Here is a 72,089-nt window from a genome sequence, read left to right as displayed (position 1 = left end):
TATTCACCATAAATTAATAAAGTTGAGTGGTTCTGCAATGTAGGCTAAGTTTCCGTTTTTTGCAGTACCATGTCCCTTACATGACATGGCCCAGTGTCCTTGTAACATGCATGCAGCAAATCTAGATGAATGTGATTTCAGCCCGACTTTCAACATTTCTTTCAAGAAGACACGTAAACCACAAAGACCCATAATGAGGGATCTGGAATGTTGGTTACCTAGCAACCAAGACGCTGTCTATTGAAAAGGGAACTATTTTTTTATGCGTAAAAATTAACATTTTTAAACAATAATGGGGTCTTTTCAGATTATCTAGTTTGTGGTAGAATTGTTGTATGTTTACAACAATTCTACCAATCGTGATCGTGGGATTGGTCATAGACACACAGACAACAAGAAACAGAAAAAAAGCAATGATCGATCACCATACAGTACAGTTGAAATGGAAAAATGACAAATCACCATCAATGATCACCATACAGTACAGTTGAAATGGAAAAATGACAAATCACCATCACCACAGCCTCAGTGTGGGAGGCAGCAGGCTGAGGGGAGGCAGCAGGCTGAGGGGGGGGCAGCAGGCTGGTGGGCAGCACCCAGCGCCCTCTCCAGCCTCCTGGTTTGGAGGCGACCAAACCGCCTCGCCCCCTGCAGCTCCACAGTCAGTCTGAAGCAAAAAACAAATGACTTGTGACACTTTTCATATAGAGCAGGCAAATGATTTCTCTAAACTCTTACAAGAAAGCAATATGAATGATATTAAATGAGAATGTACTCACCTTTTGACCTGGGCCTCCAGGTCCACATTCCTGGCCCGTTCCTCCACACAGCGGGGGCGGTCGCACCGCTCCTCCTCCTCCTCCTGGGCGGGCCCCACGACCACCTCGTCCACCTCAAGATCCAAGGAGCTGACCATCGGCACCGCCGGGTTGCTCGCCCTCAGGTCCGCCAGCATCCGCAAGGCCTTGCGGTGCTTGGCATGTGCCATCAGGCGAACCCTCTCGGCGGTGGTCAGCTCCTGGTGGCTGTCCTTGACATGTTTGTCCAGCCGGGTGCTGTGGTATGAGCACCCAGCTGCTGGACATCGGTCGATTCTGATGGGGACCCTCCCGTTCCCCATCTTGCACAAGATGGCCCTCTCTGCAACATTTTCGACATTGTGGCCCCTCTTCAAATGGCTGACCAGGGCAGCATACGCCCTGCCGCACAATGGGCAGGTCGTAATTACTCCAGTAAGTGTCATCTGAAAACAGAAAAAAATACTATCATTAGAAAACACCTTCCCCAATCAGCATGACACATTTTTAAACACTAAACCATGTGCTGCTGAACATGTGGCCATTTTCTCATGGACACACGGTCACAACCCACCCCGCTCCCTCCTCCCACCCCCCCCCCCCCACCTCCTGCACCCCCTCAGCCTGCATCCCACCTGCCTGCTTGCCCCCCCTCCCACACACACGGTCACAACCCACCCCTCCCACACACAAACGCGGTCACAAACCCACCCCCCCTCCCACACACACACACACACGGTCACAAACCCACCCCCCCTCCCACACGACGCACAAGGAATACTGATGAAGGGCTAGACCCGAAACGTTTACCCCTTGTTGATGTGGCCTGTAACTGTTTTTTCAGCTTTTTAAGAATACACTGTTGGAATTACTCAGCCCCTGTGTGCGATCTCCCCTTTATTCACTTGAGTATTACGTTTTTTGGAGACTATACGCACCGGGCGACACCTCAATACTAGACGAAAGGCGCAGACGCCACACTTCACCTTTGCATGAGAAAATGGCCACATGTGCAGCAGCACATGGTTTAGTGAAAACACACAAAGCTAAATTCATTGACAATTTTCTCCCTTCAAAGATTATATTTCCATAAAGTCCATGACATTAACATATTTATCCCTTTAAAATGGTCTTAAAAGTACCTAAACTACATTTTTACGTAGTTTAACTTTCAAACTTTCAATAGCTGGAACTCAACCGGGTGGAGGTAGAGCAGGCCTTCTCGACCTGGGGTACCGTCATGTTCTGCATGACGATGGCCGTAGAGCGCCACGCAAAAGAGGCCGTAGAAGCGTGTCCTGATCACAAAATTCACTTTGGCACCATGGAGCAAAACACACACTGTCTGGAAGGAAAATCACTTGAGCTGTTTGGAGAGACAGAGAACAAAAGACAGTTACACACTTACCCAAAGCCCCCGGGAGGGCAGCAGCAGCCATCTCCCGGCAGCGGACCACCGTTTCTGGCGGCACCACATTGTCCATTTTAATGGTCTTTACTTGGACCTGGTGGAGGGTGACGTGCCGCCTCAGGTCCGAGAGGGCCTTCTTCAGGATGCGAGACACCCCCACCAACTGAGCATTATTGAGTCTGCTCAATTTTGGGGGTGTCTCGCAAAAATAAATTACGAACTGCGCAACATTGCGCAGGTAGAAATTTGTAGTAGTCACCACCCTCCCGCTGTCTTTTACATGATCGATGTATCTGCAGAAGGACATATGTGGATTTAGCTATGTGTTATGTCAGACATCAATTTACAAAAACAATTTGCAGTACAGACTACATTTACAAACAATGTTTTATAAAGGCTGCACTTACTCCCTTATTTTCTGGCCATTGTCCAAAAACCTCCAGGACCAGAGGTCTTTCCGGCCACTTGCCATATAATACAGGAAAGACTTAATCCTGGAGGTTTTCGACAGGGCAGACTCATATGCTCTGCCCGTCGTGGCCCCACCCGCGTGGTACGACCTGTATTCCTCCAGGTACGTTTCTGTGAATAAGCATCAAAAATCAACTGAGTAACATTTTAATATTAAATGAGAGTGTAACACAAACAGAAACATGGAGCCTGCTTTTAATCTTACCGATTGACTTCGGGAAGGTGATGGAGCGGAGCTGGGAGCTCCGCCCTTTCCCCGCCAACAGTCCCCTCAGCGACTTCCCTGGAGTCCCCTGCGGTCCAGCCCCAGAGGTGGAAGGCTGCTCCGAGTCTGCAGCCGGTGCCGGCACTACGGCTGCAAATTTCCTCACAGCCCTCGGAGGAGGAGGAGAAGGAGACCTCTGTTCCTCATCTGCAGACTTTAGTTGTAAAAGAATAGACACACAGACAACAAGAAACAGAAAAAAAGCAATGATCACCATACAGTACAGTTGAAATGGAAAAATGACAAATCACCATCAATGATCACCATACAGTACAGTTGAAATGGAAAAATGACAAATCACCATCACCACAGCCTCAGTGTGGGAGGCAGCAGGCTGAGGGGCAGCAGGCCGAGGAGGGGGGGCGGCAGGCTGGTGGGCAGCACCCAGCGCCCTCTGGAGTCTATTGGTCTGGAGGCGACCAAACCGCCTCACTCCCTGCAGCTCCACAGTCAGTCTGAAGCAAAAAACAAATGACTTGTGACACTCTTCATATAGAGCAGGCAAATGATTTCTCTAAACTCTTACAAGAAAGCAATATGAATGATATTAAATGAGAATGTACTCACCTTCTGACCTGGGCCTCCAGGTCCACAACTCTGGCCCTGTTGGCCACAGTCAGGGAGGTCGCACCTCTCCTGCTCCTCCTGGGTGGGCCCCTCGTCCACCTCGATGTCCAGGGAGCTGACCATGGCCACCGCCGGGTTGCTCGCCCTCAGCTCCGCCAGCATCCGCAGGGCCTTGCGGTGCTTGGCATGTGCCATCAGGCGAGCCCTCTCGGCGGTGGTCAGCTCCTGGTGGCTGTTGTTAATGTGTTTGTCCAGCCGGGTGCTGTGGTATGAGCACCCGGCTGCTGGACATCGGTCGGTTCTGATGGGGATCCTCCCGTTCCCCATCTTACATAGGATGGCCCTCTCTGCCACGTTCTCCACATGATGGCCCCTCTTGAGATGGCTGACCAGGGCAGCATATGCCCTACCGCACAAGGGGCAGTATATTATTTCTTTTGTTAGTGTCATCTGAAAACAGAAAAAAATACTATCATCAGAAAACACCTTCCCCAATCAGCATGACGCATTTTTAAACCGTGCCACATGGTGCTATAGGCTGACGTGCCGCCTCAGGTCCGAGAGGGCTTTTTTGAGGATGCGAGACACCCCCACCAACTGAGCATTATTAAGTCTGCTCAGTTTCGGGGGTGTCTCACGGAAATAAATAAGAAATTGCGCCACATTCCGCAGGTAAAAATTGGCGGTGGTGACCGCCCTCCCGCTCTCCTTTACATGATCGATATATCTGCAGAAGGACATATGTGGATTTAGCTATGTGTTATGTCAGACATCAATTTACAAAAACAATTTGCAGTACAGACTACATTTACAAACAATGTTTTAAGAAGGCTGCACTTACTCCCGGATTTTCGGGCCATCATCCAAAAACTTCCAGGACCAGAGGTCTTTCTGGCCACTTGCCATATAATATAGGAATGACCTGATTCTGGAGGTTTTCGACAGGGCAGACTCATGTTGTCTGCCCGTCGTGGCCCCATCCACCTGGTAGGACTTATACTCGTCCAGGAAGTTTTCTGTGAATAAGCATCAAAAATTAACTGAGTAACATTTTAATATTGAATGAGAGTGTAACACAAACAGAAACATAGAGCCTGCTTTTAATCTTACCGATTGACTTTGGGAATTTGATTGAGCGGAGCTGGGAGCCCCGCCCCTTCCTAGCCAGCAGTCCTCTCAGCAGTGTTGGGCAAGTTACTTCAAAATCATAATGTATTATGTATTACTTATTACAGTCATTTCAAAGTAATTTGTTACATTATAATATTACTGTCTCTGAATTGTAAGGCATTACACTACTATTGCATTACTTTTAAGTTACTTCCACCAAAATATCTAGAAATATGGATTTGCCATTCTAAATGCAGTTTATTACGCTCAATGCAGCTTGCTCTTCCAATGGAGGGAGATGTGGTTTAGCATAATGACTGAGCTAGGCTTAAGGCTAACAACAGTAGAATGCAATAGGCGCAGTGCTCATGATGCAATACAAGGAACAATCATAGTCGGAATTTTGTTAAAAACCGACAAAAGGTCAAAGTCTGGTAAATTGTGATAGAAATACTGCAAATTTTAAGGCCTAGGCCTACTCATTAAAATCAATAGAGAGCCTACTATATTGTAAATCAAAGCTTAAAGGAACCGTATGTAAGATTGTGGCCAAAACTGGTACTACAATCACTTTCAAATTACTGTAGAGCGGTGTATCCCCTTCCCCTCCCCTCTGACTGGCAGAGTTGGCAACCGGATGACGAAACACTACTGACTTTGTGATTAGTAGATAGGTGGAGGGTGGCGCATTAGGCCAAAACACAACATGACAACATCAACATCAGTTGAGGGCTGCAACTTCACTTTTTAAATGACAATATCCTGGCCAGACTACTGTTGTCAGTGATATAAGTATTTGAAATGAACATGATTTCTTAATATCTAGTGACATATCAGGGCAATTTTATGATTAATTGAAATACATTTTTTACATACGGTTCCTTTAATAAAGACATGTCAAGATGGTGGCCTGCTGGCCATTTCGGTGCCCTAAGTGAGTGGCTTTGAGTGAGTGACATTTAAATGATAACTCAAACACTCAAACACCTGTGTGTTTTTAAACATTAATTTCTGAAGAAATGCTGTTTTACCTATAAATGGTGCACTGTCACTTTAAGAGCATTGATCTTTACGTTGTCATAATGCCCTTTTGCCAGCTCTTGTTTACAAGCCTTATTTGTTTGAGTTACATTGATAGCACAATGTTAACAATAATATGCACAATGTTAAGTTGTTTTAAGCAACCTTCATTGCTTTGGAAATGGAAGTATGCAATGACATGTTGCTTCACATTTCGTTTTGCGAATACAAGTGAATTATGAGCCTGGTATCCACCTAGCTATCTGAATGGAATGCGTTTCAGTCGACTCAGCATATCATGTGCTTCATGTAGCCTAAATGCTTGGAAAACGAATGATTGAAGACCCACCAATTCTAGTACTACGTGGTGATTGAGAGAACCCAAAAGGTATCAAACTTGCATGTAACATCGTGTTAGTGCATTTTGACATTGTAAACGTTATTGATGAAGAGTGAAACACAGTTTGCAATAAAGCTACTATTCATTGGTTACATTTGGGTGCCCCCTCTATCCTTTGGTGCCCAACGCAAAGTGCGTGATGCGCGTGGTGGCACTGCCAGGCTACACAATCTTTTTCTGCATTTCTATCCCTTTATTCTCTTGAATTCAAGTTCACAGCACAAAGCTGACATGCACAACAGCATAGTTTGTGTTTTATCAAGAATCAAAAAGATTAGCGTGGCACTACTTTAGATGTTTCATTAATTTACTTGTGCTATTTCGCGAGGCATAGAGAGATCTTTCGGTTTCGCACACAAAGTGCACTAACTATTATGTCCTTGATAGCCTTGTCTCTGACAAGCTGAAAATAATGAGCGTAGGCTTATGTCCATCCCGCAAATAGAGTCCGCCTGCGAGTCTGCTGCAGCAGTCATATTCAACCAGTATCAGGAGATAACGTTCTACTATTTTGCGCTGATTTTTTCTCCTCTGTTGTTCTCGCGTGGTGTTTGCAAATATCAAAACAAAACACCACTTAATTTCGGGTTAAATGCATTGTAACGCGCGTTACTGAAGTTTGTACCGAGTAAAATATTACCCAATTTTTTTTTGTAATGCCTTACATTACCACGTTACCGCAAACAGCAATATATTACAGTAATTACATTACTTTTGTAACGCGTTACACCCAACACTGCCTCTCAGTGTCCCCCCTGGAGTCACCTGCGGTCTGGCTGTCGATGTCCCTGATGTCGATGGCTGCTCTGCAGCCGGCGCTACGGCTGCAAATTTTCGGACAGCCCGCATCCTCGGAGGAGGAGGAGAAGGAGAAGCATCTCCCTCCTGTTCCTCAACTGCAGACTTTAGTTGTAAAAGAATAGACACACAGACAACAAGAAACAGAAAAAAAAGCAATGATCACTATACAGTACAGTTGAAATGGAAAAATGACAAATCACCATCAATGATCACCATACAGTACAGTTGAAATGGAAAAATGACAAATCACCATCACCACAGCCTCAGTGTGGTGGGCAGCAGGCAGGTGGGCAGCAGCAGGCTGAGGGGGGTGGGGGTGGGCAGCAGGCTGAGGGGGGGCAGCAGGCTATAAATATCTGGGGGTTCACATAGACAATAAACTGGACTGGAAGCATAACACTGAGGCTGTCTACAAGAAGGGTCAAAGCAGGCTCTACTGTATTTCTTGAGGAAGCTTAAGTCTTTTAATGTGTGCAATAAGATGTTACGAATGTTTTATCAGTCTGTGGTAGCAAGTGCAATTTAGTATCAGGGCCAGTGACTCTAACAGACTGAACAAGCTGATTAGGAAAGCAGGCTCTGTGCTGGGGACTACTCTAAAGCCTCTAGAGTTGGTGGTGGAAAGGAGGATGTTGCAGAAATTGTTACACATCATGGACAATGAATTACATCCCCTACACAGTACACTGGCAAAACGACAAAGTGTTTTTGGTTGGCGGTTTCGCAGTTGCAGCAAGGACAGATATAAGAAAACCTTCTTACCCACAGCAATAGCACTTTACAACGACTCTCCTTTGAGTAGAGAGACAACTCATCTTTTAATCTTTTATATCTAATATGGAGGCAATTGTCTTGATTTATGTCATATAAGGCAGTTACACTTTGGTACTTGGATGTGTATGGTACCTTGACAGCTATCATATGCCATGTCTTGTGGGTGCAAGTAATTTCTTGTTTATGTATGTGGACTATATGTGTGTGTGTGTGTGCTTGCTGTATGTTCTTAAGGCTGCTGAAACAACTGAATTTCCCTGTGGGATAATTAAAGTATATCTATCTATCTATCAGGCTGGTGGGCAGCACCCTGCGCCCTCCGGAGTCTCAAGTACAGCTCGCTACAGCCTGCGGGAAGGCGAGGCTTGACATCAAGCCCCGCCCACATCCAACTCAGCCATGTTTTCTTTGCCTACGTCACTCCCCATACGCTTTGGCTTTAGGCCTACTGCCGACAGCCTGGTAGCGAATTATATAGTATATTGTTTCATATTAGATGATAGAATCTGATGATTTAGGCTGAACACAAATTACATTTCATGCAACAACATTGAATTTTTCATGTAGGCCTAGGCTAGTTACTGTAATTGGGTTCGTGTAGGCCTACTTTTTCGTTCATTTGATTTCCGGTTTTGAAACAATAACCATGCACATTCACAAAAATTGGTCATTTTAAATATTGATGACAATGTGTTCAAACTGAAAACGAGCCATATTTCATTTAATTTAGCCCTCAAAAGTAGAATGGTGTGTTGTTTCATTATCATGGACTATCAGTTTAACAGCAAGAATTCTCCATTACAACCAAATAGCCTACAAAGGGGCGATTTTGCTTTATTAACAACAGGTGAACCAGAAACATGCATTGTGTAACGTTAACCGGTTAGATCAAGCTCGACATCCTCATCTCAAATATATGCTACTGCCCAGATAGCAAGCAGCTATCGGACCACCGGTAGATAGGCTACTTGTCAGCAACCCGCGATGGTAACGTTAGGCCACCGGCAGTCCGCCGTATAAATGAATAAAGAAAAGGTTGTAAAATCTGAGGCTCGTTAGCCCAGCGGACCGCGGTAGAACCGATGTGCAAAAACTCAGCGGTCCGCCAGCGACAGCGAAACCGTTGGGCCGCCGCCAGCCTCTTGCCATCTGGGTGGTTAACTTTGCTGGCTTGCTAGCCAGCTAGCTAGTTCCTATCTGACGAACGAGTAGTGTGACAACATCGTTCTTATGGAAACGTTGGTGCTGTTGCGAGTTGCTTGCACTGGTTTGAATCCACAGTTTACGTGTTGAATTACACAATAAAACGTGTTTTGCAGTAAGTTGCTGGTTTGTAGAATGTAGCACTAGAACATCTACTTCCTTGTAATAAAATGGGCTGATACTATATAGGCCAGTCATTTCTTTTATAATCATGGGGCAACGCTTTGGGCAAATTCGCGATGTAATTCACTAACGAAACAGGCAAGAGAGTGGAGATTTTCTGACGTTTCAAGAACAAAACAGAGTTTGCCATCTTTGCGAGAAGATTTTTCTCACGCTTTAAGCAGCTGCTGCAGTCACCCTGGGCAAGCCGAAGGATAACGCAAAGAGAAAAAAAAAAAAGTCGCCAGACACATGAAAAAGTCGCCAGATTTGTTGTCAGTCGCTAGATACACTTTTCAGTCGCCAGAGACGGCCAAAAGTCGCTAAATCTAGCGACAAAGTCGCTAAATTGGCAACACTGCCGCCCGCAATTTTAAACTGCGTGACGTAATACAAAAAAACATGGCTGACTTGGATGTGGGCTGGGCTTGATGTCAAGCCCCGCCTTCCCGCAGGCTGCAGCGAGAGGCTCCTCGAGGAGTCTCGTGGTCTGGAGTAGAGTTCTCAACGGGCCTGAAAATTACAACCCGACCCGACCCGGCCCGTGGCTTTTAAAGCCCGGACCCGATGTAACCCGACACGTCAACATGAATTATTCTGTTATTCAAAACATGAATGATTTATTTCATTTATTTGTTTCACAATAAAATCATTTATTGAACTTGTTTGGCCCTAAAACGCTAAAAAAGCATAAACAAAACCAATATGCTATCCACTGGGCTCTTCAAATTGGACAACTGGGAAACTCATGAACAACAGCAGAGCATTAAAACTCATTCTATTCACTGCAGTCTCCTTAACAAGTTCAGACCAGATATCTTTTCTGATTTCCATGTGACGTGTTGTCACATTTTGAGGTGCAGGAATCAATCTGATGATGTCGTCAAACATGTACCAGATACTGTCGTCGCGCATCGGCCAGAAAAATCTGTTCTTGCCAGCATGGCTCATACATTTGACTTGGACATATCCTTCATCTTTTGCCATGATGATTCCTGGGTACAGCTCATTATCATATTTTGCGACACACCACTCTCCTACATTATCTTTGTTCCAGTCAATCTCCTGGGATCCCTTGAGTTCTCCTATCAGGTGCTCCTCTGAGCTGGATGGTTGAGGGATGGTTGCTTCTTCAAGAGGGTTGAGGTTAGAGGTTCCAGGTTGAAGTTCCTCAGCCTGGTTTATTTGGGTGCCCACTGACAGGGGAGGGAAGACGAAGTGGTGAGTGTTGAAACATTCACAGATCAAGTTCTTCGATGTGACACATAGACAGCTGACATCCCTGGTGATCAAGTGGCCTTTTTCATTAGTGACCACATGGTGGATTCGCATTGTCCCTGGGACCGGTGGGATGTTTACTGGCATGCGAGAGTATGCATCCCCAATCCTCTCAGATTCCACATAAAAGAGCTTCACTGTGGTGCCAGTTGTCAGTAGAGCTCTATAGAGTGTGGCAGGATCAGGGATATCACACCCTTGGCTCACAAGCTGATCTGCCAGTCTTTTTAGCACTCCCCCCACACCGTCAGGAGCTCCCTTTCCATGACTTGCTTCGAAAAAATTCCAGGTACCACTTTTAAAGCCTCTCTTGCACAATTTAGTACAGAGCAGGAAGAAATTACCCTTCTGTCTGTATTGAGTACAAGGCCCATCACTGAGGAAGTGGACCACAGAGACAGATGGATAATTGGCCTGTATATAGTCCAATACTGGGTCAAGATGTTGCCAAATTGCAGGCGGACCTTTCTGCTTGGACTGCGAGATGGTGCAAAAGCAGATAGGACTTGCATTTTCACCAACATACAACACACCAGTGTGCATTGTCGCCTGTTGGTGTGAGGCACCGGAATGCACAGCTTGGATCTCGGTACTGTACTTACATATGTAGTTTTCAGAAAAGTCCACATGTATAATGCAGTCATGCAAGGACAGGCTTCTCTTCAGTTCTCTGGAGAATGAGAACTGCTGTTTGATGTTGAACATGTGCTTCTTGAACCTGTGTAACTGACAAGTGAAAAGCTCAATGAGCTCCTCTAAAGAGCTTTCAATTTCTTTTTTTATTGTCACTTTGAATGACACAGCCTCCTTTTCTTGTGCCCTGGTCACCTCTTTATCCTCCATTACCCATTGTGTGTATGTAACACGCATTGCGCCATTATATGCAGCATGAAATGGGTAGCTGTTCAGGTTGCATGTGGAACACTCTCCGTACATACATTCTCTACTGTTTGTGCTGCAAGTGACCTCTACCAGTTTCTCAGGGTTTGAATCGGAAAGTAAACTTAGTTGCTTCAGTCTGTCAACAGCAAAGCCGAGATTCTCATGGATTTTACACATGCAAGTATCTCTGTCCTGAATGGTCGGATGTACAATCCAGAAAGGACGAAGTTGGCAAAAGAGACTATAGGACAAAGCCCTATGTGGATTTTCTGATTCAAACTTCTTGTGAAGATTTAACAGGGAATCAACAAGAAACCTCTTTTGTTTTTTAACTCCTTGTCGTGTTATGGGGCTGTATTTTCGGTCACCAGCGCATGGCGTAAAGTTCGTTATTCACCGGCGCGAAGTTGAATTCGTTATTTTGCACCTTTATTTTTTAAGCATTGCGCCCAGGGGTGTGGCAATTAACAACCTAGGGAGGGACCTGGCGCATTGTCTAAAAATCGCTATCATACACCACCTAAACATGGTCAGAAGTCAATGGCGAGTTGTTCATATGCTATTTTAAGAGCGCATGTCAACAGTCATATTGGCAGGTGCACGCACCATCCTTCTATCATTCCTGAACGCACACCAGCGCACGTCCATGCAAAGCATTACAAATTGCACGATTACAATGGTAAACATAATTAGAATAAAGATATTACGAAATACTGTACATCTCATGATGAGTAGTTATTCACCATCATTTGCAAATTGGTAATGACGGTTAAAAGTGATTAGGGGAGAGGCGAGAGACAAGTATGGAGCACAGCTGAAGACGCACTGTCACGAGATATAAGCAACTCCTCTGCAGGATAAATGTTGTTTTATTTAGTCATTTGAGCAACATTAGGGTAAGTGTTGCTTTTTCCAGCCTATGTTTTCTATGGTAACCCATTGTCAGTCAATAGTGAAAGTAACTGCATATAACTGTCTTGTCGTTGACTGACTCCTTGGTGAAGTTAGTTTCACTTTGCCAATGAGTTCAAATAATAGACGAGTGCAAATGCGTGAAGGCTATGCTAGGTTTTAGTAAAGCATGGTTTAAGAATGACTATTCCATACGGTCTTGCAAGCAGCCTCCTTCAAATGCGCCGTTGAATGCCAAAATACCGATGCATTTATTTGACATATCGCGCGTTGCGCCGTTAAAGGGAATGACAGATGTCATTCTCATTGGTTTAAAATGATGTTACGCCCCAAACACACCCATATGACTGATTAAAAGACCTAGGAACACCTTGTTACGCCATGCGCTCCACTTTTGAGAACGAAACCCCTCCCAATGTGAACTGGACATCCTACTAAATTTGAATAGACTTTTGACGAGTGACGATGCACTTTAGAATGTCATGATCGGGCCCACGGTCTGTTTTCTGCCAGTTGTGATACGACTGACATCATCTCTCTCATAAAATTCTCTGATGCTTAATTTGAATGCTTGTGGGATGCGGTGCTTTTCTTTACGATTGAAATTAAGTGCATTTCTACTTAAAGTCTTCCATCTTCTCCTAGGAAGGCTAGTGGAACTCTTTCCATACTTTTGCATCCGATATTTTTTAACTATCTTCCCACATACAAGTTGGGAGATAATCTGCTTCTCTCTTTCATCCTTTGAATTTTTGTATTTGCTTTTTAGGTCTTTCAACAATGCCGAATGAAATTTGAGGGTTTTCCGTGCCTATGATCGCTCAGCTGGGGAACTCAGGTGGTGCTTGGCTTTAGACAATGGGGATGCCTTTTTATCCTTTAGGCGGAAGTACCTTTTTTTGTATTTATCTGACCGGTTTTTCTCTTTTTCAAGGCTTTGCCTCAGTGTCTCAAGTTCATTTCGAAGCCTTTTTCTCTCCCTCTTTGACCTTAAACGCCCCTGATTACGTTGCCTGCAACACAAGGAAATATTGATTAAATTCCACCAATCATCATACTGCGTGTTCACACATCTAAGACCTTGCACGCACACACATGCTTGTTCACTCACTCTCTCTCTCTGCTACATTAACAGAAGCCATAACATCTTTCTTTGAACTCTGACCTTGAGGGCCCTGCTGCTGGTTCTGGGGCTGGTTCTGGACTTATAGGTGGTGTCATGCACTGCCTATCTCCATCTTTCCCTCTCTTTTTCAAGGTACTCTGTTCGTCTCTCAGCATCAGCATCTCTACGTTGCCTGTATAGGCGCTGTTTCTCAGCTGCAGAAAGAACCATCCTAACAGATAAAATCAGCAAAAACATGCATTTTAAGTAAATAATATTAGTGTTCTTGTAATATTTATGTATATTATTTAAATAATTATGTATTTCATAAATAATTATAGTGTTGAACACACATGTAGCACCCGATGAGAGGTTTGACAGTAACAGGGTTGACAGTAACAGGGTTGACGAAATATTTTATTGGCAGCCATTACTAGCCATGTGGTGGATCACCATGACACCACATGGCGTGCATTCAAGAGAGATTAAGATGCTGTTATATATGTATATTTACATTTTTAATCAAATTACTTTTTAATGCATGATTTTATGGTAACAGGGTTGACAAAATGAGCTCGTCCCCTTCTGTCAGACAGACCAAAACTGTAAGAAAAGCAATTAAAAGAAAACAACACTTGTCTTTTCACCATCAACTTCCTGAAAGGCAGGTGATATCACTTCCTGGAAATGATGTAACTTTTGGTAGAGTCCATTTTCTCCAAGGGGGGTTTTATCCAAAAGTAACAGGGTTGACGACAATATGGGGACAAGTGTAAAATGTTGATTTTTTCATAATTTTAAAAATATTGCGAATGCAATTGTTTCATAAATCATGAGCAAAGACTTTGGGCTTTTTAGAAGTGTATTTATTTTTGTGATAGTTTGCCTTTTTTTATCTTAAAAAGCCAGTGGTACTAGACAAATCATACCGAGGGACAAGCCATTTTTACTGTTTCAGCCAATGTACCTAACACAAAAACTGCTTAAAATCCTTTAAAATCAACAAAGGATGAATTTTAATAAGTAAATAATTAATTTTTCACATTATACAACTAAATTATGAAATAATTATAAAAAAAAATATTGTTAATTCAGCTTTACAAGACACTTTTGTTTGAGGGACATGAAATGGCACGTTTTCGTGGAATGACCCACCTACTGTAGGCCTATCAAAAGCTAATGTTAGCAATGAATAACTCAACTGGTAGGCTACGTTCAACGGACATAGTTGTAACTAGCTTGCTAAAGTTATGCCGTAGTCTGCAACCCAAGCTTATGATCTTATCTTACCTTAATAATTTTCGGTGACATTTATCCATTCATCAGTACACCCCTTGCAAGTGACGTCACGTTTTGTTCGCGCCACAGCAAAATAGCCTAGTGGATGGCAAGAACACGAATCAAATCAATGGGTTGTAATGGGACATATCGCACAGCTTGGAGATTATAGTGAGATTTAACCGTAGTAATGCCCTTCCACGACTGTTGGCTTACTGTTTGGAATACAACAACATCCCATGTTCTTGCATAGATATATTTTGGTTTGTTTTCTTTGTGTTTCGGGAGTATTTCAACCACAATTGCATACTTATCTCCTCAGTGTATGAAGCACAGCAGCGGTTGCTATAGCAACCATAGACTCTGAACAGGAGGCAGATAGCGCAAAGTCTTTGGCGAGATCTGAATGTAAACAGATAATACCGTTCAAGTTTTTTTTTATTTCCTATTTCTTTCAATTCTTTAACTTAAGACATGTAAGAAGTAAGTTTATTCGCTGGGCAACGTACAAACTGACGAGTTACATTAGCCCTAGCACTATGAGCTACGATAAACGTTAGCTTCTAAGTGTGGCATCGTAACACCCCCAATTATCACCACTTTTGTTCAGAAATTCTAAAACAACGATGTTTTTTAACACTTCAAAATAACATTTACTAAATGAACCTTACATTTTTCAGTAGCCATAGGTGTGTAGATTTGAACAAAATCTGGTTTGGTTCTTAACGGGAGCATTTACTGCCTGAAATATCCGATTTTGTTTGCCACGCTCGGTTATAGTGCTGGCCTGATGGGTCGCCTATTTACACCGTTTCAACGGCACATGGACGGTTAGACCGAGAATTCTCGTCGTGAAATTAAAATTCCACTGGAGCTCCAATCGGTTGTGTACACGCAGCCTTACAACACTGTTTACAGCTCTTCGAGTCACGGTAAAATGTAATTTTTGGTACATAGCTAATTTAGATACACCTATGGTGTGGGTAGTTGCGTTTCTATAGGAGTCCGCTGTTTTGGTTTGTATAGAAATGGATATTAAGTGACACATACACGCAAGACGGTGGAAATACAGGACCGGTGGAAATAGGGGGAGTTACAACAGCTAAGTTATTATTTCATGTTCTGATATGACATTCTTAACGTTTTGACTATGTTACAACTGATAAAAGCAAGACAAATAAAGTAACCAAATCGCTTTGCAATATTTTAGTCCAGAAATACTTATGGGTGTTCATTTACCATAATGTTAATTACAGTAGTCTAACGTAACGTTATCTCCCCTTGCTGTTACCACCAGTTTTAATAACTTTACATTTGCGATCATGACCCATTTCGGTCAGTGACCGAAGTATAATTCATGTGCCATATTCAACAATGGGAAAACCCATTTTCGGGTTGTTTTGTTATATCATTGTTCAAATACGTGAAATGAAACTGAGCGCACGGAATCGTCACCTTGTGCCATTCTCAACTTGGAAAATGAAAATTGAAACAAGGAAGTTGGGAGACAGGGGGGAAAGTGTCAAAATAAAAGTTGCGTACGTCGTTATGTCTGTCCGGTGCCAGACCGACGGGGATGCCGATGGACGCCTAATCCAAGGATTAAAGTTCTCCGTCGTAGGACGGATTTCCGTCAATTTGATTTTAGAAATGCCATATTTGAGATCGATGCAGATCTGATGAGAAAAAAATATGGGGGGGGGGGGGGGTTATCACCTTTTCTTTTCCTTTTTTAAGGCAACTACAAATATTAGGTCCGATGAATCAGTGACCGCTCAAGAAGATACGTCAGCCATGAGTTTCGCTCTGTTTAGATGTTGTAGCTACATGCTTGTCTCATTGGCCTGGGGCGTTTGCTTAAAAAAAAAAGAACACGTCTGGATGACTAACGGTCTAAAAGTTGGATTATAGTGACACAATCGAGACAGGTGACGAGGTTGGCCAATCCGTTTAACTTTTTTAGATATGATACATTGTGAGCTCTATGTGCGAATTCGGAGAAGAGGCGTAGGCTGTGTTCTTTCCGTGCATCAATGTAGACAGTTTCTTGCAAACTCTTGTCAGGGGAAGTCATTCATTTTGGGTGTCGCTATGACTTGAACAGACAGCCTGCTATGCCACCCGATGTAACCTATTATTGTTACAGTTTTTAATCAATGCAACTAATAATATGTGTAAAGCGAGCGACGCAATATAAACCGTAGCCTATGCCATTTATTATCCCGTCTGTTATGACATGTACAACAATGTTTTTCACAATTTGCGGTAGGTTTTGCGGAAGGTTTTGACTGAGCTTGTTAACATAAAATAATAATACTGTCATCATCGCGAACTGTTGAGTAAGGGGGTCAGTCGTGTTTGTGACGCACAGACATGCAGCCTTGTAGCCTATTTTGCTTAGGCCTTCACATTTAACGACAGTAGGTTGTGAGTGTATGTTGACAAAAAATAACCATGCAATTAAAATAGTCAACTTTAAACTTTGCTATAAAATATTATTAATTTGTAGCACAAAACCATGACCAGTAGGCCAACCAGAACCTCGCATATTAGCGTCATGATTTGTGTGCGTCTATTTGGCAAGTCCACTAGCTGTCATGGATGCGTTGTTGCTAAAGGAAGGCACAGGTGTCATAAGTTAAAAAATAAATAGAGATGGGCGGCTGTTGGAAACGGGGGAGAACTACAAACTACGTTTATCTATGGCTGACAGTTTTTGCGCTCAGAAAGTAGGCTACGCATGTTCTTTCATAGCGCAACACGACCTGTCCCTCACCATATCGCAACCTCTTGTCAACCTTATACAATCTGATGCTGAAGACAAAAGCGCCCTCTCCAGATTGTCATTATCAAATGCGCAGACCTCCTGCATGAGCACACACAGTATTGCTGCTCATTGGATATCTGAGTTGTCTGTAAAACTCAAAATTACCACGTTTTCATTAAATGCGGATGAGGCAACAAATGGAAATATGAACAATATCTCGAATGTTCTGAGTCATTACTTTGATGAGGAAATGGGAAGTCTTGCAAACTTGATTTTATAGATTTTACTTGGGGTTGAATTGCATATTAACAAGAAAAGAAAAAAATCTCCCCTTTAAACACTTTTGGCCTGAAGTAATTAAATAAGAGTGTAAGTTAAAGCCCTTCTACAATATTGCTGCAGTAGAAAAGAACGGCAATGGCTTGTCAGCAATGGTCAGGGATAGTACTGAAATATTGTTTTGTTCATCAGGAAAACTCAATCTCAATCAAAAACACTCTCAATTCGCCTTATTCACATGGCGGCCATTGGCTGCTAAAACGAGGCTACAGGGTACACAAACCATAGGATTGTTATGTTCTATGCATTCACCTGTAGGTGGCATTAATTATATAGGAAGTGTACCCTGTAGCCTCGTTTTGGTTTAAACAATGGCCGCCGTGTGAATAAGGTGAATACTCCCTTTACTTTGCTGTTTGCATCTTTTTGTACATTAAAAATCAATAGGTCGCGACCGCAAAAGGGATGCTATCTCTATAGATAGATATGAACAACGTATGACTTATGGCCTTAAAAAAATTCAGTCAAACGATTTTTTTTCACTTTAATCCCTGCGCCTAATCACGCCAGGTAGACTGATGGTTGTAAACCTCTTTAGGATTAGTGCTAGGGAATTTAATAAGGACTTTAAAAAGGATCATTAAAAAGGCATAATTTCCGCGATGGGACGTATACTGGACGTATACGATCGTCAAGTTAATGAATGGCAGCCATTACCGACTCATAGCCTACTTAGCTGCTACACGATTTGCAGTCTGTGATTATTAGCAGTCTGTGTGTGCAACACATATCTCCGCACTGCAGTTCAACGCGAGTTTAACATGTGTATGTGTGCGTATTATACATAATAATGAAAACTGATTTATTTTCACTGTTTCCAGCACGCCGGCGAAAGAAGTTGTTCCAGCAGTAGCCTACCCGAGAAGCTCAGCAGTGCCATTCATAGAATCGCTCATCTAGCAATACCAAGAAAGGTCAGTAGGTGGCCTCGGCAGTCCATTTATCAAGACAGTCCTGTCTAACCCTGCCCAATATGAAGGTAGTCGTTGAGGTGGGGTCCAGGAGAAGACGCGTTCCATTCATCTATGAACTGTAGCCTGGCCATTGAAGTGATCAAGGAATTAAATTAAGCAATCACTGAAGAGTGAGACACTACAGTATTAATCACTTTTCAGGCATACCCTCTTACCTCATCTTCAGGCAGAACAATGAGGCTTTGTGGTTGAATGGAGACACCATTGTGTATTAGCCTACCTAGAATAGTTCTCTCCAGACAAGGTGTGATCGTCCCAGGGATTAGTATTCCACAGGCGGCTTTCCCAGTTCTGCTGTTTTCCTCTGAAGTGTCGTCCACTATTTTAGCCACTAGTCTTTTGTATTGAAAGTATCTCTTACAAACATTGTAATGACAGATGATCCTCTCTCCAATCATACCAGTCAACTGCTACAGAGGCACATGGAATCACATCCTCTGTCACCTGCATGGGACATCCGCCAGGACCTAGGACATATAAGACAAACCCCTTGATATATCTGCCCGAAGTGCTGTTCATAAGGAAAAGTGCTGTCTATTTAAAAACAATGTGTTGTGCTCCTGCTCTCCTCTTTTGTCACTTTGTTTGAAATGCCCTTTGAAATGGGAGTTAAATGTGGAATTGTGTGTTAATGTCATGTTAATAGTGTTTGTTGTTCATCATTTATTGGACATTTGGTGGGATGTTTCAGATCATTGTATATTTTGTATATTTAATGTTCCAATGCCGACTAAAAGGCTGTCATTCTGAAGGCCTGAGGATGTTTTCCCTCATAATCTTGAAGTAATGGTTTTGTCTCATGATGTCCATGGTATGCCGCTCACCAGGGAGTCATCGTGCAGGGTCCAAGTCAGGCCAAGTCAGGCCAACATTTTCCTTTATTTTAAACTCTGTTATTGACCTACATCCTACAACCTGAAAAGAACCTCATATTTCAAACATACATGCAAAAAAAAAACAATAAGGGAATGTGCCATTTTGCTGCTAACAGTAGTTTACACAAAGTCCTAATGGCAAAAACAGCGTACCATGAAAGCTTACTGTCCTGCATGGCTCAGATATTGTTTACCTCAAACACTGTTTTTTATTAAGTGTATTTGTTAGAAAGGTAGTTATCAATCGCCATGAGAGATTGATCACATGGTTGAATTTCTGAATTTACATGACCACAAACACCAGTGGCACTGGTGACATCTTTGATGTCCTTGCATACAGTCTAACTCTCAACAGTGATTTGTACATTTTAACACCCTAATGTTTTGATTAAGTAGATACCGATGGTGTTTTTCTCTATTTTGCTCTGGGTGCCCTCCTCAAAAATGTCATCTATAGACCAAAAGAGACATTCAACATGATTGATTCAACAGATATGATTCTGCGAAATAGGAAAATATTTCTACACTACTTTACTTTCACACACACAAATTAAGCATCTGATATTGCATCACAGGTTTTCAAAGTGGGAGGCACAAAACAACTCATTACCGACCTAGATAACAGCAGCCATGATCTTCATCTTCTGTCCTGAGTCTCTTCCTTTCCTGCAGCATATTGACAGCCTGGGATGATGTCAAGCTCTGACATAAACTTGGAATATTAGACCGTACAAGATGTATCATTTTTATGTACTTATAGTACTCTTAAAAAAATCGTCAAAATACAGCTAAGCTTGTAAATGCTGGTCTCTGTTGCAAGTATGGCAACAGTTGCAATTAGAGTTATTGTTAGATGGGTATTTTTCAAATTCACAAAGTACTCAATTCACAAAAACTCAAATAAGGGGTAAAGCTTGGCTAATGCCAGACTAAGTCAAGGCAGCATGGGTATACCCAGGCTAGACTAGTTTGACAGTTCTCTATCTTCATTTGTTCATTACATTTGTTTCTAAGTGGAAGGCACATGTACCATTTAGGGTATATTTTCTCATGAACTCATAACACACCTCAGCACGATGTCAGCAAACTAGAAGATAGCAGTATAAGATGGGCTGCCATAGACAAGACATTGCAAGTCTGCACCTGTGAATAGGGTGAAATAAAACATAGGCCTATTATAAGACACAGTTATCTGATAAAGGTGGCACTTTTGGATTAAAATGTCTTTGTTATATCCTTCATTTATCAGTTAGAAAATGTCACCAGGGCTAAAAGAAAAGCACAGGTAGTGACAATCAGTCCTGAAGCTCTAAAGCAGGGGTCTCAAACTCCCAGCCCGCGGCCTATTTCAAAATAATAATGTAATTCGGCCCTTGAGGGTATTTTTAATTGCGACAAACAACAATACTAATTAAAATAGACGATAGATCCAAGTACGGTAACAAATCTCATTTGTACTCTCTGATTAAAATAGACGATAGCTCCAAGTACGGTGACAAATCTCATTTGTACTCTCGTCCACTAGTTGCTAGACATCCAGAGCTTGATTCAAGGCCCAAATCGCTGCACACAGTTTTCAGGAAATACAGTGTATTAGCCTACACGTGAGAAACATGAAGACGTGCATTTGTTTGTAATGACGCGGAAGCGATGCAGGCCATAGTTTTGCACAAATTGAAGCAGAAATAGGCCTACACCAAATGTTGAAAAAACTTTGTTTTTGGGTAGGCTATGCTATTCACCTATTCTGATTCTAAAGGAGAATATCTGCCTTTTGGAGATTATATTATGATCGATCGTCTATTGACAGTGATAGTCAAGGTGCGTCTGTGGATGGAGGTGCGTCTTTGCGTACAACGGTGTCCACTAAGCATACCATGCTTATTTTGACCCTTTGCCCAAAATAGCTCGAGGTGGCAGTGGTAATCGTGATGATAGTGTCCGTAATGGATGTTGTACAGACAGCTCTGAAGAACTACGAAGTCACCCGCGATAGGAACTGATTTGACCAGGCTACTTTATTGTAGACCTATAATAACAGTTTGTGGAATAGGCTAGTAATAGTTTACTATTGTTATGTCTTAGGCCTACTGTTTTCCTGTTAATTTGTTATTTGGGTAATATGACAAAAAGAAAGTAAACCTGCTCAAATAGTTCAACATCCAGTATTTACTGAAAGGTGCATAATTTGAGGTGCTTACCATGCAGTTGCAAATTAGATGGGTAAATTTACCCCCTTCATAAACTTTTGTTTATACTCAAAGATTTTTACATTTACAGTAGGACTTTATCTCTGACCACTTTCAAGCCATGGCCTTTTGAAATTTTGATATGCCAGGTTTAAATAAGTTATGAGAGGAAAATATTTGTATTTGGTGTGAAACACACACATACCTGTTTTTATGCTTTTTTGTTTCTTTTCATAATTTGTATTTATATTTATTGTCTCATTAGTTTATATCACAGGTGTCTAAAAATAGATAAAAAGACTTGCACTTTCTGTTTGCAGTTTTGTATTTGAAAATACAGTATTTGAAAAAAAAACATTGCATTTTAGGAAATAGCCATTCTTTTTTGTATTATTCTTTAACACTGACGCGGCCCTCCAATCAGATGACGTTGGCAGAAGTGGCCCCCAGCTCATTTGAGTTTGAGACCCCTGCTCTAAAGGTCATTTCTTTGCATGTTTAATGGTGCAGCCGTGGCCGTGGTTAGCGCTTCGGACTTGTAACCGGAGGGTTGCCAGTTCGAACCCCGACCAGTAGGCATGGCTGAAGTGCCCTTGAGTAAGGCACCTTACCCCTTACTGCCCCCCGAGCGCCGCTGTTGTTGCAGGCAGCTCACTGCGCCTGGATTAGAGTGTTGCTATGTGTTCACTGTGTGCTGAGTGTGTTTCACTAATTCACTAAGTGTGTTTCACTAATTCCCGGATTGGGATAAATGCAGAGACCAAATTTCCCTCACGGGATCCAAAGAGTATATACTTATAATAGCCTATAAGAACTGCTATCCGTTTCCATATCATCTATAATCTTCTAACCAGAGGATGGTCTGTCATTTTTAAAAAGTGGGTCCCCAGAAAAAAAGTTTGGGAAACACTGTCATACAGCATCAAACAACTAAGCATTTTTAGCCGACTGGTCACCTGATAAAGTTTTACGCTGTAGCCCAAGTCAATGACAGATAACGTGAGGACGACCACATAGGCTACAAATAATTTCGGTAGAGTTTGCAATTGCAAATGTATGTGTTAAGACGAACGTTTTCTGTTGTATAGGTTTTGTTAGGCAACATAAATAAACACATTTTGGTCTCTTTATTGTCTTAATTGTATATTGATTTACTAATTGCAGCACAAGTCAAATTTCATTCAACATGTGCGTGTAATTTCTTTAATATAATTAAGTATTTCACGTGCGCTAAAAAGTGCCCCCTCCCCCCCTCCTGAGCACCTGCCCCCCAAAATGTCTGTGCACGAACCATGAAAAAATGGTTCTTCAGATAAGAATTGTTCTTGCTTACATGTAAATGGTTCTTTAAATGCAGTGTGTGGTTCTTCAATATTGCAGGGTTGTGTACAGATGAAAAAAATAAAAAGTTATTATTTTCAAATGATATGTATTCAAACACCATTTTCATTTAAAAAAAAAAAATGCTCCAGTGGGCCATGGCTGAAGTGCCCTTGAGCAAGGCACCTAACCCCTCACTGCTCCCCGAGCGCCGCCGTTGTAGCAGGCAGCTCACTGCGCCGGGATTAGTGTGTGCTTCACCTCGCTGTGTGTTCACTGTGTGCTGTTTGTGTTTCACTAATTCACCGATTGGGTTAAATGCAGAGACCAAATTTCCCTCACGGGATCAAAAAAGTATATATACTTATACTTATCCTGGACCTGGCCTGTAGACCCGTTCGCAATTTGGTGTTGGGGGAATTTCTCACTTGAACTGAGTTAATGTGTCCCTAGACATGAAAAATCACAGAGGTGCTCATCCGCCATAGTGCCATGAATTGTGCAATGGTTAAATCAAAAAGGGCCACCATGCTATGTGGAAAATTCTTTTTTTTGTTTCTGAATGTATATACACATGTAATACCTCTATTTTGACTAATTTTGGTATGTGGAATTCATTTTCGCCATCGATATGACCATATTGAATGAGTTTGACCTTGAAAGGTCATGGTCAAGGTCATTTTCTGAAGAATCTCAAAAGACATGCGAACTAACTGCAATTTTCAGTCCGCCCTTATACTGTGTGTCTGTACAACATAACAGAGTTTTTTTTTTTTTTAAGTATATTTTTTGGGCTTTTTATGCCTTTACTCAGATAGGATAGTGGAGACTGACAGGAAGTGAGTGGGAGAGAGAGTCGGGGTGGGATCCGGAAAGGACCACGGGGCGGGAATCGAACCCATATGGTGCAGGTGCCCCAGCCAGTCACGCCACTGCTGGGGCCACAACATAACAGAGTTCACAGAAAATAAGAGGACAAGGTTGAACTTTTCTTGTATTTTACCAAGAGTATCAAAAGATTTCCAAGGTTCCCAAAGTTTTCATCTCACTATTGAGCATTGCACCAATTGATCAACAGTGAATTACACATGTACATGAGAAATAACTCAAATTTACAGTCTGCCCTTATACTGTGTATTTGTACACCACTGGACAGAGTTCACAGAAGAAAAGAAGACAATGTTTTTTCTGGTAGAATCTTGCCATCCACCAAGATGATGAGGATGAGACATGGCTAGACCTTCCAGCAGGACAATGATCCAAAGCATTCAGCAAAGGAAACTCTCAATTGATTTCAAAGAAAGGAAATCAAGGCCCTGACTTAAATCCAATTGAACAGTTCTTGAATTTCCCCTTGGGGATCAATAAAGTATCTATCTATCTGTTTTGGAAGTTATCTAAAGATCAGGATTTACAAAAGGGACCCCTGGAATCTTCAATATTAAAAGACTATCTGTTTAAAAGAATGGCCCAAATTACACCTGAATACTGCGACTGATTAGTTTCGTCATAAAGGAAATGCCTTGAGGCTCTCATTACAAATAAAGGCTTTTCCACAAAGTATTTAAGACATTTCAGTAGGCGTGTTCAATACTTTTTTTCCTGTGGCATTCCACTTTTTTACTCATAACTCTACTTATGGACATTAATGTTTGATTTTTTTAATATGTGTGGATGACCTAGGTTAATACTAATGTTTGGAGAAAATGTAATGCAAATAGCCTCACTGGAAGTATACTTACTGAAAAAAATGTTGACGTATTCAATACTTATTTTCCCCGCTGTATGTAAGTGTGCAGCCAAGTGTGACAATCGTCGATGTGTCTGTCGTGCTGCTGGAGTTTCATGCACTGTATTCTGCCATGGAAAAATCATCCTGTAAAAACCCATCCCACTAACATCAGACTATATGGTGCACTTTTACTTATAGTAGGGGGGCCTATGTGTCTAATTTGGGGGCTTGTGGGATTCGCATGTTAATGTTTGGAGAGTAGTATATCTTTGTTCTAGGGGTTCTTAAGAGTTAAAAAAACATGTCTCCATTTTTTTTGAAGGTTTTGAAGGACCTAACCTGACTCCGCCAGATGGATTTGCTCCGCATATCCATCTGGGAACTTTTCATTGAAGAACTTTTGGGAAGGGGCGGACATACTGGTTAGCTGATTGGATAAACCATCTGTCTATCACCACCTTTGTTGGTTATCGACGGGCCAAATCAACCAATTAGATGAACAAAGTATTCTTCTAATGCCGTTTAACATACAATTAAGTTAGGTAACGTGACAAACGTTAAGATGACACACGTAATAATGACCCTGAGAGCACACACACTCCTCTCTGTCCCCTGCGCGCGTGTGTCACCCTGAGAGCACACACACACACTGGGAGCAGTCACAGGCTCCTCTCTCTCCCCAGTGTGTGTGTGTGTGACCCAAGGAGCAAACACACACACACACTTACAGCACACACACTTACAGCACACACACTCCTCTCCCACCCCAGGAGCAGGCACACACACACCAACCTGCAGGCACACACACCTCTGTTAGGCCCAAGACAGCACACACACAGTCTGGGAGCACACACACACACCACCCTGCATGCACACACACCTCAATGAGGCCCAACACAGCACACACACACACACACAAACTCTGGGAGCACACACACACACCACCCTGCAGGCACACACACCTCTGTTAGGCCCAAGACAGCACACACACAGTCTGAGAGCACACACATACAACCCTGCACACACACCTCTGTTAGGCCCAACACAGCTCACACACTACCTGGGAGCACACACACACACACACACACACACACACACACACACCCACCCACACACCCACACACACACACACACACACACAGACAGGGAGCACACACTCTCCTCTCCCACCCCAGTGTGTGTGACCCAAGGAGCGCACACACACACACACACACACACACACACTCTTACCATTTATGAACCTAATCAACGACAATTCCCATCAAGTTTTCACAGTAGGCCCTACACTTCTGAAGATAGTATATTCCTCCATTATGAACTGGAATCAGCCGTGGAGGATGTCTGTGTCGTTCATTCCTCCCAGCTGCATGGCTGAGACTCATAGCTTCACAGTTTACCCAGGAATACTTTCTAATTTGAATAAAACTTGCGCGATAGCTATGCTCATCTCTGTGGATGCCGTCATGTTGTTCGATGCGTCACACCTCAACCCGCCTCAAAGCCAACGCTGATTGGACGTTCGTTTGGTGAACTGCTCCAAATTTTCTTTAACGGAAAGTATCCAGACTGATCTGCGAGTGAAACCCTGAAGCTCGCGAGATCAGGATGGTCTCACGAGGCTATGAAGGACCCACATCAAATTCAGAAAAGGTCAGATTTGGTGTTTTGTCCATAAACCTCACATTGCTGGTATTATAGCATAGGGTTTGGTGCCAAAAAGCAAAGATATTCTACAAGGTAGTGTGCAAAAGTGGGCCACATAAACAATATAACATTATAAAACATTTTTAGGCTGATGATTGATCTCTTTAACAAGAAATTGTGCCTAAAATTCTCAAAATCGTCCGCTTAAAAAACAATACTTCAATATCAATACTATCAATTCATGCCTATTAATGTGCTTGAGTGTAGGCCTAGCCTGCTTTGTCAGTTCTTGTCTACACCCATTCAGAGCACAAAGTGCAGAGATCTCTGTTAAATCAAGTTTAACAGACTTTTACATAGTACCAGCTGAAGTCTGAAAGGCCTTCCGTAGCCTACTGTATGTAAGTGTGTAGAAAAGAAAGGGTAAAGGATCAGATAGACAAACAGACAGGTGTGTGTGTGTGTGTGTGTGTGTGTGTGTGTGTGTGTGTGTGTGTGTGTGTAAGAGAGAGAAAGAGAAAGAGAGACACTACCAGCCTGGAAGGATTATGAACTTTCAGGCCCCTGGGCCCAGATGTATTAAGGGCCCCCCACTAATTGTTGCGGGGGACATTTTTTTTAATTTATTTGATGTGATTTCCTGTATTCTGGTGCATTTTGGGGATGGCCAATACTGTAATTCAATCAGATTCATAGCCTATGTGTTGATATGATGTGTTGATATTGAGGCAATGATTCCATGCAATGGCTTGGGCCCCCTGACTCCTTGGGCCCCTGGGCTTTGGTGATATTAGTGACCTTCTAGCCTTCTACATTTGAGCAAGCACATTTTCATAGTTCATGGTGGCACAGTCTAGTTAGGTCAGGGGCGCAGGAGGCACGGGGGACGTGGGGGATGTGTCCCACGCAGTTCTGAAGAGACGGCCGTCGTCCCCCTCACATTTGATAAGGAAAAAAGCCTTATATACGCTAAATAAATAATAACCTATAGGGTTTGCGCTAACTATGTAAAACTCCCCATTAACAGCATCACATCACTAACCACAGCCATCTACAGTACTGTAAGACTGCACACTCTCATATTCACTCTGTTGGATATCTGAAGCCAGTTTGTCTACTAACAATCATCATTAGAGATGCTTTTCGTTTGAAGCGGCATACTGGTAGGCCATCAAAAGCATAACATTTTCGGTTTGGTTTGGGATCTAATTTACTTTTGGACTGTTTGATTATATTGCTAAATGTTGGGACTGATGGGCACTGAACTCTGGGAGATATTTGATGGTTCACTGTTATGTTTCATGCAGTTGAAAAAGTGTCGGGATTTCCACCGCTGTTTATTGCGAGACAAGGCGGCCATTCATTGAATAGGGGTTGTGCTGTAATAGAAACCTTTTTGCGTAGCCAAGTAGCCTAAATTGAGTTATTGTTTAATTATGCATGATTTAGTAGGCTACTTTTTATTAAATTCGTAGGCTGGAATGCCTTGAGTCACGCAACAATTAAATGTAGTAGGTTAGGCTTCAGCCTCTGGCAATTAGCTCGAAAGAGGCGGCAAGACAATGAGCTTGAGAACGTGTGTTGGAGACCCATGGTAGGAAAACGACTTCATTAATCCAACCAACAATATAATAAAATATTAAGAAGAGGTGTTATTTCATTGACTTAAATCGAAGCAATGTCTTCTAGTGCTGGTGGACTGATGGCAATTGCTGGTATGGTATAGGCAAATATGGGAACCTGCCTTTAGGCCTATTTGTCCGGGCCGGCTATAAATAGAATTAATCCCGGGCATAATTTGAGGATTTATGGTAGCCTATCTCCTGCTCAACATGACATTAGCTGTTATGTTTATTGATAACAAACTCAACTAGCCTACTGATCAACTCGTTTTCACTAGCCTAACTATAAAATACAAGTATATAGGCCTACCCAAAGTTTTTGTTCTAAGACATTTATTTCAAACATAATTTCAAGACACAAATTGGATACTTCAGTTACCTTGGTGCATAAATCCCAGAGAGTAGGCGACCACAGCCCAGAGTGATGGGCCTTTCTTACGCGTTCAGTGTGGGGTATAAACAAGCTGAGAATTTAGCGGTGTCACGTCTGGCTGTCACAGACATGGGGAGCTCTTTGAAGCTTGGGATAATGTGGTACAGTTACTACAGTAACAGTATTTTATTTTACTCCTTATGTAATATATTTAGTTTTTTCAATTTTATAAATGCTTTGTTTAAATGCTGTTGAAACAAATAGTTGATTATAAAGGCAACTTTCTGTTGCAATTTTCTGTGTGTTCTAGACTGGTAACTTGTTAAGCCAACATGTTTTAACATTGCATAAATATTAACTGCAGACACATAGTGGAGAGTTGATTTGGTTTATACCAGACAATTTAGGTACTGTAGGCCTAACTAGGCTATTTGATCATGTAGTCTATGTTTGGATCATAGGCATGATGATTCATTCATGGCTTCATAAAATATCAACATCATGTTGCTTTTAGAGTATTCTACCATTGGCCCAAGTAGTGTAAAATAAATCTAAAAAAAATTAGTAGAATTGCACATAGCACATAGCAAGAAGCTGGTCTGAGGGCAGATCTGGCATTGTGCTCATCTCACAGTTTTGACAATTTTAATCAAACAATATTTTGAAAACAATCAATGGTATTATCTTAATATTCTGGCAAGTTTAAAATATGATGGTCGAAAGTGGGCCAGAGGTGGCGATCCGATATCTGGAAATCTGATCTCACTATGGGTTTGTGTTCACAATTTGGTCCCCCTCACTTTCAAAATATCTCCTGCGCCCCTGATATTCTGAGGTGTGTCTTTCTGTTAGTCAGGTGATGGCACACATATTCTAAAAGAAACAGATTTGGGGCTATGTATCCAGTGGCAGATATGTGTGGACTGGTGAATGACCCATCACTAGAGACATATGCCAAATTTCTTGTTTTTGTCCATGAGAGAGTATGGAGATGGGCAAGGCCGTAGTCATGATGTCAACATTGGGGGGGACCAAATCTGTGGTGGGGTCTAAGGGACCCCCAAACAGAAGGCCCCCCCCCTCCCCCGGTGAGTTTTGTGAAAAGAGAAGGGTGGAGAAGAAGCAACTTCACTGGTCCATCCCTGGACCCGTGGCTCCATTTGTGTTCAAAATGTATACTTTAAAAGATATTACAAACTAGAGTATCTTTTGATAACCTCTATATTACACAGAATGTGGTTCTTTGACTTATTACTTACACCTGAAGATTTTTTTTAAACTAAGGCTTAGACTCATAGGTTTGGAGCCTAATAAGATTTTGTCTTTTAATTTAGATTTTATTATGCTGGCGGCTAATCACACAATTTTAACGTAGTTTGAAAGGGACAGGATTCAGGAATAGGCTACTAAGACAGGCCCCTCTTCTGTCTGACTCACCTCATGTTACCCCTATGCATTATAGACTGGCTTCTGACAGAAATTACGTTTTGTGCCAACATGTAGAAACACTAGGCCTACTACAGCCTTTAATTGGTGAATGGAGGTGCAAATTCCTTTCTTTGGTTATTGTCCGCGATTCACATTAACTACTAGGCTATAACGTATTGTAAACGTCGCCACATTTTATCACGTTTTGCCTGCATGGATGCACGATTGAGTGCGCATTTAAATAATATGCAAGATGCAACAATCATTTCTAAGAGGCCTATACACGGTAATTTCTGGCATTACTACTAGCATATGAATGCATTAAAGACGTGAAAGAAATGACACAGGCTTGCACAAATTCATCATTTAAAATGAAACGTTTCACTTTCGCTTTCATTGCGAGAATAGGCTACAATATGGAAAATGTTCCCTTTCAGTCTGATCGGCTCCAAACATGTATGGGATTTCCTTAGCCTGTGCTACACCTTTCCAAGAAGTTTTGTGAAAATTGTTCCGGTAGCTTTTGCGATATTGTTGACAGCCCTACCTCACCGCAGTAGGGTGCAGTAAATGGAAGCTTTTGATAGCGCACGCCACTAACGAAAAACGGAAAATCACCAGGACAAACCACTCAGGGGTGTAGGCTACTCTGGAACCATAGGTCACTAATTTGTGCGTTATTTACGTTTGATTACATTTCAGATACGTGTTGGTTTCCTGTAGGCCTAGTATAGCACTTTATTCTTTCTTTATTTTTCTATGTCCGAATATTGGGGGGGACATTTTGGTCATATTTGAATATTGGGGGGGACACGTCCCCCTCAATGTCTATGGTGACTACGGCCCTGGAGATGGGGATCACGGATACAGTGCAGTTATTTTACAACAGAACAAAGCAGTTTGGCACAGGAACTGCTACAAATCCACCTGTAACAGTGAGCATCTGCAGCATGCAAGATTCCCTACTAGAAATCATGTGAAGCAGGCAGGACTCCGTGTCTTCAGAAAAGACGTGGTAGACCATCTTCTGAACCTGCAGCAACACCTACAACTGCATCAAGTCCATCTAGAGGGACTTTGCACTTGTTCAGCAGCAGCTGCTGGCAGCATAGAAGTGCTTCTTCTGTCAGAAGCAGACAAAAGAGTGTCTTCATGAGGTGTCCTCTTTCAATGCAGGCAACCAACCAAGAACTCTAAGTAATATTTTGAAGTCAATGACTTTTAACAGGTAGCCAGTGTAAAGATGCTAGGATGGGGGAAGGGCTTAATAACAGATGTCTTAAATGACTGCGGTACATGCCCTGATAGAATTATTTATAATCTAGAGCAAAACATTATCCAGGAAGGGGAGACCAGTCTTAAGAAGGTGAGTACAAATAGGGTTTAGTAGACTAGTTGTAGATTATGATGAGGAAATTGTGGAGGTGAGATCTAATATGTTGTGTATATGTAAATTAATTAAAATTGTTTGAGGTCTCATCTGTGATTCTGCTATCTTTCAGCAATGGAGTATGTGTATTGGGTGAAACTGATTGGTTATTGATCTTATCTCTAATTGTTTGACATACAATCATAATACTGACATACAATCATACTGTTGAAAATAAGAAAATAGCTGTTTTGTGAACTTTATTCAACATAGCCAGTGATTTAGGCGAAATTTATGGTGTTAATTATAGTGAAATATACAATTTCACCAAAATAGGGTTAAAACAGGTAAAAAAAATGGAGACATAATTTTTCTCCATGTTCAATGACCTCTAAAGACAGTCCAACCACTCTCCAAAAATTAACATTTCAATCCCACAAAAACCACATAGGCCCCCTGACTATTAATTACAGTGCATGAAAATTCTTCCTAGGCAACAACTTCTTATTATTATTATTCCGCTTACCACTTTTTCCGTACGCTATTTCTCTTGAACAGTTTAACTTAGAAACTTCATTCAAACTTTGTAACGTAGGTATTCAAACGGACAAAGCTGCTATGTCTTTTCAACTTTGAAACTTTTATACTTTTTAAACTATTAAAGAAAAACTTTTTAAAAATCCCCATAGACTTAACATTGCCGATTGTGACATCATAATACGGCCGTTAAGCAATTAGAATCCTATGGCAGGTGTTCAGGCCACCTGCAGCCTCAGGCTTTAAGCATACAATCTGGGTCAATTAAGACTACACATCCTATTCAACTGTTTCCTCTGCCCAAAACTGTTTAAAAATAAAAGTCCTCACTACAATAATCCACTGTTAAACAATGTAACCCATTAAACTACTGAACTTTTTTCATTCAACTTTTAAACGGTCTACTTTTAAACTATCATTAAACTATCTATCTATTAAACTAGCTATCTATCAACAACTTTTAAACTATCTACATTCAACTTTTAAACTTTTAAACTATATACATTCACTAGCTGTCTATCAACAACTTTTAACTTGTCATCAACTATGTCAACACTTTTCATCAACTATGACTCCTACCCACTGTAGCTAGTTAGCATGGTTAGCAATGTTAGCATGCTAATAAGCATAACTACTAAAAATGATTAGCTAAGTTAGCTAAGTAACATGGTTAACATAGTTAGCATGCTAGCATGCTAGTTAACATTTTTAGCAAAACTGCTAAAAATGATTAGCTAGGTTAGCTAAGTAACATAGTTACCATGCTAGTTAGCATAGTTGGCATAACTACTAAAAATGATTAGCTAAGTTAGCTAAGTAACATGGTTAACATAGTTAGCATGCTAACATTGTTAACATGTTAATTAGCATAGTTAGCATAACTACTAAAATGATAAGCTTGGTTAGCTAAGTAACATGGTTAGCCTGCTAACATGTTAACATGCTAGTTAGCATTTTTAGCAAAACTGCTAAAAATGATTAGCTAAGTAACATGGTTAGCATAGTTAGCATGTTAACATGCTAGTCAACATTTTTAGCAAAACTGCTAAAAATGATTAGCTAGGTTAGCTAAGTAACATGGTTAGCATAGTTAGCATGCTAGTTAACATTTTTAGCAAAACTGCTAAAAATGATTAGCTAGGTTAGCTAAGTAACATGGTTAACATAGTTACCATGCTAGTTAGCATAGTTGGCATAACTACTAAAAATGATTAGCTAAGTTAGCTAAGTGACATGGTTAACATAGTTAGCTTGTTAGCATGTTAATTAGCATAGTTAACATAACTACTAAAATGATAAGCTTGGTTAGCTAAGTCACATGGTTAACATAGTTAGCATGTTAAAATTGCTAACATAATTAGCATGTTTAGCAAAATTGCTAGAAAATGTTAGTTAAGTTAGCTAAGTAACATGGTTAGCATGTTAGCATTGCTAGCACTGCTATAAAACATTAGCTAAGTAGCATGGTTAGCAGAATTAAAAATCTTAGCATAACTGCTAGCAAACATTAGAGCCATTCCAACTTTCAGTTATCGTCAAAATCGTCCCCTTAGAATTACACGGTTCTATCTGTAAAAATAAAAAAGTGTTAACGATTGTGCGGTTCTCCCTAATATCCTTCTTAACACTCTGGCAAAGGTGCGTTCGTGACGTCAGACTGCATATCATTCATAAATAAAAACAGACTTTGATGTTATAATTACAAATCTTTAATAACTGCTATCCCCTCTCCAAGCCCAGCAACATCCACAGAAGTGAATTCCCCTCTGCATCTTGGGCAGTTGCCCCCCCCCTGCCTGCAGCTGCCATTGGGCCACGCAGGCCCGGCACCCCACCAGGGAGCGGTAGCACAGGCCCAAAACGGCCTGTGGCACGTCCATCTCACCTGGAATGACACAAAAACGAAAGGAGAATACAATGCTTATTGATGTTGTCTTTTGCACTATTGTTTTATATGTTGTGTGTTATAAATCTAACTTGTAAAGTTTGGATTAGGGGGAATCGCATTCGATCTCTGTGTAATTGTGTTGCATGGTCTGATTGACAACAGTATACACACTTTTACTTTGATTTTGATGTCATTGCAAAAATATCTGTGTTTGCTTTAATTGTCGATTGAAAACATGTGGCTTTTGTTTTTACTTACCTCTACAAATAACACACATGAACGTGCCCTTCAGTGCCTGAACTTGGTGAGGTACCTTTGTTGCTGTGCCCTAGCCACCTCGGCACGGACCATCTCCTCGGTGGTTGACCTTAACCAACAGCATAAGGTGAATGGTCTTTCTTTTGGTTGAGATTGATATCCATCACACATTGTTAAAACTTAAAACGTAAAATTTAAGCAGGCTACAATACAATCTCAATGTTGCTCAATGTGTGCTTTAGGGTGTCTCATTGTTTTAAGAGGTAAGAGGCTGCGCTGGGTATTACACCATTAATGGCTCAATTTTCATCACTGAGCGGCTATGCTTGCTGGTTCGAGCATATCACGTCGGACTTATCACTTCGGACATCGGACATATCACTTTTTTTTAGAGTGTCCTTACCGGCGTCCGGGACGTCTGTGAGGGAAGTCCTCCCCCTTGTAGGCCACCACCTTCCTTGAGCCCCTCCGCCAATACTCCAACCCTAATGGGAACAGACAGAACATGTCAAATTACGTCAAATTCAGTGCTCGAATTATAGGAGCCAGAGGGAAGTCAAAAATCTGAGGGGGTCTCTCATATCTGAAGGTGTCTGTCATTGTAATTTAATCCTAACTTGCTCGTAGCCTCTTCTATGTTCATTGAGAAAGCCATACATTATAAGCCCATATAATGCCGCCTACTTCTGATTGTGTCAACTGATCTAGCCTAGCCTTTCCACGGTTCAACACACGAGACGACTGAACACCCAGGGTTGCAATGCGCCACTCGCACCTATTGGCTATTTTGTATCGCCTTTAGGCAATGCGCGGGATGTGTCAACATTTTATGAGATAGAGAAACCCCCTTAAAGACAAAAAGATAATTCGAGCACTGGTCAAATTAACTAAAGAAGCTCGGTATTGATATATACCTTCAGTGCCGGCGGAGGGGATCAGCCTCCTCCCCTGGCCGTCGGCCAGGACGACGCTCCTCGCATCCAGCGCCGCCCTGACCAGGTCCTGGATGCCCTGCACCGTGGCCTGGTCCGCACTGAAGCGGACCGTTAGGCTCGCCTCCTCCCACGCCCCATCCACTAATGTGGCCACCACAACATTCCTATTAAAAATTAAAAAACAAAAACAAAAGACGCGATAGCACACCAACACATACAGACAAACACAACCTTAATAGGCTAGAATTCTCAATGGGTTGGGTCGGCCCGACAAACCCGACGGGACGGGTTCGGGTCGAAAATATAAGGAAATGACTCGGGTCGGACCTCGGGCTTAATCTTTTCCGCTCACATAAACGGCCATGAACTAAACTTTCCAACGATATGTATATCGAGGGTAGGGCCTATTGCAAAACGTATCGCTAAAATAACCGCACATCCAAAGTGACATGGTTCTTCCATCATGATACGCAGAAGAGGAGAAATTCACCGTTTTATGGGCTAAATTGTTATGCTATAAATATAAATCTTCACCTAAATAACGTCAGGGTTTAACAGTCAAAAAGTAGCCTATGTTTTACGTCGGGCCGCGGGCCGGGTTCGGGCAGATTCATATAGATGTGTCGGATTAGGCTACATCGGGTCCGGGCTTTAAAAGCCACGGGCCGGGTGAGGTCGGGTTATAATTTTCAGGCCCGTTGAGAACTCTATAATAGGCTACTTAAGTAAATGACCTCGTGTAGGTGGCCGGTGATGGGGAGGGGCGTGGGGGTCTTGGTCCCGGTGCAGGGGCAGCAGCAGGGAGACGGCCAGGGGGGAAGCGGAACTGTGGTGGCCCCGCCTCGGTGGAGGGCCTTCCCTCCACATCAAACTCAGGTCCCACCGTGTCGGTAAAAATCCCATTATATGGGAGGACCAAATTACCACTCTCCTGGTCTTTTAAATAAATAGTTTCAGGGACAAGCTGTTATGAGAAATGAGAGGGCGCCAAGGCGGTGTTATTAATTGTCACCGTCAGATACATGTAAACATATTTTCGTTTCAGCATTTTTGTGTTATGCTTTGAAAAATCCACACATAGTCACTGAGTCAATTATTTGAAGGGGAGCCAATGAAGTTGCTGCAGGACAGGTGTTATGATGCGGGCAGCAGAGTTTTGGACTAGTTTTATGGATTTGTCAGGTAGGCTAAACCATAGAGGAGAGAGTTGCAATAATCTACACGGGAGGTGACCAGGGTGTGAACCAGAATTTCAACACTCTTGGGAATCCAAAAATGACAATATAATAACCCATATAAGTTGCTATTACACATTATTTATCCACTATAAGTTGCTATTACAATTCAAGGCATATCACAGTCAGCTTTCGTAAAACGATATGTTATCATTCTTATTGTGAATCTTCTTATTATTATTATGGTTATTATCTTTTTAAAAAATATATAGTTGCTATTACAATTCAAGGCATAAGCTTCAGTGGCAACCGGGTGATAAGCGGGATAACGGCCTTGAGGTGTGTCCAGTTGTACAACATTAAATAGACTCAGCTGCTCATCGGGGAGTTTTTTGCCCCTCGCTCTCGTCCATTAATTTCTTACAGGACACCTCGGCGGCCGTTTTCCCTTAGCCTTCTTATCGTTATTATTGAACTATATTGTACATATTATTATGAACTATAACTTACTATTACAATTCCACCTCATGTAGTCATTAGCTTTCTGCATGCAGCCTAGCAGCAATAGCAGCTACCACTCGTGATGGTTTGGAAAATAAAATAATTCAACGCATAATCAGTCAGCTTTCGTAAATTCTTAGTAAAATTTCGTTTATTCTTCTTATTGTGAATCTTATTATTATTATTATTATTATGGTTGTTATTATCTTTTTTTACATATAATAATAATAACATACACATAATATTAGCCTAATAAGAAAAGGTATAGTTCAAAATATGTGTAATGTAGTTCATACAATAACAACGACAATAATAGCTATTATTGTCGTTATTATTGTAAGAACTATATCATACATATTATTAACTTGCTTACAATTCCACCTCGTGTATCCATTAGCTTTCTGCATGCAGCCTAGCAGCAATAGCATACCACACGTGGTGGTTTGGAAAATAGGATAATTCAAAGCATAACCAGTCAGATTTCGTAAATTCTTATAAAATTTCGTTTATTCTTCTTATTGTGAATCTTCTTATTATTATTATGGTTGTTATTATATTTTTTAACATATAATAATAATAATAATAATAATAATAATAATAAGTGTTATTAAAGCCTAATAATAATTAGTGAAAATAATAGTATTAAAAAGTAGAAGCAGCCAAATAAAAATTACTCTAACATGCATTGTTTACAACAGTTCTAAGGAGGCTCTTCATAATATAAAAATCAGCTAATAATTGAGTCTTCTGCCTTTCGAGTAACTAGGCTACAACACTGGGTAGACTATGGCTAGTCTAGACTACAACTATAGGCTAATTAAGCCTAGCCTAGGCAGTTACATGTGTTGGTAGTGCAAAATTGTTCGTTTATCTTTATATTGCTGATGAAAAAAGTTAACGTAATATGCATTCCCCAAATTAATAGTATAACTTTAACATTATTTCACCTGAAAAATCCTGGCCACGTTGTCCACCGTTAGGTCCAGCAATCTAATGCTGACCGTTGCTGAGTGTGCACTGGAGTGGAGAATTACTGAGTTCATGGTTATTGAAAGCACAAAGAGAAAGAATTTCGGAAGACACATTCCATTTATACCCTTCATTGGTCAACTCTGCCTCCTCTGTGATTTTGATACATTGGAGGGTTTGGTCGTTGGAATAAGGCTACTAGGCTAACGTTATATCACAACGGCTCAAGGATGGCACTGGAACAGCATGAAGGCATGATCAGGCAACTGAAGGAAGAGGGCAAAACATATGATGAAATAAGCAATAAACTCCTGGCTGAAGGGGTTATTCGAGGTGCCTCTGTTGCAAATTTAAAAAAATTCTGCAAGGAAAAGGGACTTGTGGACAGCAGGTGGGGAAAGGTGTCCCAGGAGGCTGTCCCAAAGTGCTGTGTGGGATGCCACTGGAGAGGTAGGGATTAGGGATTTGTAAACTTTGATGACCAGTATTGCAGTGTCAGGTCTCTTGCACATTAATGCATGCATACCCTGATTAAAAGCATGATTTGCATGAACGAAAAATTCCTACAAATCAGTTTTGATTCCTCTTTTTACTGATTATGATTCCTTGAGCGGAATTCTCCGGGATCACCATAGAACACAACAGCTAGTACTACACGCGATCACGTCAACTCTTTACAACTTTATTCATGCTTAGAGAAAATCAACTGTAATATGCTGGTCAGCATATATATATGGCTAAAAATGGGTCAGCCAAATGTAATATATATGATGATAACATTACCATTAATTAAGTGTTCATCTGTTGAGATAATGATTAAGTTAACTAATATGAATGAGTCTTCTTCCACAACTGGTTATTTGCTAGCAGCTAGCCTACGGCAAACTCTTTGTGCGTGGCTCTGGGTCAGTGCAGCTAGAACATTGGGTCAGTGCAGCTGGAATATGCTAGAATGTTTACAAAACTTAATGAGGTGTGAAATAGCTGTACGATTGTGGTGTAATATGCCGCTTTTATCGTAGAATGTTTATGAAACTTAATGAAGTGAAACAGAGCCTTATTCACCATATTCACACGCCGGCCATCTTTCTATGACGTCATGCTCAGGGTGGGAATCCTCTGGGGAAGTCCAAACATAATAGCTCAAAAACTGTCAGCTGTCCGGTGTTTGTGATTAGCCCAATTACGTATGGCAAGATGGTCCAAAAACGTAACCTATCTACCAGCCTTGACATGCCAAGAAATCGAAACATGGACAGATGAACAGGTCAGCACCTCTAAATGAATTAAGAAAAAAGGATACAGCAACTGGATTGAACGTTATATCCACGATGTTAAAGGTAAGACGATATGGCTAACTGCTAACTTAATACCACGTTATTAACTGGGTTGCACCGATAAACCTGTATTAGGGGTTTGCACGGACGTCACGTTCTGGCCGGTAACCATGGTAACCCAGCACGCGCGGCCATATTGGCGATACTCGGTGAATGAAGTACAATGGAGTATTATGCACTTTGGATATCTTACGTGATTGTAGCCATGTCTAAACAACAAAAAAGCTCATCAAAATGCGGCTAAGATGCAAAGGCATATAGGGCAGGACTTGGACCACAAGAAAATGCGCGATGTTTCGAGAAATTACAGTTTATTGGCAGCGCAGATCCATATGAGTTGGGTGAGGGAGACGAAGTACCAAGTTCAACCACAAGCGCCCCCCTTCCTCTGATAACTTCTGGCATTATTCTCCTTTCTCCCTGGTTTTCTAATAACTTTTGGAAGTTGATACCTACACCAGATGTTTTTCTCAGTCTGACCTATTCGTACAACCTAAAACACGGCAATAATTAACCATTTTCCTTGACGATGTTAGGGATTTACTTCAGTGCCTAATGCTTTCTAATGAGGCGAGTTTCTCCAATATGGCAACGTCCCAGTAAACAAAATAAAGTCCTGGCGACGTCCCCTAAAGGTCCCCTGGCGAACGTCACCTCCTCGACATTGTGTAGGGTTCCCTTTACGTCCCGCGGACCTCTGTTCGGGAGGTCTAAAAGACTTCCACGAGACTTTGAGAGGACGTCCTGTAATGGTCACCGCGACGTTATGCGCGCGACGTTTATATTTCCGCGATGGTAAAAAAAAAAAAAACATGAAGCGCGATTTAGTACGGTAGGCTATTACATCCTGTAAGGATCAGCGTTGCTGGGAGAGAGGTAGACAGAACATGAACACGCATTAATGACTTGTTCTACAACTACACAATCAACTTTACTCACTTCATATTTTCACTGCATGTATGAAATCACGTCCTCCAAATGCATTATACTAATGATGAGTAGACTTGGATATTTATACCGGGCTAGGATGTCCTGCTTTCACATCTACGGTGTCATTTTCTTAATAAACTAATACGACGTTTTAATGGGCATATCCCGTAGCATATTGTTCAAAACATCTTCAGAGTAGGCCAAGTAGATAAATTGTTCAAACCATATTGTTTAAAAATATTAAAAACTAATAATAGCCAAAAATACTAAATGAATCGCAATGCATGCTGGGAAGCAAAACTCAACATGAAATAAGTACATGGAACATAGAATGCATTGACGTTATATCCACTCGTTTTCTTGGACCTGTGAGGGACAAAGAGGGACAGCCTATAAATGTAAGCCTATCTTCCTGGAACATTGCAGATAAAGAAAAATTTATCGTTTTCTCTAGGCTATGAATGCTCTTTGTAGCCAACTTTAAGATGAAATAAATAGATTCCAGATGTTTCTATTCTATATCATTGTTTTATTATTAAACAGTAAGGCTCTGGTGAGGCAGAGAGCTTCTGCTCCCCATCAGAAATCTCATCGGACACGTGCACTCTTTGCTGTTTCCACAAGGAGCTGCTGTAACATCGGGGACAGCTATGCGTGACACTTGCGTCATGCGTCAAATAAATTACAATGACATTAACAAGTCATGAAGAAGCAGTAGCCTATCCTTAATTCTTCTGCAATGTAGCATTAGAGCTAGATCGTTTTGCTTTACAAATTAAGTAGTCACTTCGGTTGCTAGACAACCCTAAACAAATGCTACGTGGTCTGTTTTTAACATTTCTCTAGTTTTATTGCATAGTATTCAGCTCCAAAAGTCGGTTCAGTCCCAATTCGGCCGTGTGTGTGTTTCTGAAAATAAAACAGATAATAAGTAGGCTACGTGACTACGTTAAATAAACCACTGTCTATTTAGAGCATGTTACATGAATCACGTAATGACAGTTATCTGAAGAAATGCGCATTGTAGGCTAAGCTAGAAGCTAAGAACAGCGACTTTGCTAACGTTACACCAAGCATCACATCAGCTAACATGAATTTGATAAAATCCCTTCCCTAGTTTGTAACGTTATACATTAACGTTAAACTCAAAATGTATGTGCTACATAATTCAGCATGTCACATGCTGAATTATGTAGCACATACATTTTGAGTTTAACGTTAACAACCCTTTCCCAGTTTATGAAGTTGTGCGTCTATGAGCAAAGTAGGTCTATGAGCAAAGTAGACATAGCTACTTTGCTTTGCTCATAGACGCACAACTTCATAAACTGTATGATATCCTTAGACTACGGTAGGCTAATGCAGCTACTGCTAGAGAGACTAGATAGATAGATACTTTAGTCATCCCCAGACGTGTAACGTGAAGTCGTGCATGGATGTGATGTCTCCCTCCTGCAGGCGGTAGCCAGAGCGCTCTCAACTCCGCTGCCAAGTGTGAATAAACAAACGTCCCCCCCATGTCCCCGATATAACGTTATTGTCGGGTCCTTAGGAGGTATTTGAAATGACCAAATGCAAATGTCATCCGAGGGACCTGACGGTGACGTCCCCAGAAAGTCCTGCACCGGATGTCACGCAATATCCAAACGATAACTTGCTCCGGACGTCAATAAGGTCACCGGAACGTCCGCTAGAGAACATGACGTTCGGGACCAATCGGGGTCGTCGTGAATGTCGGCATAAGGTCCGGGGGACGTCCCGTGTTTGTCGGGGTCCCAATCTGATGACACGCCGTGTAAACCCCTAATAAAGGCACGGCATTGTCTATCATTTCTGTTCAGAACAACTCAGGCTTGCATTTAAACCAGCCTGATTTTAGTAGCCATGAGACCGTTTCACGTGGATATACTATTGAATTTTGAGCTCTAGGTAACGTAGCTTCTAAGTGTTATCGTTAGCCTTAAACTGCCAACAGATTCAAGATGTAAACTTCTTGTATCACAGTAGAATACTCTGTTAGCGGGTCAGGCTGTCTTCCTAACCAAACTAGGCTATAGTTTATGTTTTTTTGTGTGCAACCCACGTCGTAGCTTATTTATCTCCCTGTTTATCCTTTCATTTTATTGGCTTATTTTCGCGGAGATTTAACGAAGGCGAAGTTGTCTACTAATGCAAGTTATGTTCTGCTTTCAGTCAGGGTTAAGGAGGGTGGGACTAATGCCAATATTGTCAGGGTCAGGGCGAAGGCATACCCCAGTATGTTTAAAAATGAGCCAGCTTACAGGGTACAGGCTAATGTTGTCAAATTAGCATACTATATATTTTTTCCCAAGATGAACTTAACACTTTGTGTGTGGTCTGAGCAACAGGCTTTGCATAAATACTTAGCCATGAATTAGTTTTAAATATATTTTCTTTTTTTTTTCAGGTTGAATTGATCAGCGGATTCAACAAACCAGCTGTGCCTGTGAAGCACGTCTCGGGCACTGCTCACACCTTGTTGGCCTCCTGTATACTCTTGCTCATTACTCTAAATTAGGAGACAAATCAGTCCCCCTAACCAAATGTAAGACCTCCTTACCCCAAACTTGGCACATCCCTTCTTGAGAATTAGGCCTTGGGCCCAAACCTGTCACTCTTAAAAATTAACAAGGTCAAATCCAACAAGACCTACAGTTGTCACACTTAAGTAAAAAAAGATTATGGCCATGGCCTACTTGAAATCAAATGCCCAAACCAAGAGTCAAACTGCTCATACCTGAGAAGAACAGTGGATAGAACCTTTTCCTTCAAGCATGACCATGAATATCACTCACAAGTCATGGGACAGATGGCTCTTACACAGTGTTGGGAGTAATGCGTTACAAAAGTAATGTAATTACTGTAATGTATTGCTGTTTGCGGTAACGCGGTAATGTAAGGCATTACAAAAAAAAAATTGGGTAATATTTACTCGGTACAAACTTCAGTAACGCGCGTTACAATGCATTTTAACCCAAAATGAAGCGCTTGTTTTGTTTTGATACATATTCGCAAACACCACCGCGAGAACAACAGACGAGAAAAGATCCGCGCAAAATAGTAGAACGTCTCCTGATACTGGTTGAAGATGACTGTGGCTGCAGCAGACTCAAAGTCGGACTCTATTTGCGGGATGGACATAAGCCTACGCTCATTATTTTTAGCTTGTCAGAGACAAGAACATAATAGGTAGTGCACTTTGTGTGCGAAACCAAAAGATCTCACTATGCCTCGCGAAATAGCACAAGTCAATTAATGAAACATCTAAAGTGGTGCCACGCTAATCTTTTTTATTCTTGATAAAACACAAACTATGTTCTTCTAGTGCATGACAGCTTTGAGCTGTGAACTTGAATTAAAGAGAATAAAGGGATAGAAATGCAGAAAAAGATTGTGTAGCCTGGCAGTGCCACCGCTCCCACCACGCGCATCACGCACTTTGCGTATAGGGCACCAAAGGACAGAGGGGGCACCCAAATGTAACCAATGAATAGTAGCTTTACTGCAAACTGCGTTTCACTCTTCATCAATAACGTTTACAATGTCAGAATGCACTAACACCATGGTACATGGAAGTTTGATACTTTTTGGGTTCTCTCAATCTCCACCACGTAGTACTAGTAGAATGGAATTGGTGGGTCTTCAATAATTCGTTTCCCAAGCATTTAGGCTACATGAAGCACATGATATGCCAAGTCGACAAAAAATCCATTCAGATAGCTAGGTTCATAAGGCTCATAATTCACTTTTATTTGCAAAACGAAATGTGAAGCAACATGTCATTGCATACTTTCCAAAGCAATGAAGGCTGCTTAAAACAACTTAACATTGTGCATATTATTGTTAATATTGTGCTATCAATGTAACTCAACAAACAAGACTTGTAAACAAGAGCTGGCAAAAGGGCATTATGAGAACGTAAAGATTAATGCTCTTAAAGTGACCGTGCACCATTTATAAGAAAACAGCATTTCTTCAGAAATTAATGTTAAAAAAACACACAATAATGGTCTGTATAATAGGCCTTTTATTTTACTTTAGGTGTTTGAGTTACCATTGAAATGTCACTCACTCAAAGCCACTCACTTAGGGCACCGAAATGGTCAGTAGGCCACCATCTTGACATGTCTTTATTAAGCTTTGATTTAGGCTCTCTATTGAGCAGGCCTAGGCCTTAAAGTTACAGTATTTATATCACAATTTACCAGACTTTGACCTTTTGTCGGTTTTTAACAAAATTCTGACTATGATTGTTCCTTGTTTTGCATCATGAGCACTGCGCCTATTGCATTCTTACTGTATGTTGTTAGCCTTAAGCCTAGCTCAGTCATTATGCTATACCACATCTCCCTCCATTGGAAGAGCAATGAGCTGCATTGAGCATAATAAACTGCATTTAGAATGGCAAATCCATATTTCTAGATATTTTGGTGAAAGTAACTTAAAAGTAATGCAGTAGTAGTGTAATGCCTTACAATTCAGAGACAGTAATATTATAATGTAACAAATTACTTTGAAATGACAGTAATAAGTAATGCATAGTACATTACAATTTTGAAGTAACTTGCCCAACACTGCTCTTACAGGAGCAAAATGGTTTAATTTTTTTTGTAATGTGCCAGGAGGATTACTATCTGGAGAGAGTGCACTTTGATGCTGTCTTAAGTGGCCACAGCCCCATTGTTATGTACATAAACTTTATCATTACAAATGTATTTCTTCATCTGTAGCTACTGTGTTCACCTTATTGATGTCCATGTTGTAAGCTAATGTAGCATCAACATTAAAGCCAAAGTTTAAATGCATTACAAGTAAAATAATTACATTGTGTTGCTTTAGAATCTATTCAGTTTATTTAATTTCCAGTTAAGAATGTGAAATGTCATGACTGACATAACTCCATGCCTAAAAGATGCAAAAAACATGCCCTCTGCCATTGGCTGAAGGGACAAGAACAATGATCTGTGTCTCATAGTCCTAAAAACAATATATAAGTATAGAATAGAAGAAAATAGAAAATTTTTACGCCTTTTATTTTTTACTGTACAATACAGAGATCAGCACAATGTTAATGCACAAGGAAAATAAATTACTGTATGAGTTTGTGTCCAAAGTATTGCTAATACTGTAGAAAGTACTATAGTAACAACACTGTAGAAAAAGACTTCATGTTGGATAATTATTCACCCGAAATCCAGTGTAGAATGTCAAGAACTTTGAATCATTTTTGCTTCAAGCTGAAACAGGATGCCTTGAGGATGGTATTCTCCTGCGTAAGGCAGGCGATCTCCTTCCGTGCTGCTTCTAGCTGCTCTTCCAGTGACCGAGAGTTCAGCATAGTCATGGTCAGAGTGGGGTGCTGGCTTAACAACTTGGTCTGCACTATAGGAGACAATAACAAATCAAAAACGTTCAGTTCCAACAGCATGTGTATCACGTAAGTTGTATAGTATACCATGTAACCTACTACAGTGAATTTGTTTCATTAATGGAGATTACATGTTATACCCTGCTGCTACACATAGCCTATGTCTTATGCAGCAGCTGTGTGATATTTTGCAAGATGGACATAGGAAATACTTTAGGGGCTGTATTTTGGGTCACCAGCGCATGGCGTTGCACCAGCGCATGGCAAGTTCGTTATTCACCGGCGCGAAGTTGAATTCATTATTTTGCACCTTTATTTTTTAAGCATTGCGCCCAGGGGTGTGGCAATTAACAACCTAGGGAGGGACCTGGCGCATTGTCTAAAAATCGCTATCATACACCACCTAAACCTGGTCAGAAGTCAATGGCGAGTTGTTCATATGCTATTTTAAGAGCGTCAACAGTCATATTGGCAGGTGCACGCACCATCCTTCTATCATTCATGAACGCACACCAGCGCACGTCCATGCAAAGCATTACAAATTGCACGATTACAATGGGAAACATAATTAGAATAAAGATATTACGAAATACTGTACTCTCATGATGAGTAGTTATTCACCATCATTTGCAAATTGGTAATGACGGTTAAAAGTGATTAGGGGAGAGGCGAGAGACACGTATGGAGCACAGCTGAAGACGCACTGTCACGAGATATAAGCAACTCCTCTGCAGGATAAATGTTGTTTTATTCAGTCATTTGAGCAACATTAGGGTAAGTGTTGCTTTTTCCAGCCTATGTTTTCGATGGTAACCCATTGTCAGTCAATAGTGAAAGTAACTGCATATAACTGTCTTGTCGTTGACTGACTCCTTGGTGAAGTTAGTTTCACTTTGCCAATGAGTTCAAATAATAGACGAGTGCAAATGCGTGAAGGCTATGCTAGGTTTTAGTAAAGCATGGTTTAAGAATGACTATTCCATACGGTCTCGCAAGCAGCCTCCTTCAAATGCGCCGTTGAATGCCAAAATACCGATGCATTTATTTGACATATCGCGCGTTGCGCCGTTAAAGGGAATGACAGATGTCATTCTCATTGGTTTAAAATGATGTTACGCCCCAAACACACCCATATGACTGATTAAAAGACCTAGGAACACCTTGTTACGCCATGCGCTCCACTTTTGAGAACGAAACCCCTCCCAATGTGAACTGGACATCCTACTATATTTTTTTAATAGACTTTTGACGAGTGACGATGCACTTTAGAATGTCATGATAGGGCCCTTCAAGTGTCTTACCCAGTGTCAACTCCAGCCAGGTCTAAGCTTACACTGGCATCTTCTGTCTCTCCAGCAGGTTCATTGCTGTGTATGTAATAATAAAACATTAGTTCTTGCACAACTGAATAAATCAACTCTTTGTGACAGACCTAGGTTAAACATGACATTAGGAGATGTGTGAAACAATTTTCACTAACTGACCTCTCTCCCTCTATTTCGCATTGGTCTTTTATGAGTCGTTTTTGTCCAAGCGAACAGGACACTTCCTGGCAGGAGGCACGTTTTTCCAGCCTCATCATGGTGCACAAAACACTGCTCAGTGAAATGTTTGGCACAAACTTTTGTGTTGGACGTAACGTTAATCTCCACGAACAAACAGCCTGCCCGTTAGCTGCAGTTAGCCTACATACAGTGACCAGGGCTTTCCCTGAAGTCAGCAAAAGACAAGCTTACTGCTTGAGACGTGGCATTTCTATCAAGGCATCATCGTAACGTTACCATACATAAATAAAACGACATCATGTTTGCGTTTGATCTAACAAGTAGCATGATAACGTTACACAGTGGCTATCTTTATAACTAACATTAGCCTGGGGTTAAGCTAACCGGTTGGCTAGCTAGATAATTATGCACTTACCTGGAAAAATTTACCGATGTCTCTTCTAACTTTTGAAATCCACTCTCTCTTCAATCTGGTGTCTGTCAGGAACCGGTGGAACGAACGTGTTTTGTCTTTTTCCCATCTTTTGTAGTAGGAATTACACCCAGGCACACAGCAGACATATTCGTAACTGATACAATCCACAACACACACAACCGTACAGAACTCGAACTTTCCACCCTGAGCATGATGTCAAAACAAGATGGCCGCAGTGTGAATATGGTGAATAAGGCTCTGGTGTGAAATAGCTGTAGCCTAGGCTACGATTGTGATGTAATATGCAACTAGATTATCTTAGAATGTTTACGAAACTTAATGAGGTGTGAAACAGAGCCTTATATGGTGAAATAGCTGTACGATTGTGATGTAATATGCAGAACAGAATAGAATATTATCTTAGAATGTTTACGAAACTTAATGAGGTGCATGATAGCTGCATGATTGAATAGCTGCATGATTGTGATGTTCGCCATGTAGTCTTGTCACGGTCGGAGAGATTATTGTTATAGATAGATAGATTACTTTATTCATCCCCAGAGGGGCATTATGCTGTATGGTGTTACCATATTAGTTTATACGGGAGGGGACAGGAACAGAAGTCGTTAGGAATTTCTGGCAGAAGAGGATAGTCAAGCTCCACCATAAAAAAAAATCTAATGCTAACATTCTACGACCACGTGTGAGCAAACGGTTGCCCAATGCCAAGGGTGACTAGACCTCCTTGATAAAAACCGCGGACATAATCCCCCCAAAAAGTTAGAACAACCTGGACATCTACATTTGCTATGAATCTGATTGCAATAGCCAATATATTTTCTTGATCAAACGGTGGAAGAGTTAGCTTCCCTGTATTGGGGACGGGCAACCAAAAACGACTGTCCCGGGACGTCCCATGGAGGGACTAGCAGGCTGTAGGCTACGATCAAGTATGAAAATAAAAAAAATCATGAAATTAAATCAAATTGCATCATATTAACCAGTCTATACTTCTCTGCGTTCACCTGCGCACCCATTCGTTTGCTTATAAAAACAGACGATATGACTGCAAAATAATAACGTCATATCATGTACACAAGCCAATGCGCTGCACACTAATTACTCTCGTTTGAATTACTCGCGGACCCGTGATCGGATAGATATGCTATGCCACGCATGTCAGATGAGAGAGGAGACACAGAGCTATCATTTGATACCAAGTACATCCTTCTGGGTTATAAAACAGACGAAGTGACAGCAAAATAATCACTTCATATAGCTGGACTTACCCCACGTTTTTGTCTGTTTTTGTGGCAAAGCATGTTTATAATCCAACGCTATGGTGTGTTTCTCTATGGCAAAGCATGTTCATAATCCGGTTTTGAGATCCTAGCAAATTCCTGCATGGCATCCAATTCAAGGCTCACATTGCATCCCAATTTGTTCAACAAAGAAACACCTTTTTGCCTTTACTTTGTTTATGGCAATGCAGTAATAAGTTGAGAATCATTATGAGTGCCTACACCATAGCCACGCAGGCTAACACGCAAACTCGGGTCAAATCAGGTCAGATCAGTTCGTGTCACAGATATGTAGCGCAGAAAGGTCATTTTTCATCACTAAATAAAAAAATGGCATTTATTTCCGTAAATCACACACCACATATTTCTGTAAATTGCTCAGCCCCAGAGTATCCCTCCAACATGGCAATTATATTTCCTGATTCAGGACCGTCTGCCCTACACACACATGAAATGCAGAGAGAAATGCATAGAGCTATGAGCTTGCTGTGGTGAGATACATGTCAAAATATAAGAATTTTTATAATACGCTTTTTGTATTTTAATTCTTTAAAAATAATTCTTCAAAATAAAATCAATGATATTACTAATACATTATGGCAGATCTGAATAGCCTAGACTCTGCTGAAAAAAACAATATATAATATGTGTGTGTGGCACTTACAATGACCAGAATAAATCCTTATGAATAAAGGTAGTGAAAATCCCTAAAAACAGCTAAGGGTTAAATGCCCAAATCAGAGGAATTCAGATGGGGCAGGTTCAAAATTCTTACTGGCCTATTGTTATGAGGGCTCACAGTCCAATGTAGGAGCAGAGGGCATTCTGTAGTTGTAAAACAACCAACAGCCTATGCCTTTTCTCATGTTCTGGGCTTGCTTAATCAGTAACAACATAATCTTAATCCGACATTCCCCTAGGATACTTTTATTTGCCACTGACTTGTGAACAAAGTTAAACAAGCGCATAACGTCAACGCCGACGGGATAATCGGGCCCTTTAAACCGGTTGAACACATCTGTCCTTCCCTAAAAAACAAACAAGCAAAACATACCAGCTTACAATTGATTATAATATGCTCTTTGAAGGTCGGCCCAATGTATGGTCAAAAAACCATGAAGGGCTACCTGGCGACCAAGGGCATTCGTGCGTGCCACATGCGAGTGGGAGCAGCAATGCAAGCTGTCCGCCCGCATTACCATGAAGGTCGCCAACGGGTAAGCTGCGTTTGATACCAAATAGGCAACTCTGGCTAGGGCCTATATTAGTCTACTTTGTAGATTGTATAGTGTTTTGATGTTTTTTTTTTACATTCTAAAAGAAAAAATGCGAGTTGTATTATGTATAATTGTTCTTGATATTGTAACGTCGGTGTCTTCCGGACTGCCTCCTAGAATGCAATGTGTGTGAATGCTGGATTGTGTAATGTCGGTTTTAGTGAGTGTAATTGTGTTTACCATGTCATGTATGTGTAAGCTTATGCAGTCTTTCTTTAGGTTGTACCTCACGTGTTTTACCCGGTGTATTGTATGCGACCAGCCTGTTCGTGTATCGTGCTTGTTTTATTGATGTCCCTTATGTTTCCTGTGTCAATGCGCCATGTCATATGAGTGAATCGTTTCTGTTTAGATATTTATGAATGAATATTTTTATGTTTGATAATTCGTATTAATATCTAGGGAGCACGGAATCTCAACCCAGTACCTTATCCGGCGGAATATTTCGGTGAAAAACTGCACATGGACCAAAACGAAAAGTTGGTGATGTTTGGAGTGACCCATGCAATGGCAATTGATGGATACAGTGGGAAGTTGGTGGGCCACTCCACGATGCCCGTTAAGAATAACCTCGTAATATATGAGGAGGTGTAAAGGTATGTGTGTGCAGAGGTTAAATTGGGATCGGTGAGGTGGGGGAGCCCTTTTCCAGTTTGGAATGAACCTGCGGACAGTGGGCTATAAGGACTTGGGAGAGAGGAAAAGAAAAGGTCATGAACACAGTCATCGGTAGTTGTTTGTTAGGGGTGGGGTTTAGAGATAGGGTAAAGGCTTATTCTCTATTGTAGGCAGGTTTTGTAAGCAGGCAATTTTCAGGGGGCAATTGAATAATATAGTCTACCTCACCCTCACTGAAATTTCATCATGTGACCTCTTCCATTCTTAATAGAAAAGCAGTGCTTGGCCATGGGTTGTGGGATCAGGTAAGGACCGACAGAGGGAGAGAGTTTTACCTGTGCCAGTAGCCTACGTGCAGGAGAAACTGGCAGGGCAGCGATACTGCACTGCAAGACCCTCTTTTCTGCAGACACCCTCAACATTAGTAGGTCACACACACACACACACACACACACTCACTCACACACACACACACACACCAAATAACTAACTCTAATTATAGTTTAGCCAATAATAAGCCAATAATTGTGACATTACAAACGTTGTATCCGATTTTTTGGTCTACTTTCAGAACCATCGCATCGAGAGGCTATGGTCCGAGGTTTGTAAAGCTCTTTTTGAGTTAGGCGTCGGAGGACCACGGGTGAGAGTTTTGAGCGCTTGATCGGACAGGCCGTTATTTGCTGCGTTGGTGGCTGCACCATAAAATATGTAACGGCCTGCTGATTCCGATTTGCGTTAGAACAGCGTTGAGCTGCGTTTGAAAGCGAGTAGCCTAACGGAGCGCCCGTAGTCTGGAGCATGGCCGGATCTAGAATAGGGCTGGGAGGGGCAATGCCCCTCCAAATATTTCTTCTGCCCCACCTAATTGGTCAATTTTAATTGACAACTATTGAATCTGCCATTCACACTTTTCTAATTCGTCCCGTCTGAATTTCGAGGGTGCTGATTTGCTGGTTGGATAGTATAAATAAGCTACCAGAGCAGCAGCGACGAGTTCACCTACCATTCCACACTGAGTGCATCACTTGCTGTTTCATACTTCAGTAGAGAGGGCTTAGCTATATTTCCATAAAGGTTATAGGCTACTAGATGTAATATAGATTCTTGTTGCTGGTTTAAATAAAGACCTTTTTTGTATTATTCTCGTTTGAATAAGGTTTGTTTTTAGCTAATGTGCATGTTAGCTTTCTAAGGTGATCTAGCCAGTTAGTTTGTTTACATTGGTCATTCCTTAACTGTGTTATAAGCAGGGTGGGAATATTACGGCGGCCAAGTCGTTGCCCCTTGCGTTGGCTGTGATGTCCCTTTGAAAATCGGAGGTTCACAGGCCACTGTGGCCTTGGTGCCCATTTCTTTCTATATTCTGCTTTGCATCCGACTAGCGATTTTTATTTAGCCTATGGCCTGATTAAGCTTAGCATTCACAACGCAAATTAATTTAGCCTATGTCTTTTACGCAGTGGAGAATGTGACAGCGCACGGCAAGAAAGAAAGTGCGTCCAAATTCACCCATTCTTTGCTGAAATAGCCTATACTCCGATAGCCTACTCTTTACAAAGATATTACATGTATCACATCACACGAAAGAGCTTTTTCTCAGCTTTTAAACGATGTTGGCCGCAAGTTGTGGTAAACGGTTCGCGAGAAAAGGAACTTTAATGTATCATGTTACATTCTGCGCCCATCTCCCTACCCATTCATCTCGGTGGAATACTTCACAAATTTTTCCCGATGACAAACCATATATTAGAAGAAACAGCAGACCTTACCGAATAAAAAGGTGTAAAGCATTCACCTGTACAGTTAGCCATTCCAGAGTAATCCGGTTTTACATTTGCACCAATGTCTAAATGCATGTCTCCAACTTTGGGCTTCAGGTTTCACAGTTTAAATACATGATTTCATAACAGGCCAAATACAAAATAAATGTTACAAATATCGCCTAGATATCTGTAAATATTAAAATCAGGTCTATGATTAACAGTTCTATCTAATACAGCGTTTCTCAAACTGTGGGTCGCGAACTGACGTGAAAAACAGGAGTTTTTTTTTTATTTTTTATCTGTAGCCTAGGCCCAGGTAGCACCCGATGCGCAATGGATGCACTGTGTTATTCAGCGCTCGTGTCAAGGCAGCTTACGCCGGTGATCCACTAGCATGCGATGCGAACACCGCGACGCAGTATCCCTATTCATTTCTATGAGAAGCGAATTCCGCACCCGCATAGGATTCTGGGTATGCGGTGCGACGAGTGCTGTGGCTGCGGCGCGTCAAAAAGTTCAGCAATCCCCAACTTTATGCAAATGAATCCGTCCATCGCGAGGCGAGTATCCAATAGCAGAGCAAAACGCAGTGGAGGTCCATCATCACGTAGCCTGAGGGCAATTCCATGCAAAGGTCATCCTTACCATGGGAAAAAAAAGTTGTGCATACGCAAATAGAACTGTTGTTAAAATCTTCATTTAGGTCTATATTTTATTGTTTATAACTGATCTGATTGAATTTGATGGAGAATTACACTCTTTTTACATCATAAATATGGTGTGCAACCATACAGAAACAACATTTTTCACATGGTAATATTATACATATTTAAAAAGTGGATAAATGGACCCAAGGTTCAAACAAATTGTGTCATTTGACAGATTCCAGATTGACAAGGGAATGGTAGAGCAATGTCTATGCTTAGCTTGCCTTTAAGAGCACAACTCCTTACATTTGTAAGGCTTTTGTTTTTAAGTCAGCAAGTTCCATGGCCATGTCACATCCATAACGTTTTATAGGAAAAGTTTATGCTACACATACAGTGTTGATGCGACAATGTCCATAGTGTCTGTGCAAAGCTGATTTATATCAATGTAAAGTGTGATGACCAAATTGTGCCCCTTTCTTACTTTTAAAACCTTTAATGGTTATGGATGTGACGTTATGGATGTTACATAATGTGAATTTACAAGACTGGAGACTTTATTATACCTCAAAGCCGATAAAATGTCTGTTCTGGTGGCATGTCAGTTTCAACGCATTTCACCTTAGTGTTTACAATTGACATTTCAAAGATTATTAGGTTGATCAAAACCACAGGGAGGCCTTGCCTAACCATTAGCAAAACAAACATAATATTAAAATACCTCCAGTGATTAGCCTAGCCATAGCCTATTTTCAAGTGGCCTAATAACGAAAATCTGAGCGATTATCTTCCTGTAACTGTCATACTGTTGTTGTACAGTAACTGGATTATCGTGTTAGCTGGTGAAGAGGGCTGACTTTGCAGCTGGAGTTAACATAGCAACCTCCTTCTGTTGCAGATCTGTTCAGCCTGCCGTTCACGTCTGCTTAACATAGTTTAATTTTAAATGTGACGCATTTATATGCCAGCATTTGAAGTGTCAGGTCCTCTGTAGCTAATACCCACAGAGTAACATAAGTAATGGCAGCAATAAACTAGATGTACCGCATAGCGGTGCAAAATATGACCGCCTCTCAGTCCTGCATATTCTCTTCGCAAAAATAAATCACGCTAGTCAATTTGTCTCCATCTCCTACTCCTGCAACTCATGTGCATGTAAATGAGTGTGTGCATATGTGAGTTTGCTTTAGTTTATAAGTGTGTGTGTGTGTGTGTCTGTGTGTGTGCATGTGCGTATGCATGTCTGTGTTTGTGTGTTTATGTGTGTGTGTGTGTGTGCGTGTGTGTGTTTGCATGCGCACATGCGTGCCTGTGTGTGTGTGTTTATGTGTCTGCATTCATGTGGGTGTGTGTGTGTGTGTGCTTGCCTGTCTGTATGTGTTTATGTGTGTGTGTGCTTGCCTGTCTGTATGTGTGCGACTGTGCGTGCGTGTGTATGTGCGTGTGTGCACGTGCATGTACTTTATGTGTACAAATCACAAATGAGTGGGTATGGGTTAGGTTGATGCGGGCTCTTGAGACAGGGACGGATCATGGCTTGTGCACAGGGGCCCTCAGCCAATAGGGGGCCCTCGGATTTAAAAAAAAAATTGCCATGAATTTAGGCTAGATTATGCCTGTATTAATAATTAATTTGCAGCACAACTGAATGGTGTTATGGAACCGCGGACCGAAAGAAAAATAAACTAAATGTTTTCCTGATCAATAAATACTTCTTAATTCATAAAATATAGAGGCATAACATTAGGTGGAAGTGGTAGGCTATGAGTGCTCATTCAATGTGTATGCGTGTTTGCGAAAGTGAAACTGACCCAATCGTGGGTAGGTGAATGAAGTGGATTCCTGCAATGTTCATGAAAACAGCATATCGATTGGATAGCCTAATAAGTCGCGACTTGTTGTAGGCCTAACAGTAGCTTATATCGTAGCAAATAGCCTATGGCGATGCCGATGACAGATAGGCCTACACTTATTTCACTCGTCTCGCTGGAGTGAGCGCATAATGTGGGCTATTGCGCAAAGAAATTAATTAGGGAAATGATCTGCATCTCCATTTACCAAACACTATAGTTTTGCTAACATCTCCACTGTTAACGTGAAATATGTCTCCATGCAAGGTAGTGTCAAGCAGCAGTGAAGTGAAAACCTTATCATGTAGGTAGCCAATGTTCACGTCACCTGAGTCAGACAGAAAACGGGCCCTGCTTGCTCTGTTAAAGTTTGTATGCCCCTTCCAAACTGCATTAAAAGGGTATATTTAACAGCCAGAATTTCGAAATTTTCCAGGGGGAGACACCCCCGAACCCCCCCGTAATATGATCAGCACCACCTCTCACAAAATACTATCAACGTCCCTGCTATATAATATATGACATAATGTAGGCTACTACATTTTCATTGTGTGAAATTGTGCACCAGCCTGCACAGCGACAGCAAAGAGAAGCGCTGGCTGCACGCGCACGTGACTTGCACGCGCCCGTGCGCGTCGCGGTCAGGGGGAGGGGGGGCCTTTTTTGATATTGTTTTTGATATCGTATTTGTTTAATCCGTCCCTGTCTTGAGACTAACATACCATACATATTTTGTCATCTTGGGTGCAACGGTTCAGGTAGGGCTAGTTATTTAAGGGAGTGGCCACCAAGTTTCATGTTCCCTGGTGTTTCAGTAACCCGGGAATCACTGACCAAAATTGATGACAGTAAAAGAAAAAAATACATTTATTTTTTAAATGTTAAATTACTTGTTGTCCTGATTCTTCCTGTGTCTCATAGTGGGCACTGAGGAAGCAATAATTTCATCGCTAGTTTTTCATGATTACTATTTCAATTGTTTCATATCAAAATTCACTACTAGGCCGTAAGGTGAACCACGAAAAGTCTTTCAGAAAATGAATCCCGCTCCACAGTCTGGCATCTACACAATCTTTAGATCATAAAAAAGAACGAGTCGTGCTTAGCTACCAAAAAAAAGTCTGTCACTGAAATTCCAGTCGATTGTCGATGCGTCTATGTTTTATGCAGAACTAGTGTCTTCAGAGCGTAATAGCATTTTGGTGGTAAGTGGTGGCATGGCTCGACACGTGATCATGCTACACCAATAAGGTAGCTGCATTTTGTCAACAGAATGGCAAGATGGCAGCCACCATGACTTCCTCAAGCAGCACAGATGATGAAGAAAATGCACCTGATTGTGGTAATAAATCGAAATGTAGACATTGCTACATGCACATTGCTTCGGTGAAGCATGAGGAGGTCAACCATTTTACCGCTACAAGATGGAACACCTACCGGACAAGCCTGCAAAAGTGGCTGGAGTTGGAGGGGGAGTGTCGGGATGTGGCTGCCAACTTCAGACACTGTTTGGAGGTGGAGTTTGACAGTATTCCAGCAGATGCCGGCTTCCATCATACATGCTACAGGAGATTCACGGACAAAAAAGCCATCTCAAAGGTGGATCGACGGCTTGCACGAGAAAGACCGCAACAAGGTACGGAAGACGAGTCCATTCCGTCGACGTCTGGCTGCAGTCCAACCAAGAAACTGCGATCCCGGTCAGGACTGCCAATCGCAGGCTCTGGCCCCGTACTTCCTGCCATTTGCATAATATGCAAGAAGAAGGAAAGGCTTATCAACCGAGCAGGTAAGCGTCAAAGGGATCCTCTATCTAAGGCCGAAACATTAACAGCAGGTAAACAAACACACACACACACACGTGGAAAACTCTTAAAGTAAAAGTCTAATGTATTGGTTCTACCTGTGCACTTAACACAGGTGATCTAGTCAATTAGCTGCTCTACCTGGTTGAACAGTTGTGCTAATTAGAATCAGCTGGTTTAAGTGAATGGTTGGCACAGATTATGTGGTAGGACTTTTAGTTTCTGAAGCTGGACTTTTTCACCTCTGATAATTATGTGTGAGATATGTCAACAAACTCATTGGGTTATCCCTATTGTTTCGTTAAGGCCAATTGCAGAAAGCTGCCGAGTTGAAAGCAGATCAAAGTATCCTTATACACATTAAAGATAAAGACTGTGTGGCCCTGGAAGTCCAGTACCACAAAGGCTGCTACAGCCAGTACACCAGGTTCTTGACGAGGCCTGCCAAAGCTATAAAAGAACAGTAAGTTATTTATTATATTGCATTTCAAGTTCTAGTAACTTAACATACAAGTAAACATTTAATCTGCCTTCTGTTGTATGTGCACACAATCAATGTGTTTGTGTTGTATGTATGCTGCTGAGACCTTGAATTTCCCCTGGGGATCAATAAAGTATCTATCTATCTATCTATCTATCACAACACTTATTAATTTGTTTACTTCTCATTCATATGTGTTTTAGGAATGAGCCCATGTTTGATAGCAGCTACAGAGTGTTCTGTGAGAGGATCATTCGGCAAAGGCTGCTTATCAACAAAGAGGTGCTAAGAATGGGCCAGCTGAGGAAGGCCTTCATTGATCTGGTTAAAGAAAATGAAGATATTGACGCCTCAAACTACAGGTAACTGCAATGGATTTTTCTCAAGTCTTATTTCTTATGTGCAAGGCCAACTTTATACAAAATGTGTGTGACAGGCCTGTTTGGAGAAACAGTCTTTAAGTCTTGCTGTTTGCAGACATGTACCAGTTGGCAACAAGGAGAACAGCTGATGTGTAGTGTGCTGATGTGTAGTTTGTGTGTGTGGTGTGGTTTGTGATGTTGTGTGCCTTTCTTGGGCATCTTTGGTGTTAAATGTGCTGTATGGCAGATAGGTTCTAGCCTGTAATGTCTTGTACCACCTCCATCACTCTCTGCTTTTGGTGGTACTCCTGTGACTCTCAATTGTCACTGTTTTGTTGTGTTGCAGACTGGATATGTTGAAGAAGAGGCTGACTCGTGATTTCCCCCAGCTGGTGTTTCACATGCCCACCAAGCGCAACATCTGCGAGCTGGTTTTTGTAGAGAGTCTGTCAAAGGATACACTAGTGGACATGCTGCCTCATCCATCAGGTGCGGAGACCACACAGTCAAGTGAGTTGAGCCAGACGGACAGCGAGACTGAAAAAGGGACAACTAAGTGCCAAACAACACAAGAGGACACAAGGACACTATATACAGCAGCATTGTTCTTAAAAAGACAGCTTAGTGACACTTCTGGCATGTCATGCCCATGGCCTCCAACTTCTGAAAATTTGAATGTCTCTGAAGCACAAACTGTCGTTCCCCTTGCACTATACAATGTAGTTAGCTGGATTATAGGCGCCACTGAGGAGCCAACACTGGATCATTATGTCAACATTGCTGATGACTTGCATTTGAAAGTGTTATCTCTTTGTCAAGACATTGTGTACCTTGCTTCCAAGGGCCGTAAGCAGACACCTAAGTCCTTGACTTTAGGTTTAACTGTTCGACATTTAACAGGATCAACACGCATTGTGTCACTGCTTAACAGACTGGGACATTGTGCATCATGGGACACAGTTTTGAGTTTAGATACTAGCCTTGCCCAACTGACACTAGTAGAACGAGACAAAATACGAAAGGGATTCTCAAAGAGGGCACCCACAACACTTGTGTGGGATAACATTGACTTTGGGGAGGAGACTCTATCAGGTCGTGGAACTACTCACCATACAAATGGAATTATGCTCCAGAGTTTGGCCATCGAGCCTATGTCCACAGCAATCAGACAGCCACTAAGGAAGGGAGTTTCCTCATTCAAAGCCCCCCCTCAAATGCCTATAGAACCATACCATCAGTCCAAAAGGCAAGGGCCACAGAACTTGAATCAACCACTGCAGTCAGCAACATGCAGAATGGACACCCACTTTGCTGCACAAGCTGAATTGGCATATGTTTTTGTGAAGTCCACATTTACGGATAGATGTGCAATCCCAAGCTGGACAGGGTTTCATACACTGCTTCAAGGTGAAAATGCTCTGCAGAAGTCAGCACTGTATTATCTTCCAGTAATTGAGGCCTCACCAACAGAGATGTCAACAGTTAACACTATCCTGAAGCGAAGTGTCCAGATTGCTGACCAGCTAGAACTGGATCATATAGTTTTAGTGTTTGACCAGGCAATATATGCCAAGGCACAGCAAATACGCTGGAAGAATGATGGCTTTATGCAACATTTAGTGATTAGATTAGGCGAATTCCATACATGCATGTCCTACCTGAGTATTTTAGGCAAAAGGTTTGGAGATGCAGGACTGCAAGACATCCTCATTGAATCAGAAGTTGTTGCCCCAGGATGGGGTAATAAATGGTCATCACTACAATCGCAGCATGAGAGCTCATAAACTTCTCTATGAGAGTCTGCAGCGCATCAGGTTTATCAGCTTCTTGGACTCCTTGCCACCACAAGAGAGAGCTGTGTGCATGGATGTCATCACTGACATGAAATGTGACTTTCCAGACAGACTGATGGATGTTGTGAGTGCAGATCAGAGGTTTGATAGCATGTGTTCCAAATATGCTGACTTTGTGCAGAGGAAAAGTAAAGAGAATGCAACATTTGCTTTCTGGAGCTCATACATTGACATGATGCAGCTACTCCTCCTGTTTGTGAGAGCAACGCGAGAGTCAAACTGGCAGCTTCACCTGTCAACAGTCCGATTAATGATGCCATGGTTTTTTGCCTACGATCGTGTCAATTATGCTCGTTATTTACCTGCGTACTGGCTGGAAATGGTGAATTTGCCCATCACACATCCCTCTTGCCACAGTGAGATGAATGTGAAAGGCCAGTGGACTGTCCAGCGACAAAGTGTTCATGGATTTGCCTCCATTGCTTGCGACCAGGCTATTGAACAAACACTTAACAGAGATGCCAAGACAAAAGGTGGCTGGACAGGGATCACACAAAATCGGGCTGCAGTGTATCGCTGGATACTGTCACAGCATGAAAGAGCTGCTATAGCAAGACAGTGTGAAGCAATGGCAGGGATATCTCCTGAGCTACGGACACGAAAAGACCTTGACAACACACGCATTGATGCTGATGAAAAGGCTGTTTGCAGAATCATTTCCACCATTGATTCCATGCTCAACCCTTTTGATGTATACCAAGATGGCATTGTGTGTCTTAGCTCTGGAAGAGTAGCAACAGAAGATATCATGACAGATTTGCTTGTTGCCTCAGAAAAGGGTGAAAATGCTGTAAAATTATTTATGGACCAGAGACTGTTATCCAATTCAGTTGACATATTTGCCCCCATTAAATCACAAAAACTCAAGACCTTCAGTGATCACGTAAAGCCGAAAAAAAAATCTGCAGCAGGCAAGGAAGTCATTTTGCGTGCTGACAAGAAGTTATTTTCCAGGCTCCTCATCCTTGGTCAGAGCAGAAAAATTGAAATGAGGGAAATCCTGTCATATTCCTTGGGAACTGTGTCATATCCATTAGCAAGTGCTGATGGTTTACTTGCCAAAACAAATAAATCAGCTCTCATGGATCTATTAGAGAACAAAGGTGGAGACTGCTTGGTTGACCAAGTTCCAGTGGATGGTGCCATTCTTTTTGATGGTATGGCAGTCATACAGGCCATGCGATCCAGACCAGGTACATTTGGAGAGCTAGCAGAGACCATACTGCAGAACATACTCCAACTCGCTTTGCAACACAAGTGTACACGCATTGACTTTGTCACTGACCAGTATCCACTCATCAGTATCAAAAACCTAGAACGGTCACGCAGAGCTGATGCAGGGTCACAACGCATGCAAATCTTTGGCCCGGATCAGAGGGCCCCAACCCAATGGAAAAGGTTTCTCTCAGAAGGAACAAATAAGGAAGCACTTGCCGAATTCCTGTATGTTGCATGGAAAAATGCAGACCTTACAACAGTGGGCAAAAACCTCTGCTTGTACATCACACATAAAGATGAATGTCACTGTGTGACTGTTATGGAGGGTGTACAGTCTGTTCATGTTGTTGAAGACCTGCAGTGTGATCATGAAGAATATGACACAAGGGTGTTTTTACATGCACAACATGCTGCAAGGGAGCATCAAGCTGTCATTATCAAGAGCTCTGACACTGATGTGGCAGTCATTGCTGTAAGTGTGCAGACAGAATTACCATGCAGCTTATACGTTTTCACAGGGACTGGCAACAGGACACGTATCATTGACATAACCAAGGTGTCATCAGCGCTCGGAACCAGTGTGGTCTCAGCCTTGATTGGAATTCACACTTTTTCTGGGTGTGACTCCACAAGTGCCTTTTATGGCAAAGGAAAAAGAAAGACATTTTCTGTTGCATGTGAGAAAGATGAGTACCTTAAGGCTTTTAAAAGTTTAGGTACTAACTTTAACTTGGAGCAGTCAACATTTGCACTTCTTTGCCAGTATGTATGCCACTTATATGATCAACCAGCTGCCGAAAATGTAAATGAAGCTAGGTACAAGGCTTTCTGTATGGCATCATCAGCCTTGCCAGAATTGTGCATCCCCCCCACTACCGATGCCCTTCATCAGCACTGCAAAAGGGCAAACTACCAGGCTGCAATAATGAGGTCCTGTCTCAAAGCAAATATAAGTGCTCCATCACCTGCTGGATATGGTTGGCAAATAGAGGATGGGAACTTACACGTCACTTGGATGACAAGAAACCCGGCCCCTGACAGTGTTTTGCATGTGATACATTGCGGCTGCAAAAGTGCCTGTGAGACAAGCAGATGTTCCTGTGTTTCTGCAGGCCTGTGTTGCACAGACTTATGTCGTTGTTGTAATTGTGCCAACACAAAAGAAAAAGAGCAGCTGGAAGATAACGTCCTGACTCTGACAGTGAGGAATAGAAGTGTCCTTATTCTCTTTGTACAGTTGTATATATCTGATTTCATATTTTTCATAAAGATTGTTTTTTATGGTTGATCAGTGTTGTTTTCATTTGTGGAAGAATGAATGAATGAATGAATGAACAAACAAATAGTCATTGGTATAAATTCAATTACTGCCTTTTATTGATATAAATTCAATTACTGCCTTTTATTGATAGCCTAATGATTATTTGTCACATACATAGAAATACTGACGTAAAGCATGTAGTACATTTGTTTTGGTGTTAAGCTTTTTCTATGTGAGTGTGAAGAAAGAAAGATCAAGAAATGTTTTTCATAAATGGCAAGAGAGAGTATAAAGGTGTGTATGTACAGTCCATGTGCAAGTGTGGAAAAAAGTGTTTGCAGTTTATAGTCATTGTGTGTGCAGGATACAGAATGCTTGAGGAAAGAAGCTCCTCCTCAGTTTCTCTGTTCTGGTCTTGTAGCAGCAGAGACATTTGCCTGACCTCAGTGTTTTGAAAAGTCCATGGTCAGGATGTGAGGAGTCCTTTACAGTACTTTGGCTCCTTTTACGTTTTTACGACTTTTACGTAGTCTTCCCTTGTAGGACTCCTGCAGAGTAGGCTAGGGAGCGGTGCTCTGGTGGTGCAGCACTGCAGTCACGGGCTGTACAGTTCACATACCAAGTGATGATGCTGTCAGGACACTCCACAGCTGATGGGTGCTGATACTTTGAACTTCCTCAGCTGACGTAGGAAGTACAGTCTTGATTTCTTCAGTGTGTGCTGGGTGTTCACAGTCATGTTCGACAGTAGCCTAAGGTGTAGGCTACTCCCAGGTATTTGAAACTTGTTATAAATGACTTAACGTAAAACATAACATTATCGTATATTTGCCTCATTGTTTTTCTTGGACGCGGCTATGTATACAGCACTGTTTAGAATCCATTTAGCCCACTTTTGAGGATGTTCGGGTGTTTTCCGGTAACTATCGGTAACGTTGAATCTAACCATGGGAGCTGCCATCTTGCCATTCTGTTGACAATAAGCAGCTGCCTCATTGGTGTAGAACGATCACGTGTCGAACCGTGCCACCACTCTCGAACGAAAACCTATTACGCTCTGAAGACACTAGTTCTGCATAAAACATAGACGCATCGACAATCGACTGGAATTTCAGTGACGGACTTTTTTTTGGTAGCTAAGCACGACTCGTTCTTTTTTATGATCTAAAGATTGTGTAGATGCCAGACTGTGGAGCGGGATGAAACGATAACAGGGTTCACCTTACGGCCTATACTTAATTATGTGTTTTATGTAGTTTGTCGAGGACTGGTTCAGACACGTCACATCCATAACGTGAAACTGTCACATCCATAACGCCAGTTTTTCCTACATAATGCATTACGAAAATGACGCATAGTTTCAAAAACACACTTTTTGTGTTCATTCAAGTCTCCTCCATGCTACATATATCATCGTTTCGGCAGTTTCCTTCAAAATTCACAGAGTTTGTAGAAAACCTGTAATCTCTCACAAAAGTGTGTCCATTTCATGTCACATCCATAACGCTGATAAAATGCCTTGTATTCTTAGGATGAAATTGATTATATGAAATTTGAGGATTTCTCAGTATTCAGAGGACAGAGGTTACATTAAAAGTTATGCAAATGAATTCACTGATACTAATTTTGCCCCCACTCTAAGGCATTTTGTTTACCAATATGAGTCCAATTGTCACATCCATAACGCTGGAACTGCCCCTAAACAAAACCTAATTTTCCGGTAGTGTGGTTACCGCCAACGTACAGAAACATGTCAGATGAGAAAAAATAATCATAGCAGTGTCTACATTTCGGTGTTTGTATGATGTGTGGCTAGAATCCTACAGGGACAACTTCATGATTGAAATGACCGCCCAACTTGCAAACTAATTTATAGATGTGACTTTCCCTCGGTAATTTCAAAGTAGTGGAGGGAAACATTTTTGTTTGGTTGTTTACTAGGCTACCTGCTCTTGCCCTGCCGTTTCCACACATCTACAAAAGGGAACGCCCATCAAAGCGTCTTCATGGAGGGTAGCGTTGCGATTTGGGGAGTTTGCATCGCATGCTAGTGGATCAGGGGCGTTAGTTAGTCCCGACCTGAATGAGATTTTGAACGAGGTTGTGAGAGTGGTGAATTTCATCAAGACCCGGCCCTTAAAGGGGTCATAGAATGCAAAAACCGAGTTTACTTTGTCATAGATGAATAGTGATAGTTCAGTGGGTGAAATGGACATACAGAGAACTTCAAAACCCCACCACACATCCTTCCTATGCAAATCTCACAATTCGAAACTCCCGCCATAAAACGGGCGAATCCAAAAGAAGCTGCGAGTTTACGCAAACTCGCAGGTGGTACCTTATTTGGCTCTGGCCTGTACATTTGTCACGCCTCAAAATTTACATACAGACCAGCCCACTGGTGCTCTGAGCCCAGGAACGTGAATGAAGAGCGAAGATGAGACAAACACTAGTTTAGCTGCCTGCTTGTTTACTTCCACAGGAATTATAAAGCAGACAGTTCTTCAAGGATATCGAAAATGAGCCACGGTCGTAAATGCAGTGTTCCAGGCTGAAACTTAAGCTACAAAGAAAGCTGAGACTTTCCATAGTCTTCCCAAGGATTCAAAAGTTCGAGGGGCATGGATAATGTTTTTCTACCAGAAGATCCCTGCAAAGTTATTAATTTGGTTATTAATTTGCAAAACATTTCACCGAAGGCAGTTTTCAAAACCTTGTAGGCCTACAGTTAAGCAGGATTTGATAAGCTGCTGTTACTGAAACGAGGGGCTGTTCCGACCGTAAGGTCATCACAACCGCATGCTGTAAGTATTATTTTGTCGCAGTTATTAGCCATGCTAACGTGTATCTAGAAAGTAGAATGTGTGATTTAGTTAATTGGCAAGGCTATTTAATTTTCCTGTGTGTCATTCGGATAAAACCTGTTGTCATGTTAATCTACATTTTACTATGCATGTTTGTCGAGATCTCTGACAGGTTATGTTCTCAGCTAGATAGCTAACTGAAGCTGAGTAACACGATAGTTTGGTTGCTACCCAGATAGCAAGCACACGTTGTCACAACGTTGCCATTGGTTGGCAGTGTCGGAGGTGGAATTTCAACGTTGAAACAATGTCACAACAACCGCAGCGCCTCAAGCAATTGTATATAGAATGTTGGTTTATAGAACGTTGGATTGTTCTGCGACAAGCTGCGTCAAACAAAAATATTTAGAGGATCTACAACGTTGAAACACAGTCACACCAACGGCAGTCCACCGACTGGCTGCAACTGCAGCGAATGTCAACAACGCAAGATTTCGGGTTTTATTATTAGGGCCCGAGCACCGAAGGGCGCAAGGCCCTATTGTTTTTGTAAGGATTATTAGGGGTCCGAGCAGCGTAGCTGCAGGAACCCTATTGTTTCTGTACCGTTCATTTTTTGGCCAAAATTCTGTAAAAGTCATACTGCAGCCTAAACCGTAACTCCAAAACTCTTGAAATTTTCAGGTATGGTTACCAGTACCCCCCTCTACCCATAACCCAAAATTTGGGGTACTGCACCCAAAGGTGGCGCTATTGGAAAAAAAAGTTAATTATGCTTATTTCTCCTTACCAGATTCACCTAGACTCAAAATTCTTTCAGAATATTAATCTCTAAACTCAGATGCATCTTTTTGGCCCTGGTCTTATGGTCTACAAATGTTTACTTTTTCCACAATTTCATGGAAAAGCCAAACATTATAAAAAGTTTCACACTCTTCAAAAATAATCGAATCTTCACCAAAATTCTCACAGACAATGTTTAGACCAAGCCTCACAAAAGTTATCGCTCAGAATTTTGATATTTTGTTCCATTTCAGAGACATAGGCCAATAAAGTTAGACCACTTAGGCCTTTTTTCCTAGATCACCTATATTCCTATAAACCGTAAGTCCTAGAAACTTGACATTTTCAAGTATTGTTACCAGTACCCCCCACTACCCATAACCCAAATTTGGGGTACTGCACCCAAAGGTGGCGCTCTTGTCAAAAACGCTTATTTCTCCTTACCAGATTCACCTAGACTCAAAATTATTTCAGCATATTAATCTCTACATTCAGATGCATCTTTTTCACCCTGGTCTTATGCTCTAAAAATGTTTACTTTTGCCACAATTTCAGAGAAAAGCCAAACATCATAAAAAGTTTCACAGGCTTCAAAAATTATCAAATCTTCACCAAAATGTTTACAGACAATGTTTAGACAAAGCCTCACAAAAGTTATCAAAAGAATTTGGATACGTTGTTCCATTTCAGAGATATAGGCCAATAAAGTTCGACCACTCAGCCCATTTCTCCTATATCACCTATATTCCTATATGAGTAATTTTTTTTTCTTGGATAACAACCATACAACCATCATTAGGTGGATACCATTAACAGTGCACATTTTCAGATATGTACTCTTTTTTATAAAGCCCTTAATTCTATTGTCAAATGTATGCTAGGAATTTTCTTGATGTTGTGTGTTTGCCAACACACATTTTCACCATTTGAATGTGACTGCTCAATGTGTATGATTGTCAGTGGCTGAGTGGGATAATGCCTAGTGCTGGTGTTTGTTAGGTTGAGAGTTCGAATCCTGCTAGAGCTTTAGGCTCAAGATGCACATGCTATTGGTTATTGAAGATTCACACTATTGAACAGCACCTGAATGACATCAGGCAATTAACATTCACACTCATTAGTTGCCAAGAATCAGAATGCCGACACACTCGAAGACATATAGGGGAACTTCTTTGTTTACTATTTTTCCTTCATCATTAAGTCTATCATATTTATATTTCATCCATTACTGTTCTTCTCTACAAATGTCTAATTGTCCCAGAATTTCCAAACGTTTTCAGGTGTTCTCTTTCAGGAAAGCCCTTCATTTTATTGTCAAATGTATACTTGAAGTTTTTCTTGTGTGTTTACCAATACACATTTTCACCATGTGAATATGACTGGCAAAGATGTAGGATTGACAGTGGCTTAGTGGGATAATGCCTTGTACTGGTCATCCTTATGTTGAGTGTTCAAATCCCACCTGAAGCATTAGTGTTAAAATACTGTTGGGTTGTGGAGGTTAGCATACTAGAATAGAATGCTGTTGGGTTGTGGAGGTTAGCACACTATAACATTACAGCATTACAGCTACTTGTCAATATGGACTTGTAGTGCAAGGCAAGTATAACTGTATAATTATACGCTGTTTATCTTATTGACTCCGACACAGAACCCACCACCACAAATACAATTCAATTCTGTGGGAAACACTGCCTTCCATTATCAAACCCTTCATCTTATCCACAACAAATAAATAGTCCTGTAGAATCAAGTATTGTTAGAATACTGTTGGGTTGTGGAGGTTAGCACACTATAATGTTACAGCACAGGGTAATCCTAATTTTATGCATCAAATTTATTCCAATCCAACTCAAAAGTTTTGAACGACACAAAGTGAAGGTTTTATCCAGATCAAAACCAAGAATAGATTATGTGATCTAATCCAATTTCAGGATCCTTGTTTCCCTTTGAACAACCCATTTTCAAGATTTGATCCAATCCGATAGCTGAAATCCGGTAACTGAAATCCGATAACCGAAATCCGATCACGTTTCTTTTGAACAATTGTGCCCAAACAATCAAAGCATATGTAAAACTAAAAAGCTATGCCATCATGTTCGTTTTGCTCGGACCCCGTAAATCACCGCTTGCGGTTATATTTATTATTAGGGCCCGAGCACCCGAAGGGCGCAAGGCCCTATTGTTTTTGTAAGGATTATTAGGGCCCGAGCACCGAAGGGCGCAAGGCCCTATTGTTTTTGTAAGGATTATTATTATTATTATATTTGTCTCAGAGCGTTTTCCTTTTTTGAGGTGGTTAACATGGTCGAAAACGCTTGAAATTTGGCACACATATCAGGTGTCACGCAAAGCAGTTAGGTACAAGAGCTTGGCCCTGGGCGTGGCCCAGGGACTCAGTAGCGCCCCCTTAGGTGATTGAGGCAGTGGTTGGCACATACTTTCAGCTAGACGCATCAAATTCGGTAGGTATGTGTATCTCCCCAAGATGAACAACTTTCGTATGTACAATGCATTAGCCACGCCCAACAGGAAGTGAGGTATTTGGGATTTTGTGCGGACTAAAATGTGATGAATTGTGATGCCAGAAGACGTTCTTCCCATCGGTGAAAACGCATGAAATTTGGCACACACGTCAAGAGGTACCATGAATACACAGGGGAAACGCCTTGGCACTGGGCTTGGCCCAGGAACTCCATAGCGCCCCCTTATGTCACTGTGACTTGTGGTTGGAATATAGTTTTAGATACACACACCAAATTTGGTGGGTGTGTGTAACTCCCAAAAACAATCAACTTTTGTATTAACATGCCATTAGCCACGCCCACAGGAAGTGAGGTAATTGGGATTTTGTGCATTGTGGACATGATCAATTTTAATGTACTCCTCCTAGACGATTGATCCGATTCATGTGAAAGTTGGTATACATGATGCCAATATGCTTCTGATTCTAAATTGTGAAGCTTTTTTTGATATGTTGTAATTTGACGAAATGGCGAAACTATGAATTTTAATACCCTTCCACGTTAACAATAAATGTGTCTTAATTCACCATGCATGGCTTGAAATTTTTTAAATTTCACAGGTCTTTGAATACCATGGTAGTGATGATATTCACATGCCCATAATGTATATTTGGCATAGCGCCACCACCTGGCAACAGAAAGAATGGCAATTACATTGATGTTACATGATCAATTTTAACATACTCCTCCTAGACGGTTTGCCGGATTCATGTGAAATTTGGCTAACATTATGCCAAGATGTTGCTGATGTTAAATTGCGAAGGGATTTTTGATATGTTGTAATATGTCATGATTTTAATATCTCACCATATAAACTGGAAATGTGTCATATAATCACAGTGCATTGAATGAATGGTCTGAAACTTCTCAGGTTAATAGATATTATGATTATGATGATATCCAGACACCCAATGGGCCTGCCTGACATAGCGCCACCCCCTGGCCAAGTAGGAAATGTGCCAGAAATGGACAATGCCTTAAGTGATTGATCTGAAACTTTATAAAATATTGGATATCATTATTGTGATGATATTCACACATATAATTCACATGCCTAGCATAGCGCCACCATCTGGCCAAACAGGAAATATGCCAGAAATGCTCTATGCTTTGAATGAATGGTCTGAAACTTCTCAGGTTAATAGATATTATAATTATGATGATATCCAGACACCCTATGGGCCTGCCTGGCATAGCGCCACCACCTGGCCAAGCAGGAAAATGTGCCAGAAATTGGTAATGCCTTTATTGGTTTATCTGAAACTTTACAAAATATTGGATATCATTATTGTGATGATATTCACATGTGTAATTCACATGCCTAATATAGCGCCACCATCTGGCCAAAAAGTGTATCAAAAATGTTCTTTGCTTAAAATGAATAATCTGAAATTTCTCAGGTTAATATATATTATGATTATGATGACACACAATGGGCCTGCCTTGCATATTGCCCCACCTGGCCAAGCAAGTAAATGTGCCAGAAAATAACATGCAAAAACAAATAACACACATATCAAATATGTACATTTTACAAATGCACCACGTCGGTGCTTTGTTGGATTCTGAAATGTCATGGGTTGCGGCCCGCAGGTGCTCGGGCCCGCCATTGCCGCTTGCGGCTATATTTAGGGCCCGAGCACCGAAGGGCGCAAGGCCCTATTGTTTTTGTAAGGATTATTATTATTATTAGGGCCCGAGCACCGAAGGGCGCAAGGCCCTATTGTTTTTGTAAGGATTATTATTATTATTATTCATTATTGTTATTCTACTTTTTTGCTTTCCTGTTTTTGAGGTGGTTAACATGGTCGAAAACTCTTGAAATTTGGCACACTCGTCAGGTGTCACACATTTCAGTTAGGTACAAGAGCTTGGCCCCGGGCGTGGCCCAGGGACTCGCTAGCGCCCCCTTAGGTGACTGATCCCGTGGTTGGCAAATATTTTGAGGTGGTTAACATAATCGAAAAGTCTTGAAATTTGGCACACACATCTAGTGATACAGTGAATAGACAGGGATAAAAGCTTGGCACTGGGCGTTGCCCAGCAACTCCATAGCGCCCCCTTATGTCACTGTGACTTGTGGTTGGCATATAGTTTTAGATACACACACCAAATTTGGTGGGTGTATGTAACTCCCAAAAACAAACAACTTTTGTATTAACATGCCATTAGCCACGCCCACAGGAAGTGAGGTAATTGAGATTTTGTGCGTTGTGGACATGATCAATTTTAACGTACTCCTCCTAGACGGTTGATCCGATTCATGTCAAAGTTGGTATACATGATGCCGAGATGTTCCTGATTATAAATTGTGAAGCCTTTTTTTGATATGTTGTAATTTGACAAAATGGCGAAATTATTAATTTTAATACCCTTCCACATGAACAATAAATGTGTCATAATTCACCATGCATGGCTTGAAATGTTTTAAATTTCACAGGTCATTAAAGACCATGTTAATGATAATATTCACATGCCCATAATGCATGTTTGGCATAGCGCCACCACCTGGCAACAGAAAGAATGACAAATATAGCCGCAAGCGGCAATGGCGGGCCCGAGCACCTGCGGGCCACAACCCGTGACATGTCGGAATCCAACAAAGCACCGACGTGGTGCGTTTGTGAAATGTACATATTTGATGCGTGTGCTATTTGTTTTTGTATTTTATTTTATGCCACATTTACTCGCTTGGCCAGGTGGGGGCGTAATGCAAGGCAGGCCCATTGGGTGTCATCATAATCATAATATATATTAACCTGAGAAATTTCAGACCATTCATTTTAAGCAAAGAACATTTCTGATACACTTTTTGGTTGGCCAGATGGTGGCGCTATGTTAGGCATGAAAATTACACATGTGAATATCATCACAATAATGACATCCAAAATGTCTGTAAACTTTCAGATCAATCACTTAAGGCATTGTCCATTTCTGGCACATTTCCTGCTTGACCACGTGGTGGCGCTATGCCAGGCAGGCCCATTGGGTGTCTGGATATCATCATAATCATAATATCTATTAACCTGAGAAGTTTCAGACCATTTATTCAAAGCATAAAGCATTTCTGGCACATTTCCTGCTTGGCCAGAAGGTGGCGCTATGCTAGGCCTGTGAATTACGCATGTGAATATCATCACAATAATGATATCCAATATTTTATAAAGTTTCAGATCAATCACTTAAGGCATTGTCCATTTCTGGCACATTTCCTGCTTGGCCAGGTGGTGGCGCTATGCCAGGCAGGCCCATTGGGTGTCTGGATATCATCATAATTATGATATCTATTAACCTGAGAAGTTTCAGACCATTCATTCAATGCACTGTGATTTATGACACATTTCCTGTTTATGTGGTGAGATATTAAAAGCATATCAAATATATTACAACATTCAAAAATACCTTCACAATTTAACATCAGCGACATCTTGGCATAATGTTTGCCAAATTTCAAATGAATCTGACAAACCGTCTAGGAGGAGTATGTTCAAATTGATCATGTGACATCAGTATAATTGTCATTCTTTCTGTTGCCAGTTGGTGGCGCCATGCCAAACATGCATTATGGGCATGTGAATATTATCATTAACATGGTCTTCCATGAACTGTGAAATTTAAAACATTTCAAGCCATGCATGGTGAATTATGACACATTTATTGTTTATGTGGAATGGTATTCAAATTAATAATTTCGCCATTTCGTCAAATTGCAACATATCAAAAAAACGCTTCACAATTTATCATCAGGAACATCTCGGAGTCATGTATACCAACTTTGACATGAATCGGATCAACCGTCTAGGAGGAGTACGTTAAAATTGATCATGTCCACAACGCACAAAATCTCAATTACCTCACTTCCTGTGGGCGTGGCTAATGGCATGTTAATACAAAAGTTGTTTGTTTTTGGGAGTTACATACACCCACCAAATTTGGCGTGTGTATCTAAAACTATATGCCAACCACAAGTCACTGTGACGTAAGGGGGCGCTATGGAGTTCCTGGGCAACGCCCGGTGCCAAACTTTTATCCCTGTCTATTCACTGTATCACTAGATGTGTGTGCCAAATTTCATGCGTTTTCGATTATGTTAACCACCTCAAAATATTTGCCAACCACGGGATCAGGCACCTAAGGGGGCGCTAGCGAGTCCCTGGGCCACGCCCGGGGTCAAGCTCTTGTACCTAACTGCGATGCGTGACACCTGACGTGTGTGCCAAATTTCAAGAGGTTTCGACCATGTTAACCACCTCAAAAACAGGAAAGCAAAAAAGTGGAATAACAATAATAATAATAATAATAATAATAATAATAATAATAATCCTTACAAAAACAATAGGGCTTTGCGCCCTTCGGTGCTCGGGCCCTAATTATACTGATTTCATATGATCAATTTGAACATACTCCTCCTAGACGGTTTGTCAGATTCATTTGAAATTTGGCAAACATTATGCCAAGATGTCGCTGATGTTAAATTGTGAAGGGATTTTTGAATGTTGTAGTATATTTGATATGATATGATTTTAATATCTCACCACATAAACAGGAAATGTGTCACAAATCACAGTGCATTGAAAGAATGGTCTGAAACTTCTCAGGTTAATAGATATCATGATTATGATGATATCCAG

The 72,089-nt window shown here is 41.4% G+C and overlaps 1 long non-coding RNA gene across 1 annotated transcript; it reads right to left on the bottom strand.

Moving 5' to 3' along the window:
- Window positions 1-34,217: 34,217 nt before the first annotated feature.
- LOC143132993 (uncharacterized) lies at window positions 34,218-35,507 on the bottom strand. The gene is made up of 3 exons (XR_012988390.1): window positions 35,421-35,507; window positions 34,666-34,850; window positions 34,218-34,236 (listed from the first exon to the last, which is right to left on the bottom strand). It is a non-coding gene; the product is annotated as an uncharacterized LOC143132993 (long non-coding RNA).
- Between the last annotated feature and the right edge of the window lie 36,582 nt (window positions 35,508-72,089).

The sequence above is a fragment of the Alosa pseudoharengus genome, unplaced genomic scaffold (genome assembly GCF_046254945.1).
Source record: "Alosa pseudoharengus isolate Yale_2024_CS ecotype anadromous, Long Island Sound unplaced genomic scaffold, YU_APseudo_1.1 YU_APseudo_1.1_scf_19, whole genome shotgun sequence".
Lineage (NCBI taxonomy): Eukaryota > Metazoa > Chordata > Actinopteri > Clupeiformes > Clupeidae > Alosa > Alosa pseudoharengus.
Note: the sequence above shows the minus strand (reverse complement) of the source record. Positions and strands in the feature narration are given on the sequence as shown.